Raw genomic sequence first — 72,089 nt, forward strand, 5'->3', positions numbered from 1 at the left:
TGAGGGTGCTCAGTGTAAACAATATCCTTGGCTTGAAACACCATCACTCAGCACTGAGAAATATTCACCCTAGTTCCACTCTGTTTTTTTTTTTTTAAATAATTAATTATATTTTTTGACTTGTTCTGTATCTTATTGCCTGTTTCTCTTCTCAGACTGTTCCATGCATCCTCCTGGCAAACAGCTGATGCCCACATAGAGGTCACTCAGCCTCCTGATACCACTCGCTTTGGCCCAGAGGATGCTGGGAATGTGTCGTGGGCGCAGGAAGTTCCTGGCTGCCTCTCTTGCCCTGCTCTTTATACCAGCTCTCACCTGGCTCTACCTTTCTTCAGGGAACTTCCATGGTAGGCAGTTTCCATCAGGAAACACTCTTTCTTTCATGTTCAGTTGAGACAGAGATTATAAATAGAAGAGTTCTTGCAAACTGTAACATTATTAGGCCATACTTGGACAGCATGGCTTCAAGGTTAAAAATTCCCAATGCTTTTTCTCAGTCACTGTGACAGGTCTCTTAGGAGTTATTCTAAAAACAATCATCTGCAGAAGTTTCTGGGTCATTTTAGGGACTTCATGCTTGCCTCAGCACTTCAGAATATATTCAGTTGTAATAATAACTTTGAGATTTTGGACACAATTACTACAGAAGTTCAGCTCCTGAATAGTACAGAATGACCTACCATTTTGTGCACCACTCTAGGAAGAGCAATTAGTTTGGTGGTGTAGATTAGGAGATAGTAAGCCTCTGGACTTCGTTCTATTTTGAGTAAAAGCTTTGCTGCTGAGAATAATGTGTGGGTTTTAATTGTCAGTTGTACTGTCATTCAGTGGTCTTCAGTTTTCTAGTTTGCAGAAAACTTTCCAGTTGATTTTCTAAATGTGTCTCTTAAATGCTGTTTGTTTTTCATATCTCTTAAATGTTTCGTGGCTCCTGTGTTGGTCTTTATTTGATGAAGAGTGATATGAGTTGTTTTTGAAGAAGTTGTATGATATTCAACATGAGATGAGTTTTCTGTCACTTGTGTGCTTGTTGGAGAAATGGAAAGGTCATGTTCAGTAATACAGTGATCTGAAAAAAGATTATCGGGAAGCCTTTCTTATCTCCCAGTTCGAACAATCCCAAGCCGTGCAGCACAAATCTCAAAACAAAACAAAACAAAACAAAACAAAACCAATAAAAGACCAATTGAGATTCCATTGGCTTTGTGTTGCTGTGTGCTCTGCTAAAGCTTGCTTCAATCAGGTACAGTGACTTTGAGTAACTTTGCTAACTTTGATGGTAAATGCTCGCAGCAGATTTAGTCTGTCCATGCCTGCATTAAAGGGCAGGACAGTTGCTTGGTCAGAGCTCACCTCTCTTTGTGCCTTGACAGATAATACAATTTATTTATGTATTTACTTTCAGGGTGTCCTGTGTCCCTGTCAGTTTATCCTCTGGCTGAATGCCAGAGATGTAAAACACTTTTCCTGGGCTTCCCAAGGCATTTTAATTCTGGCTCAGTGCCAAAGTGATATTGTGCTCTCCCGCCCTCAAGCGCCTCGACAAGACATTGAAATAATATTGAAAGAGCAATGAAATAATGCTGCTGCAAGGTTTTTTTTGGTGACCTTAGTGTCCTTCGGTCCCACTGCTTCTAAGTACGTGTTATAAAATGGGTCATGCCCAGTGCAGTAGACTGAACAGTAGTTTTATTTAGGTCTTGGACAGTGAGTACAGAATGCTCGGAGGGGGTTTGAACAAAAGTACTCTCTGCAGTGCACTAATGTGTCTCTTAGATCTACATTATCACTCATTGTGGTTTGAGCTCTCATAAGTTAAATGGATAATGATTACTTACCAGATAGCTGATATGTTCCTGAGGACCGCTGAACTTTTGTTCAGAAATGGTGGTCAGTATTTTGTAAGTCCAGTCTCAAAATGTAATGGAGGGCAGGGAAGCTGGTATATGATGTTGCCAAGGAAACTGAATACCATGATGAAAATGTGCTGGGATTTTCACAATAAAAACAAGAGTGCATTTGGTATGCTGTAAATTTTGAAATGGAAATGGTAGCAAAGCAACACAGTGGGCTCTTCATGCGAGATTAACTCAATATTCCTCATTGGTTCAAGTTTATTATATTAATACTGTCTCAGTTTTAATCTGTGTCTCATATGCCCAGCATCGCTGAGTTAATGGAAAATAGATGTCAAATGGGTAATTAGCTTACTCTACCATCGACACAGTCTCTTGACTCCACTCTCTGCTGTTCTGTGTAGGTTGGCACTGAGTGTACTTAGATCTTATATCTTGGCTCAGATCATTGCCCAAGTAATTGCTCATTGTGCAGGTATTTCCACAAAAGTAAACAGCGTGTGTGAAGTGTGACTACATAAAGGAGGAATAAATCATTAATGTATCATTAATCATATATAAGAAATGTTCTATTATTACATAAAGCATAACAAGGACTGTCTACTGGACTGCTCATGTGTTTTTTCTTTTCTTTTTTCATTAAAACATTACAGATGATTCATAACACATCATGCCATATGGTATTTTATTAATGTTTTGTGCAGATGCTGCACAGATTTTGAACATGTTATAGTTCGTCAAATCTGGTCCTGGAGCTCTATAATCCTGTTGGCTTTCAGATCAACTAAACACTGTGGTTTCTGATTGGCTTAGGAGTGTACAGACTTGTCTGTCAGGTAAAAACAAAAAGCCTCAAAATATGAGGTGAGGGTAGAAACTGGTGTGACCAGCCATTCTGGGCAGCCGTGGTCTAAAGGTTAGAGAACTTGTGACTGGAGGGTTGCCGGTTCGATTCCCAGGCCCAACATCCACGGCTGTGTGCCCTTGAGCAAGGCACTTAACCCCAATGCTCCCCGGGCGCTTGCCAAGGAAGGCTGCCCACTGCTCCTGCGTCTGGCGTGTGTGTTCACTACTGGTGTGTTGGATGGGTTAAATGCTGAGGACAAATTCACTGCTCACTGTTCACTGTGTGTGTGTGCAATCACAGAAGGAAAAAAAAAAAAAAAGTTAAAGCTGATATAACTGAAATTGCACAACCGTTCGTCCAATGTTTTTAAACCTTATTAGAAATTCTGTCATTGACACACCCAACTTACTTACGGTAATATAAACATGTCCCCTGTTTTACTGTTTTGTCCTCTGTATGATCTTTCAGATTTTCTGAGCATATGAATCCGTGATACCTTAGGACGCATCCTTGTTGTTTTATTCAGCTCAGGTACGCTGCCCTCCCTGGGAACTGCTGATTCAAAAAGAGTTGCCATGTTGACACAAGGTTCCTATTACTTATTAATGACTTCCTCTATGAATAATTAACATGCTTACATTTGTGGGAACACAAAGTTTTGGTCACAAACTTTTTGTTTTGAAGTGGACCTCCATATGTACATGATGTTCCAAGTGTTCTGCCTTGTAGCAATTCGTTAATAAAACTTTGTCTAAATTTCAGAAAATGTGGTGGAATGTGGCTTTGGGCCACAATTAGAGGCCTGACATTTGTAATCAGTGGAACGTGTTCAGAAGTTAGCCTCAAATTGTCAAAAGTTTGTCCCTGTATTGATTAGCTCCTCAGGGGATGTTTTGCTAGCATCACTCCTAGGTTGTAAACGTTAGTATCTGCATCCCCTCCTGTTTTACGACATATTAAAATGCCATTCCAGCCACAGCTTTTTGGTCATGTAAATGTAGTCGTTTGGAACATTCAGTACCGCCTACATTCAGATGAATGACCCAAATAATGAGAGTAGTATGGGTAAATCTGCAAAAATAAGTAATTTAACTAATATATCTCAAGCTGAATTATATTTTTTTTTCAGACTAGGAGATATAGCATGACAGTTTATCTCATGTGACATTGTGATAACGATAAATTCACCCGTAGCCGTTGCTTTGATTAAATTAAAGTTGGAAATTGATTAGAGCTTCAGAGAAGACAAAAGGCCAGACTTTTCATGGTGTGAGACCTTGTCTCTCAACCACATATATAAAACTATTTACTGCAGGTTGCAGTACCTTCTTTTCGTATTATAGGCGTCTCTCTGTTTGGCATAAACATAATTGTCTGCGTCAGAACAAACAAACAGTAACCCACTGCTCAGGCTGGAGGTGGCATGAGCTGCTTAGAATACATTTTCATCTTTTTTTCACTTGCTGGAATTATGGAATTATGCAGCTGACTGTGACCTTATTTGCTGTAGTCTAAACATCAACCTATGTAAAAAAAAAAAAAAAAGACATTAAAATGAGTGTTACAGATGGCGTCTTGGGTTTTTTCTTTTTTTGCTCATTTGGGTGAGCCTCAGCAGGCACTCCTTTTGCTTCAGAGGTCCCTGGTATTTTCTCTGCTGTAGTGCTTGTTATTTTAAGTTATAGTTGATATGTATTGGCTTCAGTCTGTTTTGAGTATTTCAGTTTTTGCCTCATTCTGTTTTGAGCAAATTGAAAACTGCCGTCTCTATACTGTTCTCTCAGCTGTCTTTAAATGGTTAAGGTGCACCAGACAGGTTTTTCTTCTAAGCAGGTCCTAGACACATTACATTGCTGTACCCTTTATTTGCAGTTTTCTTCAAGAAAATTGTAGAAAATGATTGGAGCGCTCTACAGAAAATAGTGAGTTTAAAAAAATAGCAGCTTAGAGTTTTATTGACGAGAACTCTGGTATTATAGATGGCTGTGTAGCCAGTAAATCTCTTAGGCTTTGGGCTCTCTCCTCTCTTTCTGTTTTTGGTGGAGTCCACATTCCTCTTGTGACTAACCCCAAGCAGAGGATGATTCTCTCTGAGGGAGTATCTGCTGGGCATGTGTACGGAGATGAGTGAAGATGTCGTGCAGAAAACATCCATCTCCCGTCTGTGATCAATAAGTGCAATAAGAGCTATAACACCCCTCTGTTTCCATGTTGTTTATGAGCTCTGTATGTGTGTGTGTGTGTGTGTGTGTGTGTGTGTGAACAAAGGACAGTGTGTGTAGGCGAACTGCCACAGCTCCTGTGTGGGGACATGATTTTGTTTCTTTTAATGCTAACTCTCAATGCTTGTCTCTGTCCCTTTGGGAGCTGTCAGAGTTTGCAAGATGGACTCACTGAGAGACCTGCATTCTCCTTCCAAAACCTCTCCCTTTCTCCCTCACTCTTTTTTCTCTGTCACACTCATTCTTTAAAGCCTGTTCTCTCTAAAGCCCATTTTCTTTCTACCTCTTTGAGTAGAGAAGGGGAAAAAGGCTTTTGTCAAATGTGTGTGAAGCTGCATTTGAAATAGATTAAATGTAAAATTTAATATAAGAACTAAATGACGAGTTAGAGAGTATCTGCCAGGAAATATTAAAGGTTTTGAATCTTTGCCTTCTTAATTGAATTAATGATCGCCTAAGGAGGTTGTCATTGAAAGACCATCCAAATCTTTCACTGCATCCTAATATACACTGATGGCATTAGATTGCAGACTGTAAGCTGTGAAAGTGGCCTAATGTTATCTGTCAGAGAGCCCTGTATAAATATAAATATGAAACCAATATAAAACCAAAACAAACCAAGAAACAGTCAACTTAAAGCATATGCATGTGTCAGACATTCGTGCTTAAGTTATCTTCTTTTAACTCCACAGAACTTTGTTTATATTAGAGTTTATAATACACAATATACTATTCACTTGTTGAAATGCTGACTTAGTAACAGATGTAGATGTAGATATTGAAGTGAGAGTATTGAGCAAAGCTCTTAGTCCAAAAGTGTTAGAGGAGGTCAAAGCAGGTACAGTTTTCAAAGGATGTATAGATGATAAACATCAAATGTTTCCCCTCCACAGTGAAGCCCTTGCCCCTGTCACCATTGGAGCTTCAGTCGTCAATGCTCGTAGGTGGCGCTGGTGAGCGACAAGCTCTTGAGCTAAGAGTTAGAGAGGTGGAAGAGGAGAACCGCGCCCTGCGAAGAGAACTGAGCCAGCCCTCAAAGAGTCTTACAAACAGCAACCACTATCATGGTCATCCAGGGAACCTTTCACACCCCCACCTCAAAAGGGAGGAGGTGAAGTATGGTGAAGCTCAGAAAGGGGTTATCACAGGCAACAGCTCAGACTGCATGCCACAGCCTGTGGTGGATAAGTGTGAGGTAAGAGTCATTATTTAAAGTAAGAATATTTCCCTTGTAAGACAGGGCTGTTTCAAATATTTTCAAATAATTTGTTAAATCTTGTGTAAGGACTATGTGCGCACGGAATTGACCATTTTTACCAAACATCAGCAAGAATTCTGAGGCACCAGCAGGTGGTTAGTTTTAGATACGTGCAAAAAATATCCTTACAAAGCCGAATGAAATGTAATGAATGAAATGAAATGAAACTTTTACATTCCCATTGTTTATCTCTCTCTCTCTCTCTCTCTCTCTCTCTCTCTCTCTCTCTCTCTCATTCTCTCTCTCTCTTCCTCTCTCTCTCTCTCTCTCTCTCTCTCTCTCTTTTCATCTAGACCATCCACGTGGCCATTGTCTGTGCTGGATACAATGCCAGCAGAGATGTGGTGACACTAGTGAAATCTGTTCTTTTCCATAGGTAAGTTAACCACCAAGGCATGGTTACATGTGCTTTTTTTCTTTGCTTTTTTAAGGACAGGGGGTAGATAAGGTCATAAGCTTTTTCACTCAGAAACTCCCGAAATGTCATGTCAGCTTAGCGAAGTTTATTTATTTATTTTTTTGGATTTCAGTCTGGTGAAGGATTGTTTGGCTGATTTCATAGTTTCAAGAATCGTTTGCAGAAAAACAGAAAATCCTGATTTTATATTTTGTTCATTTTGTTCATTTCCTTTGGTCCAGTCACTACTTTAGTTGATAAGCCATAATTATTTTTAATTTTCCTGTTGCTTAGAGTTTGTTAAAGGTTTGCTTGTGTGTTCTTGTAGCAGATTTCTTGGAATTATGATTGAAATATACCCACATTTCACACATACATAACTTAGCACACCCACTTACATACAAACTATGTCTCTTAGGCAATGCATTAAGTCAGTCTACCTTTTTATAGCCTGTTAACAAGTATTATAATACAGGTCTAGAGACATCTCTCCGTCTCTCTTTGCATCAGATGAATATGCTCTCACTCTCCCAAAAAACCTCACAGCTGGGCCCCACTGCTGTTCTCTCTTACCAGTCTGAATATGCTGCTCTCACGCCTGCTGCCTGCATTCAGTTGCCAGGCAACACTACCCCGTGAACTCTTTTGGTTGGAAAAAAAAAAAAAAGACCAAAAATCTCATCCGATTGCTGCTTCAGCTCCCTAACAAAGTCCTACACTGTGGTGGGTAAGAGAGAGAGAAAGATGGGGGAAGAGACAGAATAATGCTGTAAATTTCAGTTAATAAGCCTGTCATTCTTATAGTGGAAAGGGCAGCCCTGTGGGTGTTACACAGAGTTGAGACACTGTTGAGTATGACTCAATGATTTACAGTGGCAGATGCAGGCTTATTTTAGATTTGTGTGACATCTGGGGATCAAGACTCTTGGTAAAGCACTCTGTTTAACAGGTTTTTGCCTGTATCTGATAATTATGAATCTGTACCTGATAATAATGAATATCACGTTATTCGAAATGACCTTGCTGATGTCATGCACATAAAAAATAAAATAATAATAACTAATAACTAATTTCTCTCCTTGTGCCCACTTTAATAAGCACTGCACTATAATAAAGATCCTAGTTCCAAACTGAAAGTTAAAATGCAGCATTTACCAATATGATATCCGTGGTGATGGGGTTTATGGATGAAAATCCGACCATCTTCTGTTTCCTCCATCTGAAGAGATCTCTCTCACAAACCATATTTGCTTATCTGCCCATCACAGAGGGAGCTAAATATCAGACATTCATCTCGTTTCCTCAGCAGAGTCGGAGAATGCACCAGTCTGTAGCCTGCGGGCTCAATCTGTGAATCATTTAGTCTTATTGAATTTATTTGGATTTATCTTGTAGAAGTAAGGTGCTTGTAAGTATGCAGTGAACGCTAGTGATATTATTATTGACCAGTACCTGTTACTCACAGCTGTCTTTGGTTTGCTGAAGGAAAATCACTGTCAAGGGTTTTTGTTACAAAGGAAAAAAACAAACAAACAAAACTATTCCACGACAAATGTGCTCACTGTTAACACACTTAGGTTAACAACTCTAGACGGTAGTTTTCAACTGAGGAGTCTCATCACAGTGGAATCCATGTTGTTTTCTGCAGAGGTAGTACTGAGTCCCGTTAGTGAAAACTCCCACTGGGTACACACCTGCTCATATGATTGACCTCTGTCTGGGTTGTAGCATCTGGACAGTGTGTATCCAGTTTGCCCTTCATATCTGGTGTAATGGTGTTTGGCTCTGTTGGTAGAGGTTTAACCTGTCTTATTAGCAGCAGGGCTACCACTTAAGCTCTACAAACAATGCTGTGATTGAAGCAGGCTGAGATAGCAGAACCCAGCATCTCCACAACAGATGGCACAGTCACAGCTTCAACGTTTGTGCAATGATGTTTATTAAGGTGAACCCAAAAAATAACAAAGTGGAAAACAAACAAACAAACAAACAACTACAAAGAACAAACCCGTACAGAAATAGCAAAAAATAGAAAGGGAAAAAAAAAAAAATCCAAAACAGGAAAAGCAAATATTTACACACAAAACAGAGAAATATACATTCATTTACTCCAGAACTATTTCCTCTGCATTTCTGCTCTCTCATCTGGCTGTTAAGCAGCATACTTTTCTACAGCTATGACCCGCCCCCTAAGGTGCCACACACAAAATGAATTTAGTTATGACAAAGACAAATATGCACAATACACTCATCGCTCCATCCACATAACATAATAAACATTTACATGCATTAACAAAAGCAATATATACAGTGTACATAATAATAATCTATCATTTATTTACAGCATCCAAAATTCTGGTACTGTCCAATCAAAGGCAGGAACCTAGAGCAGGACTTAGGAACATGCAGGCATTGACACAGACAGCTATTTTGTGTGGACCCCAATCTGGTGACAATGCAGAAGTACTCTGACCACCAAAAACAAGTCAAAGGCGCAGTGCTAAAGAAAGCAACAAACATTGTTGTTTTGTTCTTAGAGAAGTAACCAATAAAACATTAAAACAGTAAAATGTTAAATCAGCAATCATATCTGAAGCCAGTATAGTGATTGTTAACTTTTATAACGGATAAACTAGTAAGCAACATTACGATACATGCACTCACCATAATGGCATTCGTAAGGATTACTTGGCTGTTGATAGAGGTGATTTCCCCACCTATCAAAAAATCCTTTGCTGCAATCTTTGATCAAGTTTCCTCTTGCAGCCTTGTCCAGGGACGTTGGCTACAGTGCTGTGAGCCTTAAACGTCGATAACATTACGTGTGCTGGAAACAAGAACAACAAGGTCTCTGGGAATGAATCTGTAGCATTGAGATTGCCCATGCTTAACTATAATCTTGTGTTTGACCTCCTCAGACACTTCTTTGGATTTCTCTCTTTTTTCCAGTCTCATTGTGGTGCACAAAACAGGAAACTGGTTGAATGAGTGATTTTTCTACTGCAGGCAGATGCAACTCTCCATGAGTGAGTTCTGTTCCAAAGTAAAGGAGAATCACCTGCTTTAAGTTCAAGATTCAAGTTTATTTTGAGCTCAACATCACTGTTTACAGTCTCAAAGGACTTTACATGGCCACAACAACAAAACAGGATGGCACCCCCTGACTTAATCCTCACAGTAGGAAAGAAAAAAACTCCCCCAAAACCCGGTTGTAACAGGGAAAAAATGGAAGAAATCTTGAGAAGGACCACAGAGAGAGGAGACCCCCTCATGGCCAGACAGGTGTGCAATAGGCGCCGGCCCAGTGGGCAATTACAAGTAATATAAGCATAATGCAAAAGAAAACACACTAGCAGACAAAATAAAGACAACAAAAGCAGGATGAGGGGGAAGGTGATGACAAGGAGGCTGACAGGGAGGGAGGATGGCGGAGCACACCTGGAAGAAAGACAGCCACACTCACACAAGGCATTCCTACTTAAGCATATAAGACACACACACAGAAGATGAGAGGGGAAAAGGGGAGCATGAGTGGGGTACCAGGGTTTAATGAAGCAAGAAAGAATAAAATGCATAAATGCAATTAACGCAGCAAAATTAATGGCTGTGGAAGGTGCAGGAGGAGCAGGGCCATGCAGGGCCAGGGACAACAGGATGCGGAGACAAATTCAGGCTGCTGACCTAAAGATCGGAGCCACATCCATGCCGCGAGACATCAATAGCAGACGAAATAAAGGCAATAAAAGCGGTATGGGGCCTCAACTGAGGCAGGCAACCTGGGATGGGGGGATGGGGGAGTGGAGCTTATCAACGGCCAAGTAATCCTTACGAATGCCATGTATGAATGAGTGCATGTATCGCAATGTCGCTTACCAGTTGATCGGTTATGAAAGCTAACAAGTACTATACCGGTTTCACTCCCTGTAAAAATATAGAGAGATATGACTGTTGATTTAACATTTTACTGTGTTAATGTTTTATTGGTTACTTGTCTGGGAACAAAGCATCTTTAGCACTGCGCCTCTGACTCGTGTTTGGTGGTCAGAGTACTTCTGCGTTGTCACCAAGTTGGGGTCCACACAGAATAGCTGTCTATGTCAATGCCTGCACGTTCCTAAGTCCTGCTCTAGGTTCCTGCCTTTGATTGGACCTGCTTAAAATCTTATTATTTTTAACTACTCATAGAAGGTACAAATAATATTGTCATTCAGAATTTCCTGTGGAATAAGTCAGGATTTTGTAAATTATTACGTTTTTTTAGTTTTGTTCCGCTGCAAACTAAATAAATACATATGTGCCAATTTTTAATTTCATCAGTTTACAGGAGGAAATGTTGCATTATTTAAAAAAATGTGCAGGGATGCCAACATTTTTGGCTATGGCTATATGAGATGTTGTAATACTTATTCCAGCACTAAGATCTAAAAAAAATCAATCTGGCCCCAAAATGCCTTAGGCCTTCTTTGATATGGAGATTTCATTGAACAGCTTTGTTTTTTGTAGTTTAGGAGAAGCCTTGCATCTGGTCATTGCTTTAACAGTTTTGATCAATGGTGTTTGATTTTGCCCAAGGCTGTAATACCATTTGGCAGCTGTGTGTCCACGACACACTCCTTGCACATTGCCGTCGACAAATATTCACATTTCATCACGGTGACCATTGTCAGCTTTGATGAAGTGTATGGGGACGATCAGTCACGGGATTATTTAGTCAGATTCCACAGGGCTTTTTCTTGTCACTTCCCTTTTGTTTCTGCACGTAGTGGTTTTCTTAACATAGACAAAGATCAATCCAGTCAGCTTCACACATGAGTTCTGCTCTCCTTTAAAAGCGACTAGATATGCCTCTGTCCTTTGTCAAACAGGTAGCAGTATGAACAAGAGAGACATGTTGGCCCATTTTTTTCAGGATCTGATATTAAAAAAAAAACCAAAAAAAAACTTCATCTATGCCAAAAGGCATTGTGAATAAGTGTAGTACTGGAGAAACACAATCTTCCTCAGGCAGTAATATGTGGCTCTAGGTCAGGACAATACATGATGACTCATTCTTCAGCATTCTATAGAAAAGCCCTCAGGACTGACCTCAGTGGTGCACACGCAGGCTTGCGTACTTTCTACATCCCTCTGTTATATCTGCTTCTGTATGGTTTGTGGAGCCCTTGTGTTGATTTTAGTCTTTTCATCTGATCCCCTCCTCTGTGCTGTCCATGACAGGCGGAACCCTCTCCACTTCCACTTCATCACAGACTCCATCGCCCAACAGATCCTGGCTTCCCTCTTCCACACTTGGATGGTGCCGGCGGTCCGGGTAGACTTCTATGATGCTGACGAACTGAAGGTGATACAGCCTTACTCTGGCTTGGTTTTTGCAACTTTAAGCTTCAGTTTATCAGTATGTGACTACATAGTAGACATCAGCTTTTATAGCAAAAAAAGAATCATGATGTATTCATGATGAGTTTCTACTCATGCATACCCTCACTCAGTAGTTGTACAGTTTGGTGTAGTGAATAATAAAATGATTTACCCAAATGAAGGTAAACGAATTTAACTACGAAATACATATTTTGATGAATGAAAGGGAATGAATTAGGAACTAATGATATTTGTACTCTCTCTTGCTGCAGTCGGAGGTGTCGTGGATCCCCAATAAGCATTACTCTGGTATCTATGGCCTAATGAAGCTGGTGCTGACCAAGACTCTGCCCTCTGACCTGCAGCGGGTCATTGTCCTAGACACTGACATCACCTTTGCCACAGATATTGCTGAGCTCTGGGCTGTCTTTCACAAGTTTAAAGGTAGATCATACTTTTACTGCTGTTCTTTTGCCTCACTTACTATTTTGTGAATTTTACTGCAGGAGTAATGAATGGTGAGCGAAACTGAACCCTGTAGTATGGCTATTATTACAATATTAAACTGAACCCTGTAGTATGGCTATTATTACAATATTAAAAGGAACTCTTCATACTGTGATTTTATAAACTGTGCTGTGTCAGTCTGCTTTTTTTTTTTTTTTTGCTTTTCATTGCCCCATTGAAACGTATTTGCTTTGCCAAAGTGCAGATTTATTTTCTCATACTGAAATGCAGATGTAGGAGTCATGCCAAGCTGCTCACAAGGTTAAGCTGCCATTGCATGAACAGTCCCCAGGTGCCACAGTGATCATGTGCCATAGTAGATGAAGCTGGCAATTCTTCAGTCATAGTCATAAACCATAATCATCCATTCTTCCCATTTGGCAAAGTTGTGTAAGAGCCTGCACACGGTATGGGGCCTCCTGGCGTGGAATTCTAGGATGGCTTTTCCACTGCTTCTAAAAGATGTTTGGCTATTGAACAGGGTGTTGGAACAAATGAAAAAGAAAGAGGTTGTGAGGGGTAGAACTAAGGACTGGAGAGATTCACGAGTGCTGCTGTTTTAGAGCAGCAGAGATCGCACTGGGCTCATGTACCACTCTCACATTCACAGACATTCTTCATAGACTTTTACAGGAGATATTTTATTTCCTTATATTTGAACATAATATTGTCATGATGAAGTTGAAGTCTATACTAGCAGTGAATCAGAATACTCAAAATGTTTTAGCCAATTTACCAAAAACCATTGCAACTGACAACTTTTTAATTTTTCGTATTACTTGACCTCTGTATTAAGCTGTTTTATTAATGAATATTGCATTCATTGCACCATGGATTCATTCACATCATTTATAAATTTATAGATGTTGTCCCATGGGAGTATCCACTTTTATATAATTCAAGTAATGTATCTTAAATAAAAAAAAGAAAATTCACCCCTGGAACCTACACTCTGTTAAACATTTCTCTGTGTAGCACTGTGTACATTTCTCAATGTATCTACTTCACATGGGGATGATGTGACATGGTTTGATCATAGAAAATTGCTCTCCTTAATAAGTGATTACTGAAACAGGCAGTGCTCTGTTTCATTCATGCAAATGTGTATTTTGCAACAAACACAAATTTCAGCAGTGCAAAATGAGCTTCTTTGAAAGTCAGGGGATTCTCATAAAACTTTGATGTCTTGGGCTCGGAGAGTGGTACGACTTCACTGTCAGACTGTAAAGAATGTACATGGATGTCTGGTGGAGTTTCACTGAGCTCCAGCTGGTTGTTATTTTTTAGATAAGATATTTAGTTGCAAAGACTGGACTGTTTGAACAGAATACAGTCATCTGACTGAGAAATATTAGAAGTTTAATGATAGACAATAAGATCTAAAATCGCCTGTTTATTTAAACTTTATTGAATTGACGTATTCAGTGACTTTAGATTAATAATAGACGATGTGCCTTTCCTTTTACAGGCTGAACACAAACATTTCAAGGAATTCATGTGCATCTACTTTTAGCCATGGTATATTTAGAACAAAGGGAAAATGCTGACCGTATGAATGGAAAAAGCCAGAATCTCAGAGGATGTGAACACATAGTAGCAGACTGGGGTGATTCAGTGTTTTAATCATTGATTGCTTAAGAAATTATGATTTATCTGGTATTAGTGCACAAGACTCTGAAGAAAGCTCTTTGAATGAGTTTGAAATTCTATGGCTACATCCACATTTTGTTTATGACATTAAGATTCATTGTGCTTCCCTTCTCACTTTCCTGCTAAATGAATTGTCTGATAAGGGCTTTAGTTCAGCAGTGTCTATAAGGGAACATCAGTGACATGTAGAATGCTTTACCATTCTCCAGGTCTGGTAAATCAAACTGCCTGTATTGGCTTTGCCTGTGAGGCAAGACCTCTCGTGAACACATTACTGAATTGGGAATCGATACTCAGATAAGCTAACAGAAAGTTAATTAGGCATTTCAAGAAAATCACACAGATGTTTCAAGAAGAGTGAGTATTGGTTGAGTTTGTATGGATTTAAAAGGAACTTTCTGGATGTATGCCTGCAAGATATATCTGTTGATTGCTAACAAGGCAGTGGTCTCATGCAATTGTTCTCTTTCCAAATTAATTGGGCTATGTTCTTTTTCATACAAAGTTGTAAACAAATTAAAATAAAGCTGAATTTGTTTTGTTCTTATATAATCATGCCAGTCAGAAAAACAGAGGTTTTAAAATGATCACGGCATGAAATTGGTTACCAAAAGTGTGCCAACTGAGATTTTTCTTAAATTCAGTCTGTCTGTATTAAGTAATGCCAAAACAGAATGTATTTTTATGTATTAGATATGTCGTAATCTGTAAATTATTTATTTCAGTTTCATAACATGAAGTTTTAAGTCTCTAAACTAGGTTAGCAGAAGGCTCCAACAACAGATAGAGCTTGACTGTAGATTCCATATTTGGTGTTTTTCCACCAAGATTCAGGCACTTTTTCAAAAACTAAGTAGTTCTGTAACTATCCAGATCATGATCTACACAGTTCCTGCACATGTTTGTGTTTGCTTTCTGATCATATCTCAGGGACCGTGAGGGTTATGTAATTTAGGAAAAAAGGATGCAAAAAGTGCAAGTCTGTCTTTGGTTATTGTGGTCTTTAATTTTTTTGTAATCCTTTTTTATGTTTTAATTTTTTTGTTCATTCTGGCACTGCTGTGGAGGAGGCTTGGCACAGATGAGCTAAACACAACGAAAAGTTCTAACACACCTCTTCATTTTGAATCAGCGACTCAAATTCTCCTTGAATCTTTTCCTCAAAATAGATACTAAGTAAGGCTAGCACCCTCTCATCAGCCCATTTTTCCACTGCTTTTGGTATGTTCTAGTTTTCTATTTTGTTACGACTTGCCTCAGAAAATGCAGGTATCCATTACTATTTCTTGCCTGCTAATTGCAGGCATTCAAAAGTGGAAGTTGGTCTCCTCTGTCATTCTGTAAAGCTTGCATTTGACCAGTCTCATACAATTGTTGTCAAATTATTTCCTAATTATTGTCCTTCTAGTATTCAGCATTGCAAGCCCCTGTCCAGCAGTTCAGGAAAGATCAGCCTGGATTCCTCTGTTGGAAAAGAGGATACAATTCCTGATTTCCTGAAAAAGGTCCTGTAGTGGAAAAGTGCCCAATTCCAATGTGAATGAACAGTTTTCATCTGACTTTCAGACTTGGCACTTTTCATGCAATCAATGTCAAATTTGTTGACTGTGCCTAGTTGTCTGATTAGATGATGTATCTTCCTTATCTACCCATGAGATAGATGCAGAACAGAAGTTGGCTGAACCATAAACTAAGGGCTGAGTTTCATCAAATCAGAGTGGTATGATTTAGGCAATAGAGTGTGGTTATGCTACAATAGTTGATGATCAAGTAGAGGCTAATTGACCTGCATCTCTTTTTATAAAGCTCTTTCACATTTTACATTTCTCCCTCTTTACCTACCTCTTTTTCCACTTGACGGAGAATCTCCTTGTGTCTCTATGTAGTGTGTGATAAATATGTTTCTCTATACTCTGTTCAGGTCAGCAGGTGCTGGGACTGGTTGAGAATCAGAGTGACTGGTATCTGGGGAATCTCTGGAAGAACCACCGACCTTGGCCTGCTCTGGGCAGAGGATTCAACACAGGTGAGTCGTACAGTTTATGCTGACAAAACTGTGCATGCACTTATATACTTGCTAAAATGATAACACTGTAAGAATTTGATTGATTTTTTTTTTAATTTGGTAAAAGTGTTAGCTTTGTCTGTAAATATGTGTTACAGGGGTGATTCTGCTGCTGCTTGACCATTTGAGAAAACTCAGATGGGAGCAGATGTGGAGACTGACTGCAGAGAGAGAACTGATGAGCATGCTTTCCACCTCACTAGCAGACCAGGTGATCACTCAGTCCCTCATATGTGCGTGTGGACATGTGCGCACACATACATAAGTAGTTGAAATGTTCAATGAACACGCACACAGGCTGTTATGGAGCTACTTGAATGTCCTGTTGTTGAATTACATCTTTGGTTCAGTTTCTGTGTGTCTCATCTGTACACAAACATGGATATTCAGACAGATTTAGTCCTGTTATTTTTTATACTTGACAGCACATGGTTTCTCTTTATTAGGCTCACCTGTGTCAAACTGCGCATGAATCAGTATTGTAAAGACAAACTGAGAGGATGCCATCACATATAATTCTTGAAAATAATAATTTCAAATATTGCTGTTTAAACTACTTAATGTAATAAGATGATTTACAAAAGGATATCAATGTTTTTGGTTAAAGCAGTATTCATTTCGGGCACCTTGCTCAGGATTTTCCTCCATGGCTTTGGTTTCCCTCTTCTCTTTGAACATCCTTTTGAACTAAAACTAAAACTGTTCTTGAAATGCCAATGGCCTACTCAGGGCTGAACTGGAAAACTTTCATCCTTATTTTTTTACTTTCCTCACTTTCTCTGCTCTTTATCATCCTCCTCCTTGATACCTTCTTCCTCGTTTCTGTGCCGCTTTCATGGCCTTTCTTTTCTCTTTAATCCCTCCCCTCTTTAGTTTGATCTGTCTCTTTTCATCTGCATCATAACTGCAATTAAGAGGAATATTTCGGAATGTTTAGATAAATTCCTACAGCACTGCCAGAGTCAAGTGCGCTGCATTAGCTCTGAGAACCAGTGACACTAACTAATGATATACTTACCTTAAAACACTCTAAATGCTCTGACTGAATTTCATCCATGGCCTTAACAGCCTAGCAAATCTCCAGTGACCTATAGAATTGTGGTGTGTGGATAAATGAGTCAGAAGGAATAAAGTAACTTTCACTCAGTACATAATGAATTGAATCTTAGTTCAGCAGCATATTCTGTCCTGAAAATACCAAACCAGTGCATTACTCACCATGATGCTGTTTTTAGCTCACTCCCTTTCCAGCACATCTATCATTTCCGGCAGTCTACACATTTGTGCTGTTATTAGGTCCTCAAGCTCCATCAACTTCTCATCAGCCTCTCTCTCTCACTGGCTAATGTCTCCTAGGTGGCTATCTCAGAGGCTGGTTTCTCTCACAAGTCTTTCTCTTAGAATGATTCTTATATTCCTCAGTGTCTCAGTAACCATCCTCCTCTGCCACCCCCCTATCCCTTTTTGGCTTTCACATATTTTATGTATGCAGCTCAAAATCACTCAACTACTTCCTAGGAAACATACAGCGTAAAAATGCAAAGACGCCTTCACCCAGCTGGGTCCCAGCATATAGCGGGGGTACTCCATCAAGAACTGAAAATAGATACATTTCCCCCTTAAAATCTTTACCATTTGGGCAGTCAGTAGGGAGAGGGCCATGAGCATTGAATTCATTTCAAACTTATATCAACATTTCAAATTAAAATCTTGGCAAAAGTGGCAGCTGGTCCACAAGCTGGAGACTAGCCCTTCTTTCAGGATACTATTCCTTTTGGTGAATTTGTAGTTAATTGAAAACCGTTATTAATACCAAAAATCTCAGATGAATTTTCTTAGGAGGAATTAATTTTTTTTTTTTAAATTTCATGAGGAGAGGACTTATCTATGTAGCTTGTCTGCCATCGGTATGTCCTTTGGTATCTTGTGTCTGTGGTATTAATGCTTTAAAGGAATTGTTTCAGTGCCAAAAAGACAGATGTTGTTCGCACATCATGTTATCAAATTAAATTAGTTTTGTACTCACTGCGTCTTGACAAAAGAGGCAGTGGATTGTGTGTTGAAGAAATGCTTTTCTCCCAGAGTATTTCCATTGCCCTAGCACTGAGATTGATTTGAAACCATTATCAAATAATCACTGGTAACATTCTGTAAGGCAAACTGAACATCTATCTGTGAAATGTCACTTGCTGAGAATGATGATCTGAGTTATGCTTCTCTTCCATCGGCTACACCTTCTCATTTTCTTTGTACACAGTTCCATTAGTCACAAAATTAACTCTCGAACTTTGATATCAGAGAAATCTCTGCAGAGACTGTTTTCATAAACAAATCAAATGCTTATATATTATGGTGTGTTTCACCCTCTTTTACAAAGAAACTCTCGCAAAATTATTGTTCCTACATGTATTAATGTATTAATATCCTTTAATTCAAAAGCAGAAGGTAGCTGCTGTTTTACTCTTGCATTCAAACATTTGTAAAGAGGTGTAGCCTCATGTGCATGTAGAGTAGGACTGCACAAGAAACACTGGCTACTTTGCTCCTCATTAACAGCATTTTTTACGACAGAACACACACACACTGATTTTCTGGCATTGAAGAATATGATGTTACTGAAAAGAAATAATATTTTTTCATCAGTTTGTATTACTGTACTGATGTGTGTTAAACTCAGTTTAGCAAAATTTTTAGGTCAGCATGTCAGTATTCATTCCATGGATAAGGGTTTTTGATCTTTGTAACAATTAAGGAGTTTCTTTCTCTTCATGAGATGCGATTCCTCAGCAGTGAGGGAAATGGTGTCAGATGGTGAGTAGTATCTGAGTGGTCATTGCTGAAAACTGTCTCAAGTAATGAATGGAACTGATAAAACCTCAGTGGTGAATGTGTTGCTAAACCCAGCATGTGATGTACTTTAACAGAAGGCCTTGTAATGTGGTTTCAGGACATTTTCAATGCAGTCATCAAACAGAACCCCTTCCTGGTGCACCAGCTGCCTTGCTTCTGGAACGTTCAGCTGTCTGATCACACTCGCTCCGAGAAGTGCTACAGAGACGTGTCAGACCTCAAGGTGAGGGACAGATGAGTTGATCTGTAGAACCACTCTCCTACTCACTGGGAGCACCTTTACTAGAAACCTTTTGTGCCCTCCGTTTACCTCTGCTATGTTTAAAGAGTGACAGGAGAAAAATGAGAAATGGGTATATGATCCTCCCAGCTCATCTGTCAGTGTTACACCACTGTTCTCTTTAGTGAAAATGGTTTTAGCATTGAGACCTGTGTTCTCTGACCCAGATGAATAGTTAAAAATAGTTTAACAGTATCTCTGACAGATGCCCAACACACACACGCACACACACACACACACACACACACACACACACACACACTTTAACATACTTTTTATTTCCAACCTTGGCATAGGTGATCCACTGGAACTCTCCTAAAAAGCTGCGAGTGAAGAACAAACATGTGGAGTTCTTCAGAAACCTTTACCTCACCTTCCTGGAGTATGATGGGAACCTGCTGAGGCGAGAACTCTTTGGTTGCCCCAGTGAGACGGACCACAACAGTGAGAATGTAGGTGCAGCTTAAACTTCTAGAGCAGTTGTCCCCAACCTTGTCACTTGGGATCTTTAGCTATTCTGTGTTTCTACTCTAATCTAGATCTTTAGCTATTCCTCATTTCTACCCTAGATTTTTACTCTAATTTGACTCTAATTCAGCTAGCCAAGGACTATGCTTGGTTAGCTGACGGAATCAGGTGAACTGGGGCTAATATTAAATCAAGGAAGGCTTTGGGACTGTTGAGGACTGAAGTAAGACTGTCTGTTCTATCTGCTCTAAACAGACATGGCAAAGTGAGGATTAGAGATTGAGACAGACTCTAAGGGCTCTGTCCCAGAGAGCTCACAGCTTCCCAAATACTGCACTGTTTCTGATATCGTTTGTAGAGAAAGCATTTTTCCACGGGACATTACAGCATGTTGAGACAAGTGAGGAAATTGCTATGGGACCATGGGGTCTAGCCGATTTCCAGCTAATGGGTTGATCTGTTACTTTTTCAACCATTGGGCTTGTGTAGCATTAATAATTCATAAATGTCACACTGAAACAAATTCACAGGATGTCAGTGAAGTGCAGAAAATTGGAACTTCTTTGTGGATTTAGACAGACATGTCACCCATTTTGATTGGAGGTAAACAACTTTAAATATTGCATACACAAACAGCATCTTTGGACTTAAGCGCTCTTTTAACGAAGTGAGCTTTTTAAACAATTTATTTTAAACACAATAAAAACATTTTGCCGTCAATTATCACTGCCTGGGCTGCTCCCTGATTTCTGCCACAACATGTTTCCAATCCAAGTGTGTTTTTCCTGGTAACACTTCCAGATAGCCTCTTGACATGGTGCTGGCAGCATCTAATTGTAGGTTTGGAGACTTGGTGAACTGGAGATGCAATCAGGTTCTGTAATTTGCCTCCTGTGGCCTTTGGGATTTTCTTTGCTTTTCACACTGCTCCTTTCTTCATATGTGAGGTTGCCTTTTTGGTTCATTCTTATCAATGGCTTCAGTGAATTGGGAATTGACTTTCTAGCATTTTTGGAGCCTCTGAGTAAAAAGAAATTAAATTTATAATATTTTCAAACGTTCAATGAAAATAAAATAGATTAGCTTCCTCAAGCTTACATTTGAACACAGAGGCGTAAATACACAAGTATGAAATTAAATACAGCATAATACAAGAAAAATCCCTAATATTATTAATAACATTATGTTTTTTTTTTTTTAAACCGTCAAAGCAACATTACGTATTTCATCACATCACTTACAAGGTTTTTGCCCACTGGCAGTTTTTGTTGCTGCTTGTGAAATTCATTAAATATACAAAACACAGTAGCTCTCATTTGAGATTTATTTTGTTTTGATGATTCTGGAGAACTTCACTTTTCAGTAGGCGTCAAACTATAAATAAATATTTAATCATCGGTATGTATTTGGAAAGTGATCAATTAAAAGGAGACATCTTACCAACTTCAGGTGTTTCCAGGTATAAATGTGTTAAATACTTGCTTACCTTGGATCTGTGTAAGTGACAAAACAGAGGGATAAAATTGTTCAGACTATCTATGCACAGTTAATCTACTTGTGTAACTCAAGATGGAAGAGCATTCTTCATTTTTCAGAAAACCCCACATATGTTTAATACAGTAAACCAATAATCAGTCTTTTTGTGTAGAATAATATGGAGAAAGAAAAAGATGTGCTGCATCTGGGGGGTGTGCAAATAAGTGTTGGGGAAAAATTCAGAGTCTGATTGTATGAGAAATTGTTTTTCATCCTTCATCGACAAGGAATGATTTGCAAAGCACTGATAAAGTGGTGGGTTCGGAATAAACAGTAACATTTTTGTATGCCATTTTGTGCAAAATCACTGTTATTTCTCACAGGACTAATAACCTTTGCTGATTGGACTTTGAACGCTGCTTTTATTCATAATTTTGACTGATTATTTTGTGCTTTTTTTTCCAGCTCCAGAAGACTCTGTCAGAGCTGGACGAGGACGATCCGTGTTATGAGTTTCGGCGGGAGCGTTTTACGGTGCATCGCACACACCTTTACTTCCTGCACTATGAGTACGAGCCCAGTGCTGACAACACTGATGTCACACTGGTGGCCCAGCTCTCCATGGACAGGTAAGGACCACAAAGCAACAAAGAGTCTTTTAAAGTAGTGCTTCCAGTACTGCTAATAGATATATATATATATATATATATATATATATATATATATATATCCGTTGGTGATTATACAGAAAAAAATCTCCTAAACACATTGGCAAAGACAGAGGATATTGATTTGTTCAGAATGCGTCCCTCTAAACAAACCGATATTTCGTAATTACCACACACCTCTTTTCTTTGGATGCTGCTAACTGCTAATTAGTTGTCATGAATAAGAGAAAATGGGTTTATCTCACCAATTAGTAGGGAACATAAACTTATTTTACATTATATCAAGGCACGGTATAAGAAAGACTGTAAATTAGGTTGTTTGATACTGAAACCTCTGAAGGAGTTTTGGGAAGTCTCCAACCTTATCATAAATGTCAAATATAAAAAGGCAAAAATAAAAAAAGGAATATGGTCTGGATACGTCCTACACTAAACTGACTGATCTTCTGTTTAATGAATGCCTTTGAGCACCCATGAGTGCTCTCATTTTTTGATGCTGTTAATTGTTTTTGTTATGTTTATATTTGAGTAATGTAAACTTAAATGAAATGTATTGATTAGCTTTAGTTACCAGTGACTGACAGTTAGTTTTTCCTTGATGTACTGTTTTCCCACAGATTTTTAAGTTGATTGTTTCACTCATTCAATTGATTATGCATATGACTTTGTATTGTGTACTTTTAGCTTTTTTAGATTGGATGGATGAGAGCTATTGTGGGGTTTTAATGTATGTACTTGGTCACTGTATTTTTAGTGACACCACTTTACAACAGTCAAAGCTTCATCTACTTCATCTACTGAACTAAAAGCTCTAGCACAACTGCCCTTTTGTGTTGCTCTCACCTACTCACAGACATTTGTTCTTGAAATGTCATGATTTGCTATCTTATGAAAAAAACTATTCAAGACTGGAGAAACCTACTCATCATAAATTCGAAAGTTAGTTGGTTTTGTTACCCTCTGCCATGGAACCAATATATATATTAGGCAGGAAGCAAACAAAAATTAATTATTTTGCCAAAAAGTTAATAACAGCAATTGGCAGTGACGCTTGATGCTTTGGACAATAAACAAATCAAAGTCCTGTCAAATTTGTAATACGAACAGATTCTGTTATTAATCATTGCCTCAGAAAGTGTCATACTTTATTTTAATTAATTTAATTAATTATTTATTTATTTATTTTACTTATTCCAGATTTAATAAATGGATCAAATCAGCCTCACAGCATATTTGTATGATAATTAAAATCAAGGACTCTTATCACTGACTGTCCACAGTTCAGTGGCTGTTGGAAATGCTAAAGTCTGAGGCTGTAAAAAAGAGGACAATATGGTGATCTCTGTTAAGAGTATAATGGCTTCACTGGTGTAATAGACCAATTAGATTAATTAAATAACCGTTTGCTCCTATTGACTTTCAGTGTATACCTGTTTTCCAGTTAATGCAGGCTGTAGCTATTGTTTTGTGTGTGTGTGTGTGTGTGTGTGTGTGTGTGCGCGCTAGGCTACAGATGCTAGAAGCCATCTGTAAACACTGGGAGGGTCCCATCAGTCTGGCGCTCTACCTGTCTGATGCTGAAGCCCAGCAGTTCTTGCGTTATGCTCAGGGCTCTGAGGTGCTGATGAGCAGGGGCAATGTGGGATATCACATAGTCTACAAGGAGGGCCAGTTCTACCCTGTCAACCTGCTCCGCAACGTGGCCATGAGGCAGGTCAACACACCGTACATGTTCCTGTCTGACATCGACTTCCTGCCCATGTATGGCCTCTATGAGTACCTCAGGTAAGAGAGTGTGCTGTCAAAATGAGGACAAGGTCTGATGTACAGCAGAAAATTTCACATATCCATTAGAGGTGAAATAGCTCACCTTATTCACGGTTTGGTTTGTAGCTCGGTTAGGATCACTCTTTGGGCTGAAAGAAAATTCTGCCAATTCAGAGCTGTTTTCTTTCTTTTGAAGCATATGCAAATTTAACTCAGAAAAGAACAAATTTAATACAGATTAAATTATAAGCTCTTCAGAAATGACCATGAAAGAAAATGAATCTCTAGTACCTTTTATTTTAAGGTTCTGCGTTCAGAAAATGAGTGTAAGAAATCTAAAGAAACACTTATGTTAAGGCCCTTTCTCCACGAGTGGAATAAATTTAAATATCAGTATCTTTTAAGGTTTTTCATCAACAAAATGCCTAGATCTCCCTTGTCATAAATGTTGGCACAACTGTAAAACTACCACAGCGATGATTTGAATGAGGCAGGAGGGTCCTCAACTTCGGGACTGTCACTCCAGCATATCATTTCGGTAGAAAAAGAAACACACAACTGCAAATGATGACTGACTGCTCAGAGCTTTTTCAGATCAGTGTGTGCCTACCTTTGAAAAAGTAAAACAGGAAGAAAAGCAAGACAAGAAAAAACAGGAAATCTGAATCTGCCTCCTTTGTTTATATGAAATCATATATATACAAAGGAAGCAGATTTCCTGTTTTTTTTCTAAATAAAAGTTATATAAATTTCACATATACATATGCACACCGCATGAAAAGCATGGTGTATATGTTTTTGTGGTGAGAAATGAAAAGAAAAACAGAAGGCGTATCAGCTTCACATTATGATTCACATTATTCCTGATGAACAAAAGCATAAACAGTATGGAGATTTATGAATATGCCATGATTTGGCATCAAGTTTGGAAAAAAAAAACTTCAATTAGTTTAAATGGAGAAAAAATTGCAGTTTGCTACATATATATTGTGAACTGAACTTAGGGCTACAGAACTGCCATTTTTGGTCTCATCATGAAACCATTACACCCTTAATATCCACTTGTGATTAAACAAATTGATTATGCTCTTTTTTTGTCAAAGCGTTGTGGAAACTTAAAATTGACAGTCAGTTGATGAATCCACACTCAAAATTCATTCTCCTGCCCTGTTCCCGCCACAGGAAGTCTGTGGTGCAGCTGGACATGGCCAACACTAAGAAAGCTCTGGTGGTTCCAGCGTTTGAGACGTTGCGCTACCGACTGTCCTTTCCCAAATCCAAGGCTGAGCTTCTGTCCCAGCTGGACATGGGCACACTCTTCACTTTCAGGTCAACAGAGTGTTCATGTTTAAATGTTTCAGATGAATTTAAATTAACATTTAAAACACCTACATAGATCATCCCCATTTGTCCAATGGTTTGCTTTGGTTTATGAGTACATTACAATATATATTAGTTTGTGTTTTGTTTTTAATCCTCATGCTACAGGTACCATGTTTGGACAAAAGGCCATGCCCCAACTAACTTTGCCAAGTGGCGGACAGCCACTACACCCTATCGAGTGCAGTGGGAGGCAGATTTTGAGCCTTATGTTATGGTAAAGAAGGACAGCCCGGAGTATGACCGCAGGTTTGTGGGCTTCGGCTGGAACAAGGTGGCCCACATCATGGAGCTAGATGCCCAGGTACCACATTGGCTAGTCAATATTATCAATGGACTTGCCATTAACTTCTTAATATCCTGTAATTCTCTTATATTTTGTCACACAAACTAGACACAGGTAAATTTAGGTGTCTTTTCAAGACCTTGATCTCAACTTCTCAGCTGCTAACAAATAGGTCGTTGATTGCGTGTAAGGAAATGAAATGTGTAAAATGAAAGTTTAAGTTTTTATGTAGACACACAGTCGTACATTACTTGCTTCTACCACTGTGTATGTGTTTTGCTGGTGCATGCAACACATCAGAAAAATCTTGTGCCAATTATTTGTGGATTAATACGGTGTGTTAATCTGTCTGCTCAAAATATGTGCTCTCTGCAGATATTGTAGAGGAATACAATTTACAGCTAAACTCTACTAGCTATACACTCTCTAAATTGAAATAAATGCACTAAGAGTCATATAATGAGGGATGAGATGAAATATAGTCGGATTAATACTAATTATTCCTCAAGGTAAAATTCATCCCCAGGGGACAGTAGAAAATAAGATTTAAACTTAAATTGTTTTTGTGATCTATCTGCTGTAGTAATGGAATTCCACAAATATTCATACACTGCATATTTAACTGCGATATTCGCCGCTGGTGTTGATGAACCAGGAAAACCTGTTAGGTGTTACTTTAAGCAGTCTTTGTCAGTGTAAATAACTATTCGCCTCTAAAAAACTGAATAGTCATATTTATGCCTTATGTTCCTCCTGCAGGAATACGAGTTTGTTGTCCTGCCCAATGCATACATGATCCACATGCCTCATGCACCCAGTTTTGATATCACCAAGTTCCGCTCCAATGAGCAATACCGTGTTTGCCTGAAGACACTCAAAGAGGAGTTTCAGCAGAACATGTCCCGTCGCTATGGTTTTGCTGCACTCAAATACATGACTGCTGATAACAACAGCTAGCAATCTCTAATCTGCCCAAACATGCTACATATCATCCAAATCAGTGAGTAATCCAGGTATGAAGGGGTCTTACTATACCACATGCTGCAGACTGGGATTAAGACAGATGCTTTCCAACAAGATGACTGCCATTGCTGTTCTTGCTACTCTTGCATGGTCTCAAATTGACAGGGGACCAACTGAGATTTTGTATGTTAATAAAAACTCTATCCACCATGGAGCGGCTGGTACGCTCCTTGCCTGAGGTGCATTGCTGCAAGATGGATGACTGCACTTTGTGTTGCCAGCCAACCCAAACACACCCAAAGACCCTCATTCACTTCATCATTGTTCTCCATGAGCCTATTTGCTCCTATAGATAGGAATGCCAGGCGGTGATGAAATGCAAACACAATTCTACTTTCTTTTCTGGTTATGTCTAAACAAGCATATTTCACCGCAGTGATATGGCATAAAAATGTTAGTTTTTTTTTCTTTATTCACAAGTCTTCTTTATGTACAATGTGATTCACAAACACTGTTGCCTATCTGCATCTGCTATAAATGTTTTCCATAAAATATTTACTTCATGTTCTCTGTGCAACAACTGAACTATGCTTGCTAATCAAACAAGGATGTAAGAGACTAAGTGAAATGTTTGTATGAATGAGAGGAAATTACACTCTGATCAACATGAAATATTCAGAAAAAAATTGCAGCCTACTAACTGCAATCCAATGATAAAAAGTGGATCACATTACATTGTTCTTGTTTCTGTCTTGTTACCTGTAATGTATATCCAAATGATTGAGACAAACAACCGTTTAGATGTCAGATCTGTGAAGTACTGTAACAAGTTTGAATATGCCAGTTTAAAAGGACCTTTCCTTTCAATGAGATCCATGTGTACCCATACTAAAGTTATAAAGCAAAGTGACAACACCCAAAATGGTCTTGCCTTTAATGCTAACAGGCACATCAAAGCTTCTGGATGTCATGCACAATACAATTAGACAACAGTTATGGGAACAGACATTTCCAGTCTTCAGTACAAGGTATTGTGGGAAAACACGCATTGTTTCAAAATCAAAATCTTGAACAAAACCAATGTCATACACTGTATTGTGCAGTCATACACTGTGATGAAACTCTGGAAAGATGGAAGGGCTGCAAGCAGCTACTTATTACTTAATTAAAACTCCAGCTCAGACAAATGTTTAAATTAATGTATATTTTTAATTAAAAAATCTTGCAAATCTATGTGTTGTGACTGATTAATGTGTCCAGTTATGAATCATTCATAGCTCTTGGGAACAAAAAAATATTTGGAATGTAATGTTATTTAATGTACGTAGTTCAGGAAGAAATCAGTAATCCACCAAAGCACACTTCTTCAGCCCCTAACCTAACTTATTGAATTTCATTACAACAGGTATAGAAGAGACCCCTGGTCACTCACTGAGGGTAAAGTAATGTTTTACTTGCCAGTACAGGAATGAAGTGTAACTTGATGTGAACCAACTGTCCTGAGATGGCTTACACTGCTATGCTGAGAGGTACACTGTTGGAACAGACACACTGTTTTGACGCTGGTAGTCGTACCACAGAAACAGCTGGGCAAACACTCGACAGCCATCATTGTCATCGCAGTCAGGCACCATAGGGAGCGGTCACCTTTCATAGTAATTGTGCTACCGCTTTTGATCGGAGACTACCACATGGTGGGAAGAAAACAACAAAGAACAGATCATTCCATTCTTCCCTCACATTTGAAGGTAATCCTGGGCATTTCTGGTTACTTTGAAAGGAAATAGGCCAATCAAGTAACAGAAAGCTCAAAAGCTGTTATTCTTCCCATAAATACATCAGTCTGATACATCAATATTTAGGTTAAACTACAGTGATTCATAACTTCTGCAGCCCCCTCCTCAAAACAGAAAACCAACATCTATCAGTCAGTTCTACAAAGACTGTCCTAAATTTACACTGTAGCTTCACTTCCCTCAAATTCTCTCTCTCTTTCGTGTTGTTCTACATAAATATCTGTCAAGGGGCTCTTAAATTGTTTTTATGACGACACACAAGCTAAGCATGGATGTTTCAACAACATCGATGATTTTAGTTCGTTAATTCAGTTATTTTAAATCTTAAATACAAAGTGTCACAGGAATAAATAAAGGTTGCATCTTGACTTGTGGCTGTTCTAGGATTCCCGAAGAAGGGTGGAAAGGCTTGCCCAAGGCTTAGAGCCAAGTTGCCTCTGGTTTAGTTTTTCTTCTGGTACACATTCATAAACGGACGTTTTAGAGAGATTTTGTCTTCTGCGTGTGAATGAAATACTACGCATCTTAGACTGTTTTAAATGTACCACTGATGAATTTGGTATACTTCTCTTCACAAGCACAATGAAATCCTTAAATATGGGATATCAAAAGTCTTGGTATAAATTGGAAATTCAAAAGCAAGTCTACAGATATTTTCCCATACTTCTTATATTATGGTTTGAAGCAAATCTGCTTAGTCTTAGCTATTACTGGCTAATAAATAAATCTCCTTTTCTTCTCTATTCAATCTGAGATACTTACCCTGGTCTTTAACACACTTCCTTCCTTTGGCCTTGATCCACGGATGAAGTCTCAACACTAGTGTGTTCACCGACTGAATCTCACACTTTTTTCCCCACCTTTACTATTTGCTGGTGTAGTGCTATGTCCCAAAGGCTTGAAAACCCTTGCTCCAAGACTGAGAAAGACTGGAATTTGAAGGGGGTTTTTTTTGTTTTTTTTTTAGGTTTTTGTCAGTGTCATATTGTGGAGAGTGGCATTAGCAGCAACATACGAATGCAGCATCCAAAACGATAAAATGGTAAGTTGTATTATATTGTTGCTTATATTGTAGCAACCTACAATATTCTAAAGATAAAAAAAAACTTTGTTTTATTCATTTGTAGAACTTAGTTCATACAACCCACTCTTTTAGTGGAAAAGCTTTTTAAATTTGTTTTGCAGTTGGGTTTTGGCATCCGCAGAACCACATAAAAAATTATAATCAACAGCAACTCAAGGACAGCAAATAAAAAGGCTTTGACCTTTCTAATTAAGGACTGACCACTACACAGGAAAGAGGGTTGAAGCCAAGTAGTGTGGGACTTTTCTGTTCAATGGCCTGTTGCTTTAGAGAAGATTACTGATGAACTCAAGGCAGCGTGATTTATCAGGGTTCTCTATGCAAAATTGAAGGGAGGGCTGTAGTAGAAAATGTAATCTTCTCTTTGTCTCTGTCAGTGAGTGTGTCTGAGATGTATTTTTAGTCTGGTGATATTGTTTAGATTTCTTTCCCAGCTGTTGTCTTAGTGGGCTTTAAACACATGAAAACATTTCCTTGACTTTTCACTTCTTTGTATCAACCCACATGAACATGCTCATTGTTACAGTGCCATACCAGTGCCATACCATGTGGCATAAGAGTGATCCTGCTATGTCCAGCCCTGCTATGACCTATTATGCCTGTCAGGATGACAACCTTAAAGAGAACAAGGACATTGTGTTGTTAAACTTACTCACCTAATTGTTCACTAGGCTTGACAAGGGAAAAGCATTCAGTGCTAGGCGACAGGGTTCACATGTAATGTTCATTTTGCTTTGTCTGAGGCATCCTCTGAAGTGGTCCATCTTTACATAGTCCCTTTTGTAACAGTAATATGTCATTAAATTGATGAGGAAGGGCGGAGAGAGCTATCAGATAACATTGAAACTGATTATCCAACTGTCCTCTTGTCAAGACCTTAGATGATTGACTAGGGATTTCTCTATAAAAGAGTAAATGTACCCATAGTGATATATAATTGGTCTGTCTTTGTTAGTATATAAGATGTATTCATGTTTGATTCATCATTTGAATTCGAATGAATAATCTGTAACTGAATCTGTGAATTCTGATCATCTACATTTTAATAACTTTTTTTTTTTTTTTACTTTTTTTTTAAACCAAATTTTAAAATTGTTAGAATTTTTTTTTTTTGGCCTCTCCAAATTATCAAAGCAAGTCACTCTGCTCAGTAGCTCATTTTCATGTTCTGTCCTTTTCAGTTATCCCTACATGCAGGAAACAGAACAAACTCTGTGCTCTACTGGCTCTGTGAAGTCCAGAGTTGCTAGTTACCTGACTCTATACCCATTTTATGGTCATTTGCTTTCAGATGTGCCTTTGTCATCAGATGTAGCAGAGAGAATACACAAATAATTGAAAACACATCATCTGCCCAGTTTGAAGTAATCAGTCTTTTGTCAGATGATTAGCGTGTTGTTATGGGTGATGACCAGATATGTATTCAAAATATTTCCTGTATTAACCTCTATCAGAGCAAAGACTGTTATCTCTGTTTTTGAGTCTCACAGTATGAGCACTTCACAGACAACAAAGTCAAAGTAAAGCCACTCCACTCCTTTTACCTGTTTCTGTTACATTTTTCAAAGGAACAGAGGACGAACCACATAAAGGGTGTTGTTCTGAGCCTTGAACCAATGTAGAAAATGTGTTATTATTAGATTCTTGTACAGGTTTTTGAGTATACACTTTAAGATGGAATTAAACTGTCTGTTCTAATGCTCATGTAATCAAATTTGGACAAAGACATGCTTTTAAATGTTGTTTTTACTGAAAGCTTTATGTCCATGTAGAGATTTTTATGTAGATGTATAGATTTTTAACCCTCTGTCAAGTCCTCACTTTTTCCTCACAGTTGAGAGACAATATTGTGAATCGGGGAATAGCCCCACATTTAGACCCTGACTATAAAATGATTTAGGAGCCATCGGCTCATGTGAAATCACAAAGCATTTCACCTGCTACACGATTCAGAGAGGAGGGAAGGGAGAGACTCTTAGCTTATGTGACTGTGCTCCCGTACTGCCCCTCAGCCACCCACTGACCAACAGAGACAGGGTACAGGTAAGGTAGTGGGAGCTGACTCAGGAGGAAACCTGTCACTGTAATGTTCTATAAACTTATGTCAGGTGAGAGGTAAACCATAAAATGAAAAATGTCTAGGTTGATCATGTTAACGTCATATTAGATGAAGATCAAGCATCGACTTTGTAAATCATTTTATATTCAAGGAAATCTGCAGGAGAAATAAGACAGGTGGTGTATTTGCAATGGTGTGTGTTTGTGAGTGAAGTGCAGGGCTTCATAAATTTGATTACTAAGAGGAATTTATCCTTAAACAACACACACAAAAAAAATAAAAATGAAATACATTAAAAAGAAAAAAAATCATACAGAGGCACCAAGCCTTATAATAACTGGATTATCAAACACATGATTTTTCACGACGCCCAAATGGCCAATTGTGAGATTTACAATGTGTGTGAGAAATAATTTTAATGAATATATGATCACTGTAGTTTTGAATAATATTAAACACAGTCTACTCACTTATTATTTTTTTTTAAGTCTTAGAGACAAGTCACATTTTGTTATAAATCCATTCGTAGCTGTGGTAAAGGTTAAAAGTACAAGTACAAAGTAAGCAAATTATTAGCCACTGCCAATAGCTGCTGTGTCTGTTATTTATTTATTTATTTATTTTTTGCTCTCTGTCAATATTCAGTTAAGTGAACATAAGAGTTCTACAGTACATAAAGAGCAGAGAATGCAGATTTTGGGACAGGTCTATCTGATCTTTCTTTCTTTCTTTCTTTCTGATATTTATTTATTTTTGGTGTGTCATAATGTCAAAAAGAATGAATTGTGTGTTTTTGTGTCTGTGAAGACACACACACACACAAAAAAACCCTGATATGTTGCATACACCTTCTGAAGAGCGCTGAAAAAAACATGGCTCAACTAACCACACATGACTACGTCTACAGAACAATCTTGACTCAGACTGTCAGGTTACCGAACCGACAGAGCACATGTCTTAAGAGACCAGAGGTTCTTTCATGGACAGAAATAGAATAGAGGGGCATATCTTTGTTTTTCATGAAGGCAGACCTATGCACACTTGGTTACCATGTGAGAAATCTTCTAGGCTTCAAAACTGTGTGTGAGACAACATGAAAACAACACCCTGAGTTTTTCTGTGAAGGCCTCGTATTTGACACAGAGTACTGTTGAGTGCCTGTCGGTTTGAGTCCCATCTGATAGAAAGTATTACGTTACTATAGGTCACCTCCAACAGTGCTAATCTGTTCAGCCTGTCTTACAGTGTACAGCACTTTGACCTTGTTCATCAATGAGTGGATATGAATCCTCCTACTGCACTACTATCAGAACTTTTGTGTTATGAATAGCAGAGGAAGAATGGGGCTGACATTGCACACTTCTGCAAAAAGACTCCCTCCATACCCCAGGTGGAACAAAACTCTCTCACAACATGTGCAGTTCTGTCAGAAATGGACAGGCAAAAACCAATATTAGTGTCACATACAAGATGAATTTTGTGGTAACCAAACACACCTTTTTAAAATGTTCTTCTGAGTACCAGCATAGGAGAAACTGTAAGATCATGGAATGTTGTAAGTCCATGGTATCAGAAATATGGTGATGTAACAACATGAAATGTTTCTTAAATGTTAAGATAACTTACCAAATGTATTTCTTAAATTTTGGTAAAATATTTAACTAGCAAAAATGTACGATTCTCAAAGCATTGTGGCAAATAATACGGTATAGCACCTCTGTTATGGCTTTATGGCCTTCTTCAAAAGCTTTTTAGGTGGTCTCCAGAGGTCTTCACTGAAAATTTCCAACTTAATAAGGAGAAAGAAAGAAAGAAAGGAAGAAGGAAAGAAAGAAAGAAAGAAAGAAAGAAAGAAAGAAAGAAAGAAAGAAAGAAAGAAAGAAAGAAAGAAAGAAAGAAAGAAAATAGACCCAATGTGACTGGGGAGACAGCCCACAAAAGACCAAAGAATGCTAGCTTGATAAGAGTAACGCTTGCAACAGCTCTTTCAAGCAATCATAACTCTGTTTGATCTGTGAGCCGGTGAATGTTGAAATACTCAACAGGGAGTTTGGACAGTGAGCACACGGGTGGTAAACACTTGTTAAATTTGCTGTGCCGCATGCGAATATAGCTGACTAAATAATGTCAAGGGGGCAATGTTAGCAAAAAGAGCTAAGTGGAAAGAGATTTGGTATGTCTGTTGAAATATGTTTTATTAATCATTTTCCCCTCGAAGTTGGTCTACATACCCCACATACACATTTATTTCTAATGTCTGTTAGAAAACTGTTAGAACTTTTCAAAACAAGGCATTGTAAGTGCATAGCTGAAATGTCATCTACAGAAGTTTTTTGCCTCCTGAAAATCTAAAATTACTTTTCAGGAAGCTTCAACAGTATTCCTTCCAATTTGTATTAATCAAATTTTTTCAGTCAGTTATAAAAACGATGCTTACACACCTAAATACCTTGCACTGCCTGTTCCAAAACAAAGCAGATAAAAAAAACTCCTTGGACACTGATGACCTCCCTCTGCTCAGGAGCTCAGGAACTGCAACATGGTCAGTGTAGTATGCTATTCAGCTGGAGAAGTCTTTTATTTTTCTGACTGCAGTGGCATATGTTAAGTCCAAGGAAAAGTCCGTTCTATGCTTCAAAAACTCACCTGAAAATACACAGAAAATATACACAGACACTCAAGAAAATACACAGAGAACTACGTGATGACAAGAAGAACTTTTTCAAGCTGACCACTTCAGCTACACATTGGTGCTTTTTAGCTTTTATGATGACATGGTTAAGAATTTCCCTGTAGACAACATGCATCAAGTGTATCATAGTGTCACTTAGAGACTGTTTCTTACTTGGAAACAAAGCAAAAGAGACGCTCCCATATCTGAGGGCACATTTTAACATAAACAACTCATGGCTTATTTGAACCCCTTTATGCTACCTGTCTTAGTCAAATGAAGTAGATTAATAAAAGGCCAAAAACCCACAGAGCTTGTTTTATGTTGGCTATTTAAATAAACTTATTCTTAGAGATCTTCAGAACTGATACCTACCGATATTTCCTGGTATTTTCAGTTGAAGTATGCATTCTTGTCAGTCCTGAAGTGGTTCATATGCTTAAAAGACATTGACCTTATTTGCCTGCAGTTTCTGGAAGCTACATGCTTTTGGCTTTTTGGTATGCAGTGTCCACAGCATAATACATCTTGCAAAAGGTTCCAGCTACTTTGAGGGACTCAACAGCGCCTCCAATTTTCTGTCTGAAAACCATAATCAGCAGAGAACATGTCTTTTGAAAAGAAAAGAAAAGAAAAGAAAAGAAGAGAAAAGAATAGGGCAACATGAAGGGGGTCTGACAATGTGCTTCAAGAAGGAGAAAGTTTCTGCAAGGTTTGTAAAGCTTTCAGGAAAGCAGAGTCAAAGTCAGGGTGTTACCTTTTACAGTCAATGACAACCCCTGTCATTATTAATTACAACATGTGACTCCAGAATTAGCGATTTGTATCAGGAAAGATTATGCCAGAATTATGCCAGAAAAACAGAAAAAAGGTGATTATAATTTTGGAAAAGATTAAATAGTCCTGTTCACGAGATTGTTTCATAAATTCTGAGATGTATAGTGTAATAAAATACTGAGTGATGGAAATGTAACTGTAACTTTTAAATGTGAATTTAACTTTCATGACACACCACATTTTATGTCCACCTGCTGTAAAGCTACTGGTCACATGTTTAGATTTTTAAAAAATATTTTCCTTATGCAAGTCAGTTAGTGGCTTGTTTGAAGAATAAGGCATGTGTTTGGTTTTGCAATTTGTTTCTTATTTCAGGGGTTTTCCATTTTATTAGTAAATGTTCCACTTTCTGAAAGAAATGTCCAGCTCTTCGGAATTATGATCTTCACTTTTGTGGTTAGCCATGAAGTTTTACAGTGACCTTTAAACAAGCGTCCAGACAGGAACATGTACAAACAGGAAAACGTACAGGTATATGGACAAACAAGGTTGAGTCTTGCAGGAAGGAAATATCTGTGTGAATAATGGCTAAAGCTTAGTTTACTTTTAGAGGACTTTTTTGCTGACTTTCCTTATGTACAACAGCTACATTAAAAAGAGGAAATGAGTGAAAAAAAGAGTAAATATGAAAAATGAAAGATCCCTCTAATTCATATATTTGTTCTTTTTAACAAATATTTGACAATTTTGTTACAATCAGTAATTGAGGATGAATCTTATTTCTTACGGTTTATTATAGATTTTCCCCTTTGTTACTACGGAAAAGCATGAAAAAGATGTGCTGGGATCTGTGAAGAGCTCCAGCACTGAGAGCAATGCAGTAGACCAAAGACCTCATAAGAACCTTTAACACTTTAACAGTTCCTCAGAGGACAGTAGTGGTAAATTAATATAAACATAAATATGTTAAATAATTGATGTTTGAAAATGCTGAGCTTTTCTCCTGGTTTTTCACAGACATCCTCATGAAGAAGCTACTTGTGAGTTTACATTATATAATGACTTATTATAAATCATATTATAGCATTATCTACTGTGAGTTCAACATGTAGTTTGGTTCATTCAGAAGCATATGTTGCATCATCTACACACACATTGACTCTGAATGTAGAATGCTTGTGGGGCACATTGTGGCTGTACAGCTGCAGCTGGGCCATCTGAAAGCAAGGGGTGCAATAGTAATTAACAAATAATTGTATGCAAGTGCATGAATGATCACAGAAAAATGCTTTGTGTTATTTACCTACATAAACACAGTTTTCCAAATATTTTTTTATTACTGAGGTTGGACAGCATATCTGAAAATCTACAAGAGATGCTAAAATGTTTTGGGATATATAGCAGCAACGCAGACCAGTGTGAGTACTCAAAAGAAATTCTGCCATCTCTTATTGCATAGAAGGGCCACCACTTGGGAACTTCTGCTTTACAGACAGTGCCTGGTTGATCTACTCAGGGAAGTATGATACAAACTCATTCAGCATACACCTTACACCTTTCACATTGTAATCATAAGGTAATCACTTAATATCACAGGTAGTCAGTTGTGCCTTTCAGTGTTTTTTCCTTTATAAACATAAGTCCAACTGATTAAATACATCCTAACCTTTCAGTCAATTAAATATCCTTACAATACAGATTACAAAATGTTTGATCACTAATGCACTGTGCAAGATCACTGTGCTTCTTTCAACAGGCTGGTGGAGTCCGCCCCCCCCCCCCCCCCCCCCGCCCCCCTTGCTGCACCCCAAAGTCAACAAAGTGCATGTATCACCTAAGACTGCACCCATAAACTTTCCATACAGGTCAGGATTAACCACCTGACCTGTCCATCCAGGCTGCCCTCTGACCTTATGACCAATAGGACTAAGGACACAGGTCAGCATATAAGACAGTCACATCCCTCCCGATCCTCCCCACTCTGGAGAGAAGAGGTTACAAGAATACGGACAATCTCAGTTTAAGCGGTGTGCAACAATAACCATTTAACCACACCACACTACATACCAACTCCCAGCCTTGTCCTTACAACTCAAGAGTATGCTCATGTTGTGTTGTGTGTGTTAATAAATCTAAAACCAAACTGGATGCTTGGATTGTGTATTCTGACTGATACCCCACAGTGACAGTAAAGTCCCAAAATCAGCACATAGGCAACGTGACACAGGAGGCAGCCCCATAACTCTGCACTGTCAGCCACACTTCTTTTCACTCATACCTCCTGCTGAGTACATGTGACGTTTGAGCCAAAGAATTTTCAAAAAGACCGTTTTAGTAAGCAATTAGTATAAACTTCCATACAGCCTCCTGTCTTGACTCTAAACACAATGGTTGATAAATGAGAAATGTTTGTTTTCCCTTAGATTTTACCTGTCAGCTCCATGGGGGAGGCACTGCTGGTGAGATGAATGATGGAGAAACTGGGGTACAATTGATTGTGCACCAACTATAGCTTGAAGGTGCACAGTTGTCATGGGGCAAGTTTTATGTTGAGGTGTGATGATGTACAGTATGAAATGTTGATTATATTCGGTATGCTGGACAACATGTTAAAAAATTGACCGAATTAATTTATATAACCTGATGTGTGCATGAAACCTGAGCTGAGCATTCTGTGAATGAATGTTATCATCAGGTGCATTGGACGAGTTACATTAGCATATCAGTCAATTGCTTGTAACATTTTGCTATAGGGCCTGCCTAAGGTTTGACAAGGGGAGAAAAACACCTTACACCTCGTGGAAATACAGAGGGAGAAATGACCATGTAGTAACATCAGTAATAGTGGTATTTATGTTAACTGATCATATATTATAAGTTCAGCGGAATCAAATGACGGCTCGTAAGTGATTAAGGTGAGGTTATTTCGTAATAGCCTTGAAAAATGTGCACCATATCTTGTGATGTCTTGCCTAGAGAAAGTATTTAGTTTTTATTTAACGTATTTAAACAAAATGCAACTGTCGTCACTTCTGCCTACCAGCGCACGGCTTCGCTCAATCAGTCCTTCAATCAGTTATCAGTTTCACCTTTTTCTTGAATGTCTCATGTATGCGAACCCGTGTATATGTACCGCTATGTTTTTACTTACTGTTCGATAAGTCTCGCGTCCCGTTAAGTTACTGAGCCGGTGTGTAATTGACGTTCCCTCGGAAGACTTTATCCGTATTCCGACTGTCGTCTCTTCCCGGTTTTGCCCCTTTCCTTGATAGCCTTGTTCTGTTTAGATTATAGTGTGTAGTGACTCTTGCTGACTTTTGGAAACTCCGTCATCTTCTCCAATGTGTTCTGTTAATCTGATTACCGAATTGTGCCTGTTTTACAACAATTTTGGAAAAACGTATTCTTTGAATAAAACATGTTCGCTCAGCACATGCTTCCAGTCTTGCCGAGCCTTTGTGACAGCAGTAAGAATCTGTTTTACTTTATAGAACATTTCAAGCCAGTTTGATTTTTCTATTTTACTTTAAAGTTCTTTAATGAAGAATGCATTCTATTTTAGTAACAGCTGTTGAATGGATTTCGTCCGTTTTTTAATCTTTTTTTTTCTGTTCTATTTTTTATTTTTTATGTAATTTCTGTAGGAATACTTCAAGTGTTTATTGTCTTGCAATATGATGAAAATGTCACTTTAGAGGCACAAATTTGCTAGTGTTTTCATATTTATTTTGTACGGTTTGACATGATATTTTTCCCAGGCAGTTGACAGCTTCTATTTGGCAAGCAGGGGTCGAGCTCTCCTCACTGTTGTCCAGAGGCAAACTGTGTCACTCTACTACTAAGAATAGCCACTTGACCTAATCTCCTTTAGTTTCAAAACTGCGTTGTTGCTCTACTGCTGAACCCATATGCCTAGTACAGCCAGTAGGTGGTTTGTAGGGGGATTAGAGGGGATGCCATCCTCCTTGTTAGCAAAATGACCAAAATACATCCCCCTTGTTGACTTGCCATCCTCCTATATACTCTATAGAGTAGTGTCAGTGACCACTGGGCCATCCCCCCTGGTGGCCATTGGGTCATCCCCCCTGTTAAAAAATAATAAATCACCTACTGAGTACAGCAGTATATATCTGTCCATAACTGCCAGTCCGGGCCGTATTCTACACAAGACAATGATACAGTGAGAACACTTGCCCCTGATAAAGTGAGCAAGCATTCCACCTCCTAACACTACCTGCCACTTACAGTCTGTCTGACATTCTCTCTGTAAGGTATAGAGATGATAGGAACATGGTGTCTACTAGACATAAGGGCTACCCAGGGACTCTGCAATGACCTTAGAGCTGTGACAAGACATCTGGGCAACCTGGCACTGAAAGCTCAGTGCAAGCCTTAAATTATTTCATCATTTACAAATATGTCTAATTAAATCCCCCTATGGGGCCATTCACTTAAGCCAGTGTCCTTGTTTCTGTGGTGTCAGATGATGGCTGCATACCTCATTGTGTCTTAGTCTTCATGATGCTCTAAGGGCTTGTAAACATTTTCCATTTTTCAGAAATGTTCCTATGTCCAAACAAGGGATGAAAAACATGACTGTAAGATGTTTTGGCATCACTGACAATGATTAGCAACATTTTGCAAAATTTCATGATGTTTTTCAAATGTCCCAACACATGAGTTAATGTGGAGGGGGTTAGGTGAGACATATCTGTAACATTCTCAGGGCCTTTGTAATGTGTTTGATGCAATCAAGGTCTTAACATCCTGAAAGGAAATTCGTGATCACTTTTCAGAAATGTTTATCAGATTTTATATCAAAGTAATATTTATCAGCCTAAGTCTCTGATGTTACTGCAACAGTTCTAAAAGCATGAACGATGTTTCTAAAGTTGAATCCCATGTTTACAGTGTGTTTCAGCTTGCTTTCTTTCTTTCTTTCTTTCTTTCTTTCTTTCTTTTTGAACACGGCTTTTACCATATTGTTAAACATGCTTCTAAAACAGTTAAAGCCCACTAGTGACCACTTTACATCAAGGTTCTTTGAGGATCAATGCAGTGTGCCAGCAGAAAATTTTCTCAACGTTTTTGGTGCAACAGAAAATAACATGGACACAACATAATTCAAAATGCTGTGCTTGTGAAAAGCATAACTTTCAATAAATGTTGTATAACGTTATTGCAGTGTCTTTTTTCTAGCTGAATTTGCATTTCATACCTTTAAAAATATACAGCCCAAGAGAATGCATCACATTTAAACTTCACATGACATACATTCTCTCATCCATTCAACTCAGTAACGCCCCACAAACCAACCTCAAAGTTCATAAGTTCAAGAAATAAAAGTTATAATTCAACATTAGTAACCAAGAGGATGCTAAAACTCTGTAAAATTCCTTTTCTGTAGTCACTCCCCATCCATATCATTGAAGTTTCTCAGCTTTCTTAATTCTCTCAATGGACCAATATAGTGCTTTGAAATATTGTCAGGTCTCTCTGACAAGTTTAACTGTTAAGTTTTGGGGGTAATTTTAAAGCACTTTTACAGTAATAAGACTAATGAAGACACAGGGGACTTGTGTCCATCATACCTATTACTTCATTGATCAAAGTTTGTTGACAAGAGCATGGTGTTCAAGAACTCATTATCATAGTTTGTTTCACATCAGCTTCCCATCTCAATTAGAATTCTGCTGACTATGAATTCTGCTTGTTTTTGTGTGTGGTGTGATGGAATTTGGGGCAAGTCATTTTGTAATATCATCTAAAAGTTGTATCAGAGCCTTCTTTAAAGCCTCAAAAGCCAGTTTACCAGTCTCCCTGTTCCAATCTCATTCCAGAATTCACTGTAGCTAATTCAAGTTTTAGCACATTCTTTAAATATTTTGTAGATATTTATTTATGGCAGCTGAAGGCCCCGTGGGTGTACCTACTGATGAAGGGTATCTCACGGCATAACAGAGCAATGCAGTAAATCTGACTTTATAATCATGTACCCATTAAGAGGCAGGAAGCAGCTGTCTTACCAGCCTCTTCACGGAAGTGACTGCTGGGCCTTCCCACATGGCTCTTTTAATAAGCTGCATGCATCCACACTTCCTAAATCTCCTTCCTCAGTCTGGCATATCATATAATAAAAACTGATGATTTCTTCTACTGCTTTCAAGCAAACAATGCCTGTATGAAAAAGAGAATCCCCTGTAATTTCCAAAGTAGTGCATTTCCACTGACACTGAATTGAAATTTAGCACTTGATTTTCACAGGCTTGTGTTCTTCATCAAGTGTTTTCACCGTGTCACAGATATGTCATCTTTCTTATGATGAAAAGATGGAAAGATCAATGTACTTGAAACTCTCTGTCATATTATCAGTAAGCTATGACAGTGGGTGTGTGCTATGTTGGTCCTTATCAGTTAAAAAGATGCAGCCTGAGGTTTGTCTGGCAGTCTGCTAACAGAATTGCCTGTTTACTAGGGTGTAATGTAATACTAAAGGCATCTGACTGTAGCTAAATCTACCTGTGCGTTGGTTTTTCAAAGGTCAACACATTTACTGTGCTTTGGCAATCAATAGGCTCTGGAGCAAATAAAAGCTTCATATTGATTTGACAAGTAGTGCTGGGGAAAGTGACCTTTCATGGTAATTACAAGGAAAGTACAACATGGTCACTTAGTGTGGTTTGGGAGGTAACAGCACACATCTGAAGTACTTTACATCAGCACCCCATCAAAAATCATCAGAACATGTGTAAATTGCCAAAAGTGTGTATTATGGCATGATCTTTTCATACTGACGAGCAAGATGTCACAAACAATGCAACAAAAAACTTGCATGAAATCCTTACACAGACAGAACAACTGTAAAGCACGCAATGTTACACTTTTCACTATATTTTAAATGGATAAATTTTCATATCTAATGCTGCTGTGTGAAGACCTGCATCTATTAAAAGTGTTGTTTTATAGTCAGCAATGCTGACGTGAAGAGTCTTTGAGAGACACAAGCTACTGGAGATTGAATTAAGTATTCATTTGCTTGGTCTGTCTTGGGGAAATCCTCTGTACGCCTGTAAAACTCACTGAGGGAGCAGCAAGCAGACAGTGCTCATTCAACGTGAAGGGCAATATTCAGCCTCAGAGATAGAGGAAAGGAGGGCTGGGTTACCGACAGCACCTTGAACTCACCACGACATTCAACAGTTTTACTGAGGCCTCAGTGAGATGAAAAAAATAAAAAATAGATGAAGAAGAAGAAGAAGAAAAAACCCACAAAGAAAGTGGATTTGCAAAGATCATAGTAATCAGGGTGCTGAGCAGTGATGATGTGTGTAGGGTGTGTATGTGTGTGTGTGTGTGTGTGTGTGTGTTTAGAGTGAGGAAACATGAGTATGTGTGTGTGACAGGGTGAGTTGGGAGAAGGAAGTTTTCTTATACACGTTTCTACCGTCTAAAAATCTAATGAGACAAAAAGGGAATACACGCATGTGAATGTTCAAAAGACAGGATGATACTGCAGGAGGAGGCACAGCTCTCATTTAATTTCCTGTCCTTGAGCCTTTCCTTTGAGACTGCAATGAATTGAAATACAATAGCCCGCTGTTTAAAGAATGCTCTTGTAAAACAAGCAGTGCGATAGACCTCTGGAAGTGTCTCAATTTGGCAGTGATTAGAAATCCTATTTGTCCTTAGTGAGAAAACCTAGTACAATTACAAAATATAGGATGATACTTTACCTCATTGATTTACCTGAAGTCATATATCACACAGAGAAAAACAATAAGAGTTGTCTCTTGCACTACTGTGATTAATATGAATACCAAGGGAAACTGAGATATTCCATTGTATCCGCTCCATAAGCATAGAGAGGTCTATGTATGGGACTATGATGAAGGCTCCTGTTCCACTCATGTACAAACACTTCTCTAAAGAAAATCCACATGTGGCTTCAAACCCACGCATCCATTCCCATATTATCACTCCAGCTCCACTCTTACACAGCACATCCACCAACATGCAACAGCTCAAGCCTGTGTGACTCATTACCATCCACCAATTCACATAAGTTATTTCTCAAGGTAAAAGGAAGTCTATTATATTTTCTTTCTCATTCCATTTTCAGTCATACAAGAGTATTAACCAAGGCCATTGATTGTGTTCTATTTGTAAAAGTACGCCCTGCTATTGATTCCCTCTGTCAGTCACTATACCACATCGTTCATGTTAGTGTAGCCCTGAGGAGTGTAGCACATGGAGTTCTTCATCAACTGACTTTGTGAAGACAGTGAAAGTCATATGCATCCTTGAGGGCTTAGATATGCTGTATGAAATATATTGACAAATAACCACTATTATCAAGAAGTCAAAACTGCAGAACATACTGGAAGAAAAGGGCCAACAGGGAAAGTTGTAGAAGAAAGTGTTTCTCCAAAGACCAATATATGATATGCTAAACGAAGTATTCTAGAGTGCTTGGAGGATTTTGAATGCTAAAGATTGTATAAAAAGTATGAACCAAAGGATCACAAGAACCAACAGACCATGTCTGTATGGCAGCCTTGTCCTACTGGCATGCAGCAGGCAATTTAGAAAAAACTCCCTTGGCAAAAGAAAACACAAAAGAAAAAGTGTTGGTAAATTCAGGTAGAAATGGGGGCTAGCTGTTGGAATTTCTGTTAAAGGCTCTGAAGAGTTTGTCTGCGTAGTGTCCTTTAAGGGACATCTGTGGACAGTCTACACCAATGCAAAGTAATGCCCTACATTACTTAACAATCTCCTCACACTGGCAAGATTGCATTTTTAATTCATACTTGAGTGTGAAATGACCATGTGTTGTATATTGTTGCAGCATCAAACTGATATAAAAGTATATTTACTTGTCTCTTGTCTAAATAGAGGAATGGAATGCTTATTTGTTAATTAGCTTAAATAGTTAAGCTTGAAGACATTTATTTATGATATACCTATGTGTGCCATGTAGCCCATGAGTAACCTTTAAGGTTTTATGGTTTAAAGATGGATTTCACTTTTACTTGAATATTTTCTTCCCCATGTTTATCTAGGGGTCCATGTGAACCCTGGTTACTTGGAAGGTGCCTGAAAAAAACAAAGTTGAAGAGAGGTTAGGGATGATAGTGATAGTGAAGCACAGAGAACACCCTAAAATACAGAGAACACCCTAAAATCTACATACACTAAAAGTGAGGTCTGCAAAGATCCAAGAGGTACTGTATCTTAAAACTGTAGCTATTTCATGGTTATTTTTTAATAGAAAAGTGATGTTCATCCTCATATTTTTTCACACTCATAAATGTGCAACATTCCTGTTTAAGTTCACTGATAAATAATATGTGGGGCTTGTATAATTTATTTTATTTTCAAGAATCAGAATTTGTGCACATAATATGACTGATGTTGTATTCCTTTGAGCAAGCAACTCATTAAAAGGAAAAAAAAATGTTGATTCATCAAAAATTCTAGTTTTACACAGTGACTTGGACCTAGATTTACACTGCTGAATAAGTATAAGTGAACAACCAAATGTAGTTCCTGGGCAGCAGGGACAGAGCACTGCCAACAGTATTGTGCTGTTTAACTTGCAGATATATGCTGATACTCTGAAGGAGAGATCTTTCTTTTCAAAGATGTCTCTGATGTGAGGAATTGTCAGAGGGACTCCTGTGATGGAGCCAAGGGAATCTGTCTTTTTTTTTGTCCACACATACATTGTTGTTGTCATTCCTTGTCTTTCATGCTATCTTTCTCGACTTCCCTTTTCACTTTCTCTCTCTTCACTGTAGGCTTCACTTTCCTTTTCCTTTTCCATTTCAACAAAAATGGGGAATGAACAAATCTCCTCCTGACACAATAGAGATAAAAAATATTATGAATCAAGCTTAACCTATTACACACCATTTAGAGGTCAGCTGTTGTACTACAGAAATACTTAAAATGCATCCTTAAGACCACAGACGGATCAACAAAGACATCTGGATTAATTACAGAATGTTATGCAGAAGTGGCAAAACATTCTCCAGTGTTGTCTTATAAGCTGAAGAAAATGTGCCCTTTATTTGATAAATTAAAGGTGAAGATGAAACATTTAAGCCTTCCTTTAAATCGGTTGAGATCCATGCACTGCTTAGGGGTTTTTGTTGATCAAACACAGATGGAAGCCAAAGACAGATAGAGGGGAGGGGCTGTAGAGAGTTGTCACCTCATTACTTTGATGGGTTTCTTATTGTTCCAGAGTCATGTTCATGTGCAAAATCTATTCAGTGATTCACCAGCATTATTACTCATGATCATTGACCACTGAGCTGGTCTTATGCAGTCATACAACACACTCTCATATAGTTGCTATCTCTGTCAGATTAATTTCCTGAGCCTCAAAGAAATTCTCTATGCAGAACACTCGTGTCCAACACTGTCTGTGTCCATGTATTTTTTTTTCTTCTCCTTGAACAACAGCCCAGCAAAGTTTACTACAGGTACCACCACCATCTCTATCCTCCTTTTGTGACCTGTAAACATGTAAACAAGTAAACATGTAAACATAGCAGAACTGCTGCTGTCGGAATAGAGGGATGTGGAGAGGCTGAGTATTCTTGGCAGGCAGTGAACGATGCTTCGCTAGGCTTGGCTGTTCAACATTGTCATCTGAGCTTCTGAGTCAGCACTGCAGTGCTTAAAAACAATGACAAGCAAGCTTTCAGTTTTTAAGTACAACGTGACTTGGAAGAATATGAAAGGAGTTTCTAAGGTACTGTTACACATGCTGACAATGTTCATGAATACTTGACAAAATTTTAGGCTTTTATCTTTCTTTTTATTCCCTCAATTTTGATATAATATTAAATGATACAGTCAATTTAAAAAAAATAAAGGTACATACCCGGAGGATACTATGTATCAAAATGATCTCTATTTATAATTCACCTCCACAGAAAAATTGCTTTACTTGTGATTTATCAGGGAATAATTATGTCAGAAAGTTGACTCAACCCCCAAACCTACCCAACAATCAACATTGAATAAAAAACAAAAAGGAAGTTTCTCTAAATGTCATGTATAAATTAAACATTAGCTTGAATCTGTGTGTTTATGAGAGAGATGGTAGGTCCTCAGTATTCTCTCAGGGCATGTTTCAGATTCAGTTTGTGGAGGAGCTGACATTTCAGAGTGGTTTTGTGTTCATCCGCAGTCATTTGTCTGAAGCCTTGGACTGCATTTTCTCAGGGAATTTAACAGTGATTTGTAAGAGCCATTATAATTAAAACACAGTCACAAGACACAAGGTGATGTTTCACTGAGGTCATCTCTCAAGTAATAAAACAGATCTCAAACTATAAACTGCATGATGATTTTTTGTTGCCATGGAAGCTAAGGAAAATTACATTTTATGAGAATGAACTGGCAGACAAAGGACACGCTGTATGAATTCATGAAGGGTAACTGCTGTGTTTTCCCTCTAATTTCCCTCTTATTTTGCTGCTTTTATTTGCTCCATATTCAGTGTATTTGGCTGAAACTTTGTAACCCATAACCAAAAACTGAAGTGAGAGGGAGGGAAGGTTTTCTCCATTTCTTCTTTCAGTCCTTGAACAATTCTTCGTTTTCATCCAACTTTAGTCAAAAGAATTTTTAAATGCATTTAGTATTAAATAACCCGGTCTGTTTAGAAGTATGAAACACATTTCTAAACAGATCAGGCTATTATAAGCTGTGGATTTTGGCAGCTGGTTGTACTTGTAGTAGAGCGATCTCTACTTTTCTATCCAAAAAATCTCTTCAATACGCTTTACATTACACTCACACAACTGTAAAAACACTAGGTAGTGGTGTGTGGGTGAGGAAATTTAGCCAGTGTAAAGGGTGGCATATTTAAAACAGTGGATAGAGTTCAAGGTCCTGTAGTACACAATTTAGCTGCAGAAAGACGGGAGAATTTAACTTAGACTGAAAACAGTTAGGCATTATGTGTATTCTGTGGTAGGGAATAAAAGTGGGACGGAAGATAGAGGAGTAAAAAAAAAAAAAAGAGCTTCAGAGAGTGGTGGGAGCAATTTATCATCAGTGACTGGAATGCTGGCATCACTTTCAACATCAGAATTGGGGGAAGAAGCAACTCTTGAAAGCAACTGTGGCAAGTAATCATGTCAATGTTGAAAAGATAAACGAATCACTTTGATGGATGGAATAGAGACTATGAAACTCTCTAAGTGCTCAACCAACTTTTTAGAGGACATTACAGTGGCAGTGCCCCAAAAACAGCTTCACACTCTATATATCAGCACATAACAGCACAATTTGCACAACATCTCTGACTACCTCTGGGCCTTTAATGGGTCCAAGATGCAGTCTCTCTCTGCTGTTGTACGTGTCCGTGAGAGACAAAGAGAAAAGAGTGGTGGTGGGGTGAGTGGGCGGGGAGGCGGGGGCAGAGAAAAAATGTAGAAAGGATAGGGATTAATTATATGGTGAATGTGTCTACATCATAGCAGAAGTAAAAAAAAAATAAGAGAGCTGGCATATTTGACAGTCATGCAAACTATTTTTGCCAGGCCTTCAAGTTAATTGACAGACAGAATAACTGCGCACTGCATAGACTTAAACGTGACTGCGGGGAACCTTCAGGAGAGACAGAAAGTGATTGATAGCTTTCTCAGAATGAATGACTCACAACAAAGTTCCACCATACCAATGTTATCAGTCTCAGAGTCCAGTAGAGATAACCAAAAACAAGTTTCAGTGCTGACGAAAGTTTAATATTTACCAATATTCCTCCTCATGAAAACACAATATGTATGCAACTGATGAAACAGTTAAAGGATTCTTAAATATTTTGAATCTTTTCATTGTCTTTTCACAGTGGTGTAATACTTTTTTTCTTATCCTTGACCTATTCTATTTTAAGACAAATGTGAAATGTACGACAAAATGTACTGATGCAATACAAATATAAAATACTGTGGTTAGGAGTATTCTAAAGCACATGTCTAAGCTTCTTGTTTTGGTGAAAAATGCTTTTCACAGAACACCCATTAAGGTATAGTATTTACGTTAACTCCAAAGGCAACATGAGCAGTGCAATTACCAGAGGACTATAAAGTTTATCATCTGTTAATGAAAGCTTTAGAGAAGACAGAGCTCTCAGTTTCACTTTGCTGAGCCACAGTTTAAGGGCATGTTATGGAAGAATGTAATTCCCTAACATCAAATGACTGAGCTTTATTCTGCTCTCTGTGAGGTGTGAAATTAATAGTCCTTATCACAACAACAAACATTGAACTTGTTTTAATTTGAGGTGGGTGGCAGCAGGGGCAAGTGCAGTTCAGAGTGATTTGTCCTTTTTTAATGGCCCCAAAGCTACCTCCATAATCTCATTGTCATGTTCTTTTCAGCCCACAACTAATCTATATCATTTCCTCTAAGCTGTGTTGAGAAAATAGATGTTTTCCTCACACCAACTACACAAACAAAATCAAGTGGTCAGAGCTCTAACGAAGGCCCTTTATGAATTACCAGAGAAAATTTACTGAACCAAAATTCAGTGTGACAAATATTTCACTATGGGTTTGTCTTCTGTGACAATGCAGTATTTGTCACTTTTAAATAGTTTACTTTTTTTCTTACTTTCTGCGTCTGTTTATGTGTATGGGTCCATGATTGTGTTTTATTTAAATCTGGAAATATGTGATCCACTTTGTTCATGCATGTCACTGCAGCTCCTGTGACAGTTGCATCCTCTCTCTACAGCCTTTCCATCTCTGAAACCACCACCGTCTTCTCACCAGCTCTCTGGAGAGAGGAGAGTAAATTGTCTCTGTGTGGAATTAGAAATTAGAGCACGTGTGCTACAGCCTCTCAATGACAAGGGCATTGATTGAAGAATGTGTGTGTAGCACAGTGACTTGAGCTGCACCCAGATAACCATTCACTGAAAAAAACAAAAAACAAAACAAAACACAAAAAAACAACCAACAAAAAAATGTTGCTCAGAAACAGAGTAGCTGCAGAGACACACAAAGCAAATCAAGCTATAAGCGTTAAAAAAAAAAAAAAAAAGATCGCTTTTATGGCAGTGGAGTCCTGGCCTTTCATGTTTTGCATGGTGCGAGTGGATTCAGGACACAGTAAGTAAGAACACGGAATAGCAAAGCTGAACAGTGTGGAGCCCTGAGATGAGAACTAATGTGGCTGTAGTTTATCCCTAACTGTTTAAATGAATAGAGAGAGATGTTGTCTGGCCTCTCTCTCTCTCTCTCTCTCTCTTGCTCTCTTCATATCTTCTGAGGAGAACCTTCCATTCCTCCTTCAAGAGTGCTCAAAGCTTACCTTTTCCCTTTGCTGAACCGAATGTATATCAAGATTATCAGCTATTTCAAGTTTGCCCTCATCATCGATATATAGATATATATGTGTGTGTGTGTGTGTGTGTGTGTGTGTGTGTGTGTGTGTATGTATGTATGTGTGTGTGTGTGTGTGTGTGTGTGTGTGTGTATATATATATATATGTATATATATATATATATATATATATATATATATATATACACATTTTTTTGTCATTTGTGTCTTTAAAATTCATTATTCTCTTTAGAATGAATGTACACTCATGGCTTTGAGAAAAGTGAGGTAGATTTATGACTCTAATGTTCCCAGATACTAAGCTGCAGTCTTAATTTAGTCAACTCTCCTGCGATTTATAATGATGCTGACTTGGCCCATTAATTTCACTGATGAACATGTAAAGGTAAGACTGTAATTCTAAACACTTCATCACAGATAGTCCACTGCATTAACAAAAGCATGGTGGAACTAAGAGCGAATAGCTGCTCACCACAGACAGCATAAAAAATCTGCCTGTGTATTTGATGATTTAATCATTAAAAACAAAATAATACAGTTCTTGTCTTTGCTCCCTTTAAGTTGGACAACCCACATTCAACTTGCATGTTTTTCATTGTCAGCTAGTGATCCTGTATTCCCTCCTCTGTGAACGTCACCTTAATTACACCTTCAATCTTGAAATGTAATGTCCCATTTCTATTTCTTGAGTGTAAAATGATTTAGCCACAGCATAATAGTTTATTATGTATCACTTTGTTTTCAGTATGTGGAGAGTTTCATCAGCAATTCTTGTTTCATCCAGCATATAAACCAGTCCCCCAGTTTGTAGCAGTACCAGGAATGCTCACATTGAGCTCTGTACTTGACCCCACACCCACACCTCAGCTTTCAGTTGTCCCATTCCATCCCTTCTCTGACCTCACACTGTATCTCTGTTATAAATGGTCATGTATCAGATGATACTGATATCATGAATATTTGCACATTTGAAAAGATGAAGAGCTGCAATAGATTTGGAGCTCCTTTTGAAAGACCCAGAGGATGTTTAACAAAAGCTTCCACTAATTTCTGAAATCCTCATTTAACCCAGTCAAACTGTTTGGTGTTCACGCTGACAGGGAAGTAGAAGGAAGCCCTCCAGCACAAATGAATCAAAACATCCTCACATCATCTCAAACCGATCTTAGTGCTGGGAGGCTGGATGATGACTGGAATTTAGCTAATATGTTTTCCATCTGTGTCACCAAAGGCAAATTGTGTCTCTGACCTTGCCTGGCCATAAGAGGGGATTGAAAACTATTGCAGTCAACCAGCTCATTAGACAAACGTGTTTAAGCTGGCTCAACCAGTTTCTAACATGATGAAAATGTAGGAACTGCCCTCAGTGGTATAGCATGGCATTGAAATAAAACATGATTTAAACTAGTAGGTCATTATACACTGAGCTCGTGTGTCTAATTCCATCTGCATGTCATAAAATCATCAATGATCTCTTCATAACTTTTCATGATTCCATCAATATCCCTTCAACATCCGGCTATATTAAACTCACCACAAAATTTGGCTGCTTTGTTATGCTCACCCAGTAGTACATAGCTGTGTCCTGTATGGAGATCATTAAACCCAGAGCATACTGCAATTTTTCATGTGTGTTTATGGTCATCCAACTTCCACTGGTGTGTTGTGCATTCTCAGTGCATAGACAGGAATTCAGGCTTTGTTGACATGGAAACTCATTAAGTGGAACATGCATCTTTAGATGCTCTCTCTGTCGTCGCTGCGGTGATGCCCCGTCAGGTGACCCCAATGCACATTCTCCTGATGGTGCCAGGTTAGCTTCAGAGAGCAGCAAGGCTTTGATTGATTGATAGGGCACCCAGAGCTGACGAGAGATGGCTCAGACTGTTTAATGTGCTTGCATGAGTAAGTGCGCCACAGCAGGAACTTATGCTAATGACAGCCTTTTGGCTTCTTCACTGATATCTCATTAATACCCTGGGTCTCCCTCAACTTTCTTTGTGCTCAACCTTTTATGGATTGCACTGTTATTCCTCCTGCGTGTTTACATTTTAGTGCGTAAAGAGGGGTGCCACTTTGAAATGTCACACAGAATTAGGCCACAGTACACTTTGATGGCTTCATTAAATCGGAGTGCTAGAGAGCAAAGCCTTGAAAACAAAATACAGTTATAGAGATATACACTGAGTGACTAAAAGATAACAAGGCTGTAGGAGTAAGTCGGTGTAGCTGATAACTCTAAAGAAAAAGGAAGGACTTATGTATCAAGCAGATGTGTCTCTGTGTTTCACCGGGCTGAGACTTAAATCTGTAATGCTGTACACGTGAGTAGAAGTTTGTGCTGTCAGACCTTAAGTAGGTCCGTACTATCCATGCATAAAGTTCTTAATAATGCAGAACACTTGGAACTGAACAAGAAAGGGTTTTAAATACGTGGCGATCCCCGTGGACTAGGGATTACGAACCCTGATTTTACTAATTATGCACATAATGTAATTTAATGTAGCATGAATGATGAATGTCTAGTGGGACTAAGAATGGGGCTACAGCTGTCACTAGGCCCGTACATCTTGCTGAAAAGAGGAGTTTCCTAATAAAATGGAAGAGAAGCTGCTATACGTCTAATTTATGTCCTGCGTTTGGTTTGAAAAGAAAAAGAAAGAAAAGAAAACCCTTAATATCACTCCACCATGTCTGAGCATTCAGTTTGGATGTAGATGATATTTCACTGTCGCTCAGTGAATGCCATGACAATACTCCAATAGAGTTCATCTCAGAATGGGAAAATGAATTATGCACATGTCTGTGCTTGGATATGCTCCCTATCTATAGTATTGTATAAGTGAATAGGGCAATTATGCCTCAGTAAGAGTCAGCGATCATGCACAATGAATGAATGTCATGAATGTATTTAATTCAATGTATGCCTTGGTCTCAGTGAAAAGCTTTGTGGAATGGCGTGCAGTGCCTTTCTACTGGCAGTTGTTAGAACTGTGACCAGTTGTTCTTTGTGTATTTAAATTGAAATCAGTCTTAACATCATGGTGGATTATCACTGAGTGTCTGGTCAGGATGAGAGAAAGAATACCTTATCTTCAGTGTATAATGTACATAAGTCTGTGTCAGAGTGTTAGTTCATGTTGCCCTTTTGAGAGTCATAGGAATTTCTGAGCTGTTTTTGAATTTGATCTTTCCACAACATCTATCTGTCTCTAGAGATAATGTTTTCTCATGGCTGGGTTTGTGTGAAGCTCTGATGTGAAAATGCCTCACTCTAAAATTAGCACCCTCTGTCATGTAACCAATCTTTCAGTGCTTAGTGAATTGACCCAATGATATTTGCGCTCGCAAAGCAGAGATGTGCATTAAGGGTCCAACCTGACTTCTAATTGGAAACCACTGACCTGTCATATTCTGCTTAAATCACTGAATCTCAGTTTCTGACAGACTGGAATTGCAAATCGTATTATGACAGTGTCAGTGAAGTTTCTGAATAATTTCTGATATAGGAAAAACATTAGGTCATCTTACCATTATCGTGAATTTAAATGGATTTTTCTTCTTCAAATCTTCATACAGATTGGTCTTACTCACTACAACATTAGCATCCTTTTTCGCTACCCATAGTCAAGACCGCAAATTCCATTCTCCTCTTGGGTTAACAATACATTAGCAAACATCGTGGGCAAGTATCCACATATAAACTTCAGTTAGTGGAAGAGATGTCAGTTTCTTCACTGAACTAGTGGCACATACAGTTCTTTGCTCAACATGACAATAGTTATGAACATTATTACTAAATATTTAAGGGCTATATGATTTTAGGAGTCAGTATATAACAATGAAAAGAGAGGCAACCCATCACTCAGAGATCTCAGCCACATTCACACCATTTGGCTATATGAATGCAGTACAGCTAACAGCAGGGAAAAAACATTACTTCAGTAATTCAGGAGTTTGTGGTAAGACTGGGTGAGGGTGAGCAGGCTGCTAAAACATTTCGAGGATGTTTACTTCACTTTATATGACCTGGGCATTGGGGGTGCAAGAGAGAAAATATTTGGAGGTGTTATATGGACACTGGTTCATCGACCTGATACTTGTCGTCTACGACTTCAGCTATCACTCTCCTCCCACCCTTTGGTCAGTATGCAGAGGACCTTAGAACTTTTCTGCCCACTTTCACAATGCTGGCTGACTAGAATCCTCACATGCAATTCACAGTGGGCAAAAGTTTTGGATACCACAGTTAGAATGGCATAGACTGTGCTATTTGAGTCAAATTTATATGAATTCCTGTACCACAGTGCATGAAAGATCAATGAAGTGAAAAGGTCTTTCACATCAGTTACATTTCTGCTGTGCTTTCATAACTATCCACTCAAACTCCTGGAGTTACAGTTCTATTTATACGTTCAGTGATTACTTATAGATATACTTTGGATACATAGCCTGGATTCTTGAGGTACGGTGTCCCTTCCGTTTGTTCAAGAATGTCTTTCTTAGGGTAATATTTTAAGAAAGTGTAATAATATTTCATAGTTTATTTCATGAGAATAATCAACAGATTTTTAGCATTTTAGTAAGGTAAACTGTACTGAAATGTAGAAAATTGGGTTATTACTATGGCAGTTACAACAGAGAAACGGATTTCGTCAGAGGAATTCAATAACATGAATTATGATAGTGTTTAGATCAAACAGTAAAGTGGAACTGAGTGTATATTTCAGGCTGTTCAAGATGTTGGTGCTGCTGCCCTCCTGCTGGGATGCTCTCACGCTTGGTCTCATTCTCCTAGGATCAAATACTGCCATATTCACTCTTGGAGTGCCTCTAACTGAATCTGAGTGGTCACGCCAATGGAATCCGAACTGTTAGTCCAAAAGAATCTGAGCGGTTACTCCAAAAGAATCTGAGTTACTGTAAAAGCCATGCTTCTATAATATATCTTGAAAATCTTTAAATATTTCATCATAAAATCATCTGCATGCGGTTGTGGAATTTTCATCAAATTTTTCAGCCAGAGTAAATATTTTGGGCCAGTGAACACATAAGAATAATTAAAACAAGAGCAGGCATGGAAGCACTAATTTCCATTTCACCAGTTTCCATGCGTGTCAACAGGGAAGAAATGAGAGCATGGGTACTCATAGGCAGTGTGAGACACGAGTAGGTATCTTGATAGTGTGAGCAGTTTTGTTTTTGATGTAAAATCCACATCATATTTTAAAATATAACCTTGTTTCCTCCTTACATGCTCTTGATCCACATTAGTGCTATATTAACTGTGCTGTGATGTAAATGCAGAGAAGACATTGTAAGCTGACAGCTCTTGAACAGCTGGTTGTAGTGCAGTCACTGTGACAGCATGTAGGAGGTCTGATTGATAAGCCACAGAGACATGTCCTCAGACCAAGAACACCTTCACAGTGCTGTGATCTGACTTCATTTATGCTCTCTCTGCTTTGTTTCTCAGTAACATGAACTTTTTTTTCTTTTTTCTTTTTTTTTTTTTACAGGATTACACCTTGGATCTGATATAAACCTACCTCATTTTTAGTTCGTTGATACAAAGGATCCTTTGATCCTGTGACAAAGAGGCACAGTAACAACAAAGCATATTTGGATTTGAAGTATGGTGGGAAACATGTAGCTATCTAAAGAATGTTCATGACTGAATAAGTAAATGTGTGAGTGAACGTGAGTGACTGAGCAACTGACCAGTATATCCCTGTGGTCATTCTCAGTTTAAGTGAGAGAGAGAGTGAACGAGTGTGTATGTGAGTCAGTGAGAGAAAAGGGAGACACACAGAGAGAGAGAGAGAGAGAGAGAGAAAGTCACTAAAGAAACACTTCTCAGTTAGCTATTTTTGTCAGTGCCTCTAACCCCTCTCAGTGTAATATTTTGTGTGACCATTTTAGGTGTCCTTCCATTGCAGCAGAACTCTTTACTTTGCAGTCAGAAGAGGAAAGATATACTGTACCCCTGCTCTCCTAGTGCAGTAAATCAGATTAAGCCAAGACTTCTACTGGATTGTGAAGGGTGCATACACAAGTCTCTCTGAACATTATCACTTCTGGAAACCAAACTGGTTTGAATAGGCTGAAAGGAAGACAGCTCCTTTAAATCTAAGAAAGCCATGCCACATTGTGCTATCAGATCCATCTGAATTGCTTCATTAATAAACAGAAAAACATCACTGCATAGACAGAGGATCATTAGAAAAGTGAAGCTGTGTCAATGCAGTTGAATAACAAGATTTTTCGCACCCTGACATTCTTCATTTTAGCATTAAAACAACAATCACTGAAAAATCTCATGATATTTTTTTATGATTGATTACAGATTGAGAGTTGTCTGGGCTGGATTTTCTACACCCCTAAACACTGACCTCTGAGAAATTACTTTCAGTTTATGGGTGTTATATACCATGAACTCAGTATTTCTGTTCCTTTCTGTTTTAGCTCTCATTGCAGTGGGCAGCACGGTAGAATAATGAGAATTGCAATGATAATATCTGTATCAGATCCATCCCATTAACCATTTGATGCATCCCACTGCAGTCCATTAACCAGGACTGAACCTGAAATTCCTCTGGTTGCAGTGCATTAGTCTCGCTGATATTAGCTGGACAACAAAACCTTTATACTTAGACGTACAGATAGAGTATTCTGTATAAACAGAACAGGGACAAATTTATTTCATGCTACATTGCTCCTAGTCATTTGAGATTAATCTCAAATTAATACCTTTCCACCCAAGAAGTCACCATAATTTTAGATGCTGTATTTAACTGGTGTCACAAGAGGTTAAAAATAATAATTGTAAAAATCAAATAAATATTTCAAAATCTTTTATTTCTAAACACAACCACTAAGATTAATGATTCTGAATGAGGGTTCATTCTTCTTGTAACAGTATTGTAATAGCTTAGTGAATCACTAGAGTTTGTTTACCATTCTATTTCAGAGGACGAACAGATTGACTTGGGATAAGATTAGTAGTTGTCTGTGGTGATGTAACAAGATCATTGTGGGTTATGACTGAGTTAGTTACAGAAACAGATGGTATGCCTAAAAGGAGAAATGACAGGATTTTTTACACGTGTGCGCAAAGAGCATCCAGTTTAAGAAGAAAGTGTTTCACATTTTAAAATGGTTAAATGTTCACCATAAAGACGAAACACAGATTTAAAGTACATTTAACACTGTAAGTATAAATATTTCTCCAGTCTATGCTACAACTGGATACTAAAGCCTTAAGTCCCATTAAGATGTGCAAATGCATTGTATGAAAGACACTGGCCAAAAAGCTATATAAATATTTTCAAATTTTAGTGTGTGGCATTGGTGGCATTTAAATGAACAACTAATCAAATATGTCATGTTTCACAATTATTTTTTAACATTTTTGCAACCATCGGATGAGCTTTTCTTTCTTATGCATCTCTCTTCTGAATTAAAGGTAAAAGACCTGGGCCAACATTTTGATAGCCATCCATGTACTGTCAATGTGATTGCTATGTCTTGTGTCAGCTTCCTCTGTACATGTTCAGTCTCCTCTGGTTGTCTCAAGATTACCAAATTTACCAAGACACACAGGTGAGATTGACTGGGCTGTGCTCAAGTGTTAGACACCATCTTCTTTTCAAAACTGAAATGTACTCACACTGCACACTGAAGAGATAGTTGTGAATGGTTCCATGTTGTTTTGTGATCACTGTATGATTTACATTAATTACAGAATTTGGATGGAATGTCAGGTATTTTACCTCATCTTTTGTTTGCTTTCAGCAATTAGAGAGTGAGCCATAAATCCACAACAAATCAAAAAGCCGAATTTGAAGCAAACTCATAGCTGACTTCGGTAAAAAGTCTGCTTTGAAGTGAAAGTAGACCCAAAGGTTGGTCACTCATTGAATTCTCAAAAAGTTATTTCACTATATATTTTTTTTTTATTTCATTAATTCAGGTATTGTATCATACATATGCCAGGAGGAAAATGTGTCAGGTTAATGCTGTGAAATGTTATTGAAAGACTGTCAATGAGCTTACTTCACTTCAGATATGCTGATAGTCTGCTCAGTACCCACAATATTGGTTATAAATATAGATGAGGACTTAAGAGCTGAGGTGTTTCTCAAATGTCTTCAGAAGAGAAGCAACAAGACGAGCGACAACATTGATTTTTAAATTTGGAGTGCCAACCTCAACTGAGGGATATGTATGTGTTTCATTTTTGTAATCCATACACATAAACTGTGATGTCAGTGGCAGTCTGAGATTTGATTTGTGCAAATGAAGATTGCTGTGATAGAAGTTAAGCAGAACTGATCTTGGTCGCAGTTTCAACTAGATTAGTTCTGTCATGAGAAATGATGGGTAAATGTTGAAGAAAATGAGGAGATGCTCTTCCACACATTCACTCCCATCAAAACCATTTTTGCCCACAGAATTAATATGGTTAACTTCACTGAGGGCTATATTGACTTTAGTGTCTGGAGAGGAAGATTGGATGATCTACTGAAGACAACTGCTGCTCTGCGTGGCTGCTGCTTTCTTTGTAAACAATGGGGGGGAAAACCCTCATCAACATGCAACTTGATGATGTGTTAAAAGACTTCCTCTACGTGCTAGAACTTGTGTTTCTGTACATATGTATAGTTAACACATGTTATAATATAAAGGAAGTAGACAGTGAACTTTAAGGAAGACATTTACATATTTAAAATTGGAACACTTCTACCAAAAGGTAGGACCAGCTAAACTGTTAATGTTTTTTTTTTACTCCATATTATTTGACCTTTTTTAATGATGTGCACTTAGTATTTTAGACAATAGAATTTTGTAATATGTTCTGTGACCTTGTGATGTCTGAGTTGTTTGCCAAAGATACTGAGAGTCTGAAGAAAGGGAAGGATTTTGCTTTCTACTTGTGGCTTATTAACTTCTCTTTGTTCCCAGCAGAAAATGATGAGTTGATGAGAAACCTTGATATTTGAATTTGCTGTCAGTTTTTAATATTTTCAAATGTCAAAGATTTCTTAGAAGAGGTTGCCATATATATATTTGTGCTTTCCTAACATTTTTATTTATGCACTGTTTTGGTTTAGCTCTGTTTCAGTTTTAACTGAGATTGTGTTTATATTCATCCCTTTCTATCAACTATGACTAAACCTTGTAATTAATAAGCCAATTCTAACTGCCTGGTTTTTGTTTCTCCAAGTTTTTATTTGATTAAGTTAGCGTTGTTGTGTTCATAAATCCAAATATAGGTTCCATATACATTTGAGTTCAGAGGACATCACTGCTACAACTCCATCTTCACCTCCGTATTTTATGGGGAATCTCTTTGTCCCATTCAAAGTATATTGGTGCAAAACTAACAATACCCTTGATATACCAGTCAAACACAGAAGTCAGTTTTCAACTTCAATATCTGCTGACTTTACAGATTACTTCATGCATTGCGAATTTTTGTTGGAATACATGAAAAAGCAGTTTTATTTTTGATGAAATGTGTAGAATAGCTTTGTATGTGGAACATAATTTGTTCATTTGAACTAGACAGTAATTTGAGTTTGCAAAACACAGATTGTATTTTTCACTAACATTTGGAATGCTTAAAACTCAAGTTTTGGCACTTTAGCAAATGTCTGTTTACATTGACTGCAAAGCTTATAGACTTTGCAGTCAATGTAAGGCACAAATGTATACACTCTGTGGAATGTATACATGTTTATGGAGGTTGGGTCAGATCCTGCCTCAAAAAGAAATAGAGGAAAATGAGTTCTGAAGAATTTATAGTGTCATCCATTCATTGACAGACTTGAATTTGTTTTCTAAAACAGCTAGTTTGCACATTTTCCTGATGCTGGTTATGAAGTTTGAGGTATTTAACCTTGTACACTGTTTATGAATGAATGTCAATAGCGCCAGATTTTTTTTTGCTCACCATTGAGCTGTATTTAGACTTAAGTAACTGCTGTTGTGTCCTGTCCATGAAAACCTGCAGCCTCTTATACCTTTTAGTTATTTTAGCCCCTGAGATGTGCCCCCCCCCCACCCTCTCTCTCTCTCTCTCTCTCTCTCTCTCTGTGTGTGTACTGTAATGAGTTGGCCACCAGGCTCCAGTTTTCCTCATTTAGCTTCTGTCTGTGTGTGGATAATGGATCCATCATATTATGTTGTATTAAAGAGGACATTTCACCCACTAAAAAATTAAGGTAACATGAGGTTGATGGGAGGTTGGAGGGAGAGAGAGAGAGAGAGAGAGAGAGAGAGTGAGAGAGAGAGAGAGAGAGAGAGAGAGAGAGTGAGAGAGAGGGGGCTCATCCTCTTTTTAGTGTTCTACATCCCAGACTTGACACAATTTCTTTGACAGTTAATATAGTGGTGAGAAGACAGAAGATCTTATGTGAGTCCTGGGTTCTAACCTGAATCTAACCTGAGTTCCATTGTCATGAATAGCACAGAGCTATATTTTATTAGGATATTTTTGATAAGATATGAGATTGTGAGAGAAATGTTGCCTGGAGCAGATGGATAGTGCATCTGCCCATGTATTAATGATCCTGCTTTTTTAACTGAGCAGAAATCAGAGTAAAATCCATCTATTATTCATCTATTTTTAGTCTACTCCTCTGTTCTGCTTATATGGATCCATTCTGCGTCGTATTTTTATTGAAGGCCAGTTATAACAGAGTTCATTCAGGTAATGAAAGGACTGATCGGAGAAGAAGTGCAATCAGGTGTGCTAGGACTGGGCTAAAACAAAAATATCTTGTGAAGTGGATCCACAACACTGGACATGGAGCGCGCTGATTTATGAACTCTCTTTTGAAGGCTTAATAGTGGTCAGTAAGAAAATGCTGGGTTGGTATTTATCTTTCCCTGTCCTGCCGTTTAGCTTTCATACGAGAGCAGCTTTGCAAGCAGATCTTAAGGCTGTGACCATAGCTCTGCTCATATGGGTTGTGATATGCTGCTGATAAAATATTTATGCTCCACACTCAAGAGAGTCATAAATAAACATGGGCATTTTTTTGGTCAGAATAATTTCATTTCACTGAAAGAAGATGGGTACACCTGCAATGTAGACATTACCTCAATGCAAATGCAAAGACAAAGGCTGTACCACAACTATATACGCCATCCTGAGTCCCCTGCCCAAACCACACATGTTAAAATGATGAAAAAAAAGTCTTCATCACGGCCTTGATCTCAAGGACAAGTTGATGAAGTGAGTTCATAAGTGAGTTGATAAGTGGACCTGTCCGAACGTCTAGTCTTTTCAAATAAGGGCAGATGGTCATGATCCACCTATGAAAAATGGCTAGAGAATTACTGAGAATATGTGAGTACCTGCAAATACACACACACACACACACACACACACACACGCACACACAAATGAAGAATTTCTTATCACAATTTTTTTTCATGCTAATACAAGTTCAACAGGAATGCAAACAATTAAGATCAGTATGTAGGCTATAAAATTCTCTCTCTCTCTCTCTCTCTCTCTCTCTCTCATTCATGCTCACACTCTCATTGTCCTTCACTCCTTCTTTCAGCATTTTTTTTCTTTTTGAAAATTCTGTCGTAAGTATCCTCCATTTGCTGACCTTCCAAATGACCCGCTTAAACATTCTGTTTAGTCCATCATATTTACACCATCCTAAGTATTTAGAAATCCAAAAAAAAATGTTCCCATTGCCATGTCTGTGTTGCTTGGTTACTCTTAAGCAGTTGTGATGATGTGATCACTTTCATGTGTTGCCTCCTTGAAAAAGGTTCTGTTTTTTTGTACTCAGAAAGATAGCAGATCTGGTAGTTTCTCAGCTGAATAGTAGCTGCTGAGCTTTGATACAATGATACATGAATGAGTCATTTGGTATAATGACCACCTTTGGCACAAGTCTGATATAAGACACTGGAAAAGATATCACTGTTTCTTACGACTGACACATTATGTGGGGCAGTGAGCTCCAAATACAATGTACAGCATAAATCAGAACCAGTCTGACACAGATTACCACTTGTTCTTCTCTTCTCTCCTCAGCAATGATGTTCATTCTCTTTGTATAGTATAGTCTACATGTCAGCTGTCTCTACTTTTCTAAAATCTGCGAATTTTTTTCTCCCATCTGTCTCTGGTAGTGTTTAAAACTCCGTTATTGCAGACTCATAGCTCTCAGAGAGAGAGAGAGAGAGAGAGAGAGAGAGAGAGAGAGAGAGAGAGAGAGAGAGAGAGAGAGAGAGAGAGAAGGGGGGGTGGTACATTTTGTCGTGGGCTAAGTGAGAACTGTGAGTTGAGACCTGATCAGAAGTGGGCTGACTGGCTCTCAAAGGCCTAAGCAGACACCCAGTCACTCAAATGAATGATTAAGTTGCAACACACATTCTGACTGGACTTCAATCTAAATGCTCTCATGTTGTTTTACAGTCATTTTCCCTAGATGTGATATGGAGGTAATACACCAGGCCCTTTCTGTGTAATCTGTCCGGTGTGCCCGGATTTGCAGAGAGATCAATCCACTTAAACCCATGGCCTCTCCCAGTGGGCTTTTTCATTCAGTGGTCAATGAATACACTGATGATCATTTATTACAGTTACTGTCAACACTCTAAAATATACCATGTTCAGGTTTTTTCTTTGTATTAACTTCTTGAGAGGGCTAACAGGTATAGCGGTCACCCCATCCTCTTTCAACCTCCTGCAGTCCTTAACTTTCACAAATTAGACATAAATCATTACACTCATTATGAAGTAGAAAATTTGTCATTGTTTGTAAAACCTACAATTCTGAGAGAGTTTAAAAAACCCGACTGTAGCAAGCTTTAAGACGTAAGTGCTGATCAAGTCATGGAAGAGGAGAATGTTACATGCTTTTGGAAACATATTTATCACAAGATTGAATTTATCTAATTTAGAGCTACCCCAATAGTGGAGGGTTTCTATAGTAACTCACATTTTGAGTGCGAATTTGTTGTTTGTGGGTATACTAGATACACGATCAGAACATCAGATTAAAACACAGCACATAATATAGGTGGTTTGAATACTGTTTACCTTTTGTCAGTCTCAACGGACAGGGGCTTACAAATGAGAGTTTTAATTAAGCATGATCACATCTGAGTGTTGATTGTGCAGTGAGACTTAAAATGGGCCTGCAACTGCTGTTCATCTGTTCTAATTCTCCCTTCAGCAATTTTTATCATCTCAAGGGGTCAAGCCAGTCAAGACTCACACTTTCAGTTTGGAGAAGTATCCTCATTTTTGACTTGTGTGTGGGATTTTGTGATCAATACTGTAAGGCAGTATTTTAAACAGACCACATTTATGGACAGTGTCATAACCAGGGATCTTTTTCAAGATGAAAGGTAGTAATGGGTGAATACTCACTCACGGTATGAACATTAAAAAGCCAAAGAGATAGAGTTCCTATTACAGTAGGAAAGATGGGATGATGGGTGCCTGAGAGGCATGTGTGGGGTCATCATGTTTTGGCCTGTGCTCTAAATCACTCTCTTGGTGTCATTTCATCTCTGGCTTATGAGATGGATGCTCAGAGTTGCAGTTACCATGTGTGAATGATGCTGTTCATTGTGAAATATGACTGCTTCCCCTTTTTAATGGGCACCTGTTTTCCATATCAGTCTAATAGGCATCAGAATCCACCTTTTAATAAACAGCACACCCCAGTCGTTACTCTTCTTTATCAGATCTCGGTTACAGGAGCAGATTCAATAGGAACCCACAGTGTACAGCATAGTATCAACAGCATAAATGCGGCATTTCTGACAATGTGAAGCTGGAGACATCTGTAGTCAGGTAGTTACTGAAATCTATGTTTCTCAGGGACCTTCCTGTCAATGGTACATCAATATCAAGATTTTCATGAAATGCCCTGAATTACATAGAGTCAACCCAGTACTGTCTGATGACCTAAGAAATCATCAGATTTGTATAGACTCAGAGCTACTGTCAGTAAGTAGTTTTCAAAAACAGCCTCCCCCCTTTCTTTTTCCATTGTCTTCCTACAGTATATTCTTTTCTTTGGTTCATCTCCTGATGTAAAATGTTCAGGAGTAAAAGTTACTTTACACTTGCATTATGGGTGTTTTCTGTCTGACAAAATGGGCTTAGCCAGTTGGTAGTGTCTGGCACAGGCCCAGGTCACTGTGATGAGTCATCCCTCGGCAGTCCGGAGGAGAACTGAGAGACCCCTCTGCTGCTGCACATAGACAACTGTGTTTAATGCACTGGACCGCTGCCAGCCACGTATAGCACTTATTTTCTCAGTGTCTATAAAGGAAACAATGCTACAGAACCAAGACATTATTGCGCAGTAAAAGTAGAGATGTTTCATTACACTGTTCAATAGTACTGTAGCAGAAAATCAAAGGTTATATCTCTCCCATCCTAGGATTTAAAGAAAAGAACAAATTTATCTACCTTTAAGGCCAGGAGCAGTCTGTAATTTTGTTTGGCTTTGCTCTCAGGTGTGCTGGCTCAGCTTTTCAAACTTTTTTGAACATTGGTAAATGTTTTTAATTGGAGGGAAAAACTTGATAGCTTGGGAGCAGCTCTTGATGGAGCCCGCTGAATAAGTGGAATAGGAGCTGTCATCAGTTCTGCATCTTAGTTTTCTTCCCCTATGGCTGCTGTCTGTGGTGCTGAAACTGTTGACGTGCTTTTATCCTCTCCTCATTTGCCTACTCGGAGGCAAAAGCTCTAAGCAAAAGCTGAGAAAAAAAAAAAAAAGCTCTCCCCAGTCTCTCCTCCTGGAACATGAGCACAGTTTTACAGGTCTTTCTCAGCCAACTCTTGCGTTATCTGTGCTCGTCTCTCACCTCTGGAAAGACTCTTACTTTGATTCACAGCACCAACACATTGGACTTTAACAGAATTCATATTTTTACTGGTCCTTGCCTTGTCCCAGGGACGACTGGATAGCCCTCCATAAATTTATGTTGATCTTTTATTACAAAAGCCGAGGTCTCTCTCTCTCTCCCTCTCTCTCTCTCTCTCTCTCTCTCTTTCTCTCTCTCTCTCTCTCTCTCTCTCTCTCTCTCTTTCTCTCTCTCTCTCTCTCTATCTATCTCTCTTGCTCACACCCTTTCCCATCTAATACGGGTGAATTATAATTTCAAGAGGAGTGAATCACACCATTCCATTTCTTTTATACCAAGAGCTCTGACTGGAGACAAGCTGATATGTTGCATCCATTTTCTACCGTGATACTTGATCTGATTTGATGGATGTGGTGCCGTGTTTACTGTACAACCTCAGACCTGCATTCACTGCTAATAATTATCAGTAGTCTGCAACAGCCCTGACCTGGGCTGGCACACTTTGGATTAGATACAGTGACAGGTATTTCAAATTGACAGATGACTTGTAGTTCAGTCTATTACAGTGACTCTAAATCCCAAATCTCACGCATACATCAAAGAACAGTGCATTTAGTCTTGTCATTTTTGTATGTATGTGTACATCTGAGAACATGCAGTTTTATGATGAAGTATACAGAAGTCTCTATCTGTCTCTGAGGTATACTGACTCTGCTATTTCTCCGTGAATGTAGTTGTCCTGTTTATGCTTGATTCAGAACAACCACTTACTTCCAATGGAATGGTATCTCTCCGCATGTAAAAATTGTGTTCATGACAATCTTTTCTGGCAGCAAAAGCATCACCATGGGGCACCCCAACTCTAACAGACCGCAGTCTACTCAGCCTTTTTCACAGAGTGCAACAGGGTGACCTTATTCATCAGCAGGTGGATATGAATCCCGCTGTGCTGATGATATAGAGCTTCTGTTTGATTAATGGCAGAAGTGCATTGGGAAGGGGACAGAGCTAACTTTGCACTTTTCTACACATCTCCTTTCCTTAGACATTAACACTGGAGCAGATGGCTCTCAGAAAAATGTGTTTCTTGCTAACACCGCATTCTAAACTCCTAATGAGCCTGACTTTCTCATCTGTCTTCTTAACTGCAACACCATGGAGCTGCTGCCCTAAGTTATAAAACATTCTAGTTGACTTAAATTTGAGTCACTTGGAGTATACCAGCTTTGTGCCTGATCTGACAGAGTTTCCTTAAGCCCAATCCCATCTCATTTAACAGAGTAACTCATGAGGTGGAAGGAGCCTGCTGTTCATTCATACATAAGAACAGTGGTGAACAGATGGGTGGCTGCATTTTCTCAGTGTTGTCTTTTCGAATGAGCATGTGCTGGTGAATATAAACAGGATATTCCATATACTGTTTCTGCTGAATAAATCAATAATGTTAAAATACTGCACAAGAAAAGTTCTCCTCAGTTTTTACATGGAGTGCAACCCTTGACACAACCATGATGACACATTTATTTATCAGGACCATTTCCGCTAACAGTGACCACTTGCAGATAGAGGATGAAAGCTGCGGTGTTTAATTAAGTCCTTAATGGGACAACTAATTCTAATCTCATATAATCAGTGTACAACCACAGCAACCAGCACAGTCAATAGCAGAGAGTGAAAGTTTGAGGAATGAAGATCTTTGTGAGTAAAACAATCTTGGAATTTAGAGTTGTGAGTGATCATATCTTAATCCATGCCTTTGCTGGGATATACAGTCTTCTAATGAATCCTTATCATTCTGTCGCGCTAAAGCTCTCTTTCTAAAAGACTGCCTCATCTATCTTGGCCATGGCTCTACTGGCTCGGGGAAAATGAACATGCACAGAGGTGAGCTTCAAACTGCCATCCTGTCCATGTTTCTTCACATAAAACCAGAGAACTGGTACCTCAGTGAAGCATTAAGTCTAATTCTGGACTGAACTGCAGTCTGACTGGATACTGCAAAGTAAGATTTCAAAATGAATGTTTCAAAATAAAAACCTCGTCCAGGAAATCTGTCCATAGGGTTGTGCTGACAGATGAGTCAAAGCTTTTGCTCTGTCTGTTTCAGTTATGGATAAATTCAGTCTGGTGGGTTTACAATGACTGACTGATAAAGAGTTCAGTCAGACAGTGTATTGAACAGTGTTTGATTTGTTTTTAATATATTTAGAACCCAAAAATTTTCAATGAGATGTTTCTCTTTTAGACCCTCTGCTTGAAGCCAACGACAGAGAATTTACTGTATTTAATAACAGTTATGTGCTGCAGTCATTCTCAGAGCTGTTGTCTGTTAAGTGAAGTCCATTTAGAGAGACGGCACGGTCTGTGAGAGCGAGTGTGATCTATGACACTGTGATGCGGCATTGAACTTGAAACTGTGATGTAATACATCACCTTCAACACTGATGGCACTTTGCATCTAACCACATGACACAACTGTCAATAGCAACAGTTTCCTCAATCTGTATTCCTCTGCATATCTGAAGGTTCATCTCCGATGCAAAACGTCTAACTGACAACATTCAATAGTCAGCATTCAGTACGCTCTCAAAGCGCTTGTGATTAATGTGCCTCAGTGATGTTCCAAGGAATGGAAGATTAAGTGTAGTACAATTACTCTAATAGTCCCTCCAACAATTAGAACCAGACAATCAAAAACTGATATAAAGTCATGCGGTTAGAGGGAAGTCGGTTTTTCTGCTGACAGTGAAGATCATTATTTACCCACCGAACCTTTTAATCTGCTGAAATCCTATAATGTGATAGATATCTCTGTTTCACTCTTCTCTATTACCTGCCATAGGGTACCATTTCATGACTGAATTCATTGTCTATGAAAAACAAATGTTTTCTACAGTATGTTTTCTAATTAGGTCATATCATAAAGCCATTGTGAATGTGTTATGATGTATTTTCTATACTTAAAAAAAGAAACAATAGTTGTGTTAGGATACTTTTAAAGCACAGAAGATATTCTTTCTCAAGGTGCAAAGTGACATTGACAGATGCTTTCTCATGCTGAGAGTGTCTGACTCAGATATTTCATTGCCAGTTCACTCCAGGGAAAGGGAGTAGGATCACCCAGAGTAAAAAAAAAATATATATATATATACACCGAAGTCAATTTCAGTTATAAATCCCAGATTTCCATTTATTTTACTGTAATTGACTGCAAAGAACGTAAGCCAGGGTAACATGACTGTCTGATCACAGAGGTCTTAGAAACTGCTGACCTTGAAAAGGGCTATGAACAGTCTTTGAATGGCAGTAGCTTATAGGTTTAGGGCCCCACATAGGGAATTAGTATTGGAAGTCTTAGTAGATTTCATTCAATTAAGAACAAAACATATTCACATATTCATGTTTTTCTATGTTTAATCACACAAACACACACACACACACACACACACACACAAACACAGACACACACGTTTTAGGGAAACTTTTGTTCTTGCCTGTCAGGTAAAGTACCTTGAACTTAAACTTGACCAGAGAGAATTCTTTGTAGCTAAAATACTGCAACTCATTTTCAACATGTAAACACTGGTGTGTCCAAATACTATTATGTTACTATTGTGAAAAGATTCAAAATCTGCAGACCGGTCGGCTCATAAGCTTATACTGTATCTGCAAACACAACTCTGGCTGTCACACATGTTGAAGATTAAATTTTGTTAGGATTTCTGCCAGAAAATCCATCAACCTGACAGAAAGTTTTGTATATTTGTGCGTTGGGTTCCACAAATGTGTGGTGATTTGTAATGGCAGAACTCCGGGATGTGGGACTGTTTTCTTTCAGCCGATCAGATTATGTTGTTGCCTGAGAAAATGGGGGGGGGGGGGGGGGGGGGGGGGGGGGAGAAACTCCGAAAGATTTGAAGGCAAAAAGCTACCACGGGAACCAGAGCAACTAGTGTCCTACACTGGGACGCCAGCAAATCATATAATTGGCTGAATTCTTCCATCAATCGAATTCATAGCTTATAGCGCTACTACGCAAGACAAAGTTTTTTTTTAACAGCATACATCTGAAACAAAAGAAACCAGTTTGCGCACACTCTCACATGCTTACATCGTTGCATGACACTGGTTCTATACAGCAGGCTCTCCACTGATGTCAATAACAAAAAATTTTCATTTGAATCTGGCAGAAAGCCCATACTCTGGACCACAAACCTTGGTGTGATTTGTTGAGCCATAAAGTCAGTTATGTAAAAAATTTGTTAGTTCAACAGAACAATACTTTTGTAGGAACCCTTATCATCTAACATATCCATTAAGCACATCTGGGGACCCCTAAGAACAGATCTAAGTATATTATCAATTTTTAATCACAGAACCATTGACAAAATTTAAGTTTGTGGATCCAACGTGTGTAGTAGCCACAGAGAAAGACTTTCAGTAGTATAGACTGATCTGTGTATGCAGATACAATATGCATATATAATGCTATGAATCTATTTACAGCAGGGAAAGATAAATGCTTATATATACAAAATAACTGGCTGTATTTTAGCTCCATGGGATTGCATCCACTCGTCACTGCCTCACAGTTAAACAGAGTTGTCCCTCTTTGACCAGTGTTGTTAAGCTTGGTTTGCACTGATTGTGACGGGCTTTGTCTGTGTGGAGCTGTCTACTCTGATAGGCTCTCATTAATCTTCTTCCCAGTCTCCATTAAACCTGAAGTCCATGCAATCTCTCTGTACTTATTTGTTCTGAATTTTACCAATTATGTTTACCAATTTACCAATGTCTTATCCTCCTCCTCATCCTCAATGCTTCTCTCAACCTTTTAACCCCATCTTCAATTTTTTTTTCTTTCCTCACCAACTAGTCACAGTTTTTCACTGTCTACACAGTTTCTCTTTCCGTTTTCTTCATGAAATTACCCTCTTCATCAATTATCGACTTTCATTGTGATAACTTGCCTTCATTCCATAAAGTGATTTGTGCAGTATTTGTGCAGTACTACTGTATGCTACATAAACATGTGACCAGAGTAGATTTTGGGAGTATTTTGTCCCACAAAGTGACATAACATGAAGCACCAATTTACACAAAAAATCTCGACTGCAGTAACACACTCAGGCTGTGTCTCTCCTCTGTAAATAGCCCTTCTCTGTGATTGCTAACAGAACAAAATAGAATGCCCCCATTACCTGGACAACAGAATAGTCATTTATAACTGATGGCTTGCTGAGTCTCAGAAATGTAACAGCAAACATCAAATTGTTCTCCTGCTCTGTTAGAGGCAACAGATGGAGCACAGTAGGGAGTGAGAGATGATCTGTTTGTTCCAAACACGACAGGAGGTGTTATGTGTCCTGGACAACATAAGGCCTTCACACCAGAGACAGTTTTGGGGAAAAACTCATTTTGAGAATGTCCAAAGCCATGCAGTTGGAGGGGGCATAAAAACAAATGGCAGACTCAAAGCATAGTCCAGAATAAAAGGGCAAGACAGAAAGGTAGTGACTCTATTCTGATGCTAAGCACAATGCCCACCCACTCAGCTGTTACCAGAACCTTCTGTTCCATCTGTGTGTCTCTGATGTGTACTTTGGAGTGACAGCAGAAGAAAGAGAAATGGCTACCTGATGCCCCCTGCTCCTCCCCAGCTGTTACTGCTGTTCTCTTTAGCTGAAGTTGCTTTAACACTGTGACCTATACTCAGCAGCTAGCCAACCAGAGTGCAGTGCTGGAACATAGTTCACTGGCAACAAATGTTTAACTGCCCTTGTAATGTTAATGGCTTCTCCTCCCTTCCCTCTTAATGTCTCTCCATATCATTCTTATCTTCTCCTGCACCTGTGAGATGGCATTAAATAACTCCCAAAAGTTTAAACTCACCCTCATAATCATGTCTTTTCTGTTTTATGTAGACTTTTCTTCATTACTCTATGAACTATGCATAATAGGACGTTTTGGCCCAGGGTGTTGTGTGAAATCTAAGAACTCGAAAGAACTTTTTTTTTTCCACGTTATCGGAAATATGACGACATTGTTAGACATTGAAACTTCAACACTATCACACTATCATCACAGTTGTCACCTCCTCATTCTGTGTGCCAGTTGAGAATAATACATTATGTGAGTCACAAAGAAGTGATCCTAAAACGTGGTGTAATGCAGAAATAAGAAAATGAGCATCACAGTTACAGCACATTTTATGTGTAAAAAAGCTCCTCACCTTGTCTTTATATCTTGTTGACCTCCCTCACTGCATTGTTCTCTTGTGTTCCTCCCAGAAAAAAAATCTAAATAATATATTTCAAGTCATTGTCATGCACAAGTTTGCAGTATGAGAACAGAATAACAAGGCACTTTTGTCTTTCCTGATACATGGTAGGCTGCAGGTATTTTTTAGGCTTGAGATTAAAGAATGTTCTCTCTTCCAGCAACTATGAACAAAATACGCGTATAACAATGCAAATGTCACCCAAAAATGCTCCCCCATTTCATTACGTGATGTATTCCCTTTATTTCAATCAAAAAAAAAAAAAAAAAATTGAGATAACGTTATTGCTTGAGTCCTGCTTCTCACTTTTGGTATGCTTATTTGTGCTAGAGCAAGACTGAAACTGTAGACAAAAATATAATGTACGCAGACATTATAATGTAAGATAAGCTGACAGTCTAATTCAATGGACAAGTCCATTATTTTCTTTTAGAGTTGTGGTTGCATGCAAACTAGAAACTGAAGTGACTGACGAATGTTTTTACAGAGTGTTCGCACAAAAGAGCAATACAGGAATTTTAAATCCTTGAATCACCCAATAATAATAATTCACTAAAAACAAACATATAAACAAACAAAGAAACAAAAACAGCAATCATCAAATTTCTCATGGACCCTCAGAAGTTTGAGCTCAGCAAAGCAGAACAATTTCTCCATCCTTAGCTGTGGCCCTGACTAAATTAGTATTCAACTACTGCATGAGAAATATATTAGTTTTTATTTTCCAATCCTCAAACCATAGTTAAAAAGTGTCTCAAACTGGACAAAGATATGGTGGGTCAAAATATATGTTTGTCAGGAAATACTCTTTTTCTTAACATTTCTTGAATATTAGTAAGTCTGTGGTCTGTGATATAATCTCCCTAAAACATGAGCACTTTTAGGCAGTCATGCTATCTGAAATCATCTATGGAGTGTCTGATTTTTGGAAAAATTAATGTTTTTCTAAATATAATGAACTGTGACACGATAAGGTAAAAAGGCCAAGTTACAAATATAGACCAGGAGAAAAGAATGTAGACACTAATTCATACAGCTGTGACATCTTCCTTAGATAATATTGGCCTATGACAAATAGTGCAGTCTTTTGGTTGTGGTTCACAGTGGTGTTTTAGAGCTAACTGAGAAGTTATGAAAGAGTAGAGGCCCATAGATTAATTTGGAGAAATATTCTTCACTGATTTTGACCTTGGATAAGACCCTTGCTGGAAAATGCAATCCAAGACATAATTGAACCATATATCTGAAAAATCTTAATCACAGAGACTGTTAATATTCTGAGCAGAAAATTAAGTTGAAGCATAATGACACGCTAAGACTAATAGAACACTGTTAGTGTAGCTGTAGCCTCTATGGTTAAACAGTTTGTCTGTGGTTCATTAGTGGCAGCATGGCTAGAGTTTGAAATCAGCCCTAATCGGAGTGAAGGATGTGTAGTATTCTTCATTCAACATATGCCCTTCTCTGCTTATCTATGCCCTCGAAGCTTTTGTTTCTCTTTTCTACCATTTATGGAGAGACCACAACAGCACACTTTCTATTTGTAAGCACAAAATCAGCCTCCTTAATTTTCCTTATCATGGTGTTTACCTCAATACTAATCCTCAGCCTTTGCACAACATGTGCTGCACCCTGACTTTTTAAATTGATGATCCCATTACTTTCTATTGCTAATTCCTCGTTATTTCCTGCTTTGAGAGGATGTCTGTGGCTTGAGGATACTTAATGGTGTTCTGTCAGCATAATATTGTCCAGAGAAAATGTTGATGTCAGACAGCAAAGCACCGGAGTCCTGGCTCCTCTATTTTTAATTAAAATAACTCTGGTACTTATTGACAAAAGTATCGGGTTAACAGCTGCACATTACAGGTTTGTGTCTTCACATTGATTACACCATT

General features: G+C 38.4%; 1 protein-coding gene across 3 annotated transcripts; it reads left to right on the top strand.

The window, feature by feature from the left end:
• Positions 1-241: 241 nt before the first annotated feature.
• Positions 242-26,292, top strand: LOC115815500 (LARGE xylosyl- and glucuronyltransferase 1-like). 3 transcript variants are annotated; one of them, XM_030778469.1, is made up of 15 exons: positions 242-347; positions 4,683-4,690; positions 5,824-6,120; positions 6,477-6,559; positions 11,798-11,921; positions 12,211-12,382; positions 16,017-16,121; positions 16,259-16,371; positions 19,108-19,233; positions 19,587-19,742; positions 21,700-21,863; positions 23,409-23,687; positions 24,852-24,998; positions 25,158-25,353; positions 26,095-26,292. In XM_030778469.1, the coding sequence occupies exons 1-15, from the start codon at positions 242-244 to the stop codon at positions 26,290-26,292; spliced, it is 2,274 nt and encodes a 757-aa protein (XP_030634329.1). The 3 variants fall into 3 exon arrangements, with proteins under 3 accessions (XP_030634329.1, XP_030634316.1, XP_030634324.1); XM_030778456.1 differs by lacking the exon at positions 4,683-4,690 and having other exon boundaries at positions 5,819-6,126; XM_030778464.1 differs by lacking the exon at positions 4,683-4,690 and having other exon boundaries at positions 5,819-6,120.
• Positions 26,293-72,089: the final 45,797 nt, after the last annotated feature.

This window comes from Chanos chanos, chromosome 1, assembly GCF_902362185.1.
Source record: "Chanos chanos chromosome 1, fChaCha1.1, whole genome shotgun sequence".
Lineage (NCBI taxonomy): Eukaryota > Metazoa > Chordata > Actinopteri > Gonorynchiformes > Chanidae > Chanos > Chanos chanos.

Coding starts and splice junctions, on each gene's coding strand:
- LOC115815500 (XM_030778456.1), top strand. CDS start 242: ATGCTGGGAATGTGTCGTGGGCGCAGGAAGTTCCTGGCTGCCTCTCTT. Junction 6,560..11,797: donor AAATCTGTTCTTTTCCATAG/GTAAGTTAACCA, acceptor TGTCCATGACAG/GCGGAACCCTCTCCACTTCC. Junction 21,864..23,408: donor GCCCAGCTCTCCATGGACAG/GTAAGGACCACA, acceptor TGTGCGCGCTAG/GCTACAGATGCTAGAAGCCA.